At 34.2% G+C, this 71838-nt stretch overlaps 5 protein-coding genes and 1 long non-coding RNA gene across 8 annotated transcripts; 1 reads left to right on the top strand and 5 right to left on the bottom strand.

Annotated features, from left to right (window-relative positions):
• Positions 1-7138: 7138 nt before the first annotated feature.
• LOC120087574 (SUMO-activating enzyme subunit 2) lies at positions 7139-15461 on the top strand. Its single transcript, XM_039044388.1, has 11 exons — positions 7139-7479; positions 7576-7665; positions 8760-8843; positions 8929-9147; positions 9828-9929; positions 12945-13403; positions 13520-13749; positions 14105-14198; positions 14297-14479; positions 14560-14657; positions 14825-15461. Exons 1-11 carry the CDS (start codon positions 7447-7449, stop codon positions 15159-15161), a joined length of 1929 nt encoding a protein of 642 aa, XP_038900316.1. The 5' UTR covers positions 7139-7446; the 3' UTR covers positions 15162-15461.
• Positions 15462-16799: 1338 nt separating this feature from the next.
• LOC120087575 (bifunctional phosphatase IMPL2, chloroplastic) lies at positions 16800-22726 on the bottom strand. The gene is made up of 9 exons (XM_039044389.1): positions 21945-22726; positions 20874-20952; positions 20590-20684; positions 20475-20524; positions 20048-20172; positions 19203-19269; positions 17865-17954; positions 17564-17675; positions 16800-17410 (listed from the first exon to the last, which is right to left on the bottom strand). The coding sequence occupies exons 1-9, from the start codon at positions 22297-22299 to the stop codon at positions 17340-17342; spliced, it is 1044 nt and encodes a 347-aa protein (XP_038900317.1). The 5' UTR covers positions 22300-22726; the 3' UTR covers positions 16800-17339.
• Positions 22727-24089: 1363 nt separating this feature from the next.
• Positions 24090-25882, bottom strand: LOC120088777 (embryogenic cell protein 40-like). 2 transcript variants are annotated; one of them, XM_039046216.1, is made up of 3 exons: positions 25458-25882; positions 25335-25421; positions 24090-24567 (listed from the first exon to the last, which is right to left on the bottom strand). In XM_039046216.1, the coding sequence occupies exons 1-3, from the start codon at positions 25857-25859 to the stop codon at positions 24346-24348; spliced, it is 711 nt and encodes a 236-aa protein (XP_038902144.1). In that variant the 5' UTR covers positions 25860-25882; the 3' UTR covers positions 24090-24345. The 2 variants fall into 2 exon arrangements, with proteins under 2 accessions (XP_038902144.1, XP_038902143.1); XM_039046215.1 differs by having other exon boundaries at positions 25335-25846.
• Positions 25883-28631: 2749 nt separating this feature from the next.
• On the bottom strand, positions 28632-41838 carry LOC120088509. The gene is made up of 3 exons (XM_039045876.1): positions 41679-41838; positions 41109-41305; positions 28632-28960 (listed from the first exon to the last, which is right to left on the bottom strand). The coding sequence occupies exons 2-3, from the start codon at positions 41283-41285 to the stop codon at positions 28886-28888; spliced, it is 252 nt and encodes an 83-aa protein (XP_038901804.1). The 5' UTR covers positions 41286-41305; positions 41679-41838; the 3' UTR covers positions 28632-28885.
• On the bottom strand, positions 30197-41102 carry LOC120088510. Its single transcript, XR_005484944.1, has 2 exons — positions 34784-41102; positions 30197-34640 (listed from the first exon to the last, which is right to left on the bottom strand). It is a non-coding gene; the product is annotated as an uncharacterized LOC120088510 (long non-coding RNA).
• A 13786-nt stretch (positions 41839-55624) lies between the features above and the next one.
• On the bottom strand, positions 55625-60326 carry LOC120088479. 2 transcript variants are annotated; one of them, XM_039045816.1, is made up of 4 exons: positions 60210-60326; positions 58853-59285; positions 57110-57156; positions 55625-57006 (listed from the first exon to the last, which is right to left on the bottom strand). In XM_039045816.1, exons 2-4 carry the CDS (start codon positions 59166-59168, stop codon positions 56050-56052), a joined length of 1320 nt encoding a protein of 439 aa, XP_038901744.1. In that variant the 5' UTR covers positions 59169-59285; positions 60210-60326; the 3' UTR covers positions 55625-56049. The 2 variants fall into 2 exon arrangements, with proteins under 2 accessions (XP_038901744.1, XP_038901743.1); XM_039045815.1 differs by having other exon boundaries at positions 58841-59285.
• Positions 60327-71838: the final 11512 nt, after the last annotated feature.

Here is a 71838-nt window from a genome sequence, read left to right on the forward strand (position 1 = left end):
TAATTTGGTTTAATATCGAATTTGGCTAATTGGGCTATTAGATTTTCTAATAGGTTGAGGGATTGACAAATTCAGTGTAATTAATTGGTGCTTAATGAAAGAAATTGCATAGGAATTATCTCTTGCTCTAGAAATTAGATATACTCCTTTCCTAGATTGTATTTACCCACTTTATTTCAATTTTGCATATATTATCTCTTCCCCACCAAAACTCCTATTTATCGCTTTAGTTAGAAAATTAACTCAACGAAACCAATCGCACTTCTTTGTGGATCAACTTGGACTTACCACTGTTGCTACGTTTTAGTAGTGATAGGAGTAGTTCGGTATTTACAAATTTATTTTGCTTCGGCTCGGAATCGAATTAACAACGTCGACTCCCGAGTCCGAACAAAATGGCTTCGTTGCCGGGGAAGCCATTGATGTTTCGTTAGTTAAATTTCTAGTTAGAGTTTTCTTTTGCTTTTGATTTGTTTTCTTTTTGTGTCTATTTGTTCTTTTATGGAAGAAAATATCAACATGTATGGTTTTCCATATGCAGAACAATGGGAATCACTAGAGGTAAGAGAGATTTATGGCCTTAGAGATCAAATTTTTGAACTAACCTTTGTTGTGCGAGCTTTGGTGAATATGCAGGTTTAGAATTCGCACGGTCCTGAGTGCGGATACTATTCTCCATGGAGTTAGCTGGCCAAACATCGTTGCCAATGCCATATCAGTCTACCCACACAGGTATTTCTTTAAAGGATTTAGTTAGGGAACTTTCTAATCGCTCTGGTGAGTTTGTGCAAGAACATCCCTACTATTATCAAGAACCCATCAATTTCTAGCACAACGACCTCTATTTCGAACGTGAGATCAAAGCTGAAATTCAGAGTTTAGTGACCAAATCGTCCAGATCGCAGAATAAATTAGGAAATTGGAGGAGTCTTATAAATCACCCTCCGAGGAAGCTGAGGTGAGCAGCGGCAATATGAGCATAGATAATCCCACAGAACAGACAATCCCTTAAATTTTTTTAGCAAGGTAAGGCGTTAGATTATTTAATTTGTGAACGTACTAATGATTTTTCTAAGTGCGCAGGAAATCATTTAGAGCCATCCCACATCTATGGTACTGAGCTCGATCTTGTGATGGAATATGCGTGGACATTCAAATAACGGGGTTTATCTTCTGCCACAATAAGAACGAGTTAGTGAGGTTAAGTATGAGTATGGGCTTAATTTAGAAGAATTCAGGTAAAAGAGTCGGAGGCTCCCAAGCCTTGCCCTATTCTTTGTACCGGTATTCCTCTTATTTTTGAATTTTTCTCGCCTTCACCTCATAAGTCAGTTGAGTTAGAGTTTTTATTTTTTGCAGAGCCAGTCCTTGTGTCTTTTATTTTATTTCCTTTTACTAATATGAAAAATACCAGAATTTACCTGTCTGGTTCTCTTCAAAAGATGAAGAGCCTAGTAGTCGTACCGGGTTATATTGACTCATCCAAGAAGGGACTGGAGAAATACGAAAATTTCTTTGTGCTTTGATAGGGGACAGGTCACATCGAGCAATCGACGTTAAAAATTTGCCCTTCCAAGAGGGAGCCAGGTGATAAAATTTACTGCTTTCTTTATTTGTTTTCTAGATCTAGTTTCTTTTTATTTTGTTTTGTAGGGATGACCTAGAGGAGAGGAGCATTTTTTTTAGGCGAGCCTACGACCACTACCATCCCATGCGCGACTATGTTTTCAGGGGAGGTTTTCTATTCCCTTGGCTTTATTTTCCTTGGACTTAGATTAGAGATACATTGGGGAAAATGTATCGTTTTAAAGTTGGGGGTGGTAGTTATATATGCATGTGTGGCAAGTCCCTGATCACTTGAGCTTGGACTTTATGGTTAAACTGTTGATATGATTTTTATGATACATGTATTGTGATGATGACTTTATGTGATAGGATTTAGATAACTCTCTCTTTGATCTGTTTAGGGTTCACAGATGTATGCACGATTTTGGACTAAATTTAAATTTTTTTCTTGATTCCCTTGCATATTTTGAGCACATAGCCGTCTTATTTGTGGTTTTGAATGCTTAGGATTGGATTATTTGGTCCATACACTTGTTGTCACTTCGAAAGGTCTAGGTGAGGGTTGTTAAGTAACTGAAGCTCAACTTAGTAATGCATGCTTAGGTTTTTTCCAAACTCTTGTGTTGTAAAGTAAAAGCCTGTTGTATGCTAATTAAAAGGGAAGCATGTCGTAGAGTAAAAGAAAGTTTGTATGATATTTTTGAAGGGGATTACTCCTCTTTCTTGGGTTATGATTAACCTGGGGCGGCTATGACACTCGTAGTTTCCCTCTGAGCTAAAGTACCCCGAGGAATGAGTAAGCTTCGACACCTTATTAAAAGACATTGCTTGTAGTTGGATGATTTGTATGACACTCGTGTGGGCAAGCGAAAACGAAGTTAATGTGTCTAGATAAGGTTTCCTCTTTCGTGTGTATAAAGGTGAAATAAATAATAATAAAAAGGGGGGGGGGTTGGCTTGCTTAAGTGTTTTATTGCCACCTTGAGTCTAGGGAGTTTAATGATTGATCCTCCGAGCCAGAGTAGGGGAAAAACGAGTTGAGGGCTGAATAAAACTTTCCCAAGCTAGTAGCGACCTAGATAGGATTGGCTAAGCACACACACATGTGGAGATAGAGAATTAGTTTTAAATTTCTTGATTAAGTGCATGCATTTGAATCACCCTTTCTTTCAAAAGAGTTTGTTATCTTTAGCCTTGAGATCCGAATCGCTCATTTGCATCATAAGTTTCATACCTATATTTTGTTCTGCCTTGCTCGAGACGAGCAAGAATTAAGTTTGCGGTGTTTGTTAGCTCTCAAAAAGAGCTACTATTCTTAGCTTAATTTAGACTGAGTTTTATGTGTTTATTGTCTTATTTTGTAGGTCATGCACCGAGGAGGTAGAACTAAGAAATTTGAGTCAAACAGGACTGATTTGAAACAATTTGGAGGTGATTTGAGCAGCCAGACTTCGAAACAGTGAAAATCACAAAACTGCCATTGCACTGTTATAGCGTTGCAATGCTTTACCTTGACGCTCTAAGGCAGAATGTGCTGCGTTGCAACACTATTCGTATACATGATGTCTTCCATGTATCCATGTTAAGGAAGTATGTACCAAATTATGCTCATGTGTTACCAAAGCAACCAGTACAGTTAAAGGAAAATCTGACTTATGAAGAGGAACTAGTAGAGATCCTTGACAAGAGAGAGCAGATGCTGAGGAACAAGACGATACCTTTAGTAAAGGTATTATGGAAGAATCATGGAGTTGAAGAAGCCACTTGGGAGGCTGAAGAGCAAATGAGAAGTAAATACCCTCAACTATTCAGTTGATGGACTTGAAGCAAAATTCAAGGACAAAATTTCTTAAGAACGAGGTAAATTGTAAACCCCGAACACTAATTTCCCTACCTAAGTAAGTTAACTAATATGATTAATTAAGGTTAAGTATAAGTTAATGTTATGTTTGTAGGGAAAGCTTGAGGATGGTTAAAGAAGGAGGAAATGTTCTTGATGCGTTGATTTATCATGCGATGAAAGGATGTGTGGAAGCGTTGATTTATCATGTGATGGTGTGGATGCGATAATTATGAAGTTTTCCTAATAAAGCCCAAGTATAAGCCTTCTTAGGGTTCTGGTAAGTCCAGGGTTGAACGCAGGGATTACTAAATAGATATGTGACAGACTCTCTGATCTTATTGCGATGGTGGTTAAAAATTAGATAATGATTTAACTTTGATTTTCTAATGCGATGGAATTAAATGCACAGTGATGAAAGGGTGGTGTTGTAACAAATATGCGATAAAGGGGTTGAGAAGAGGTTTTGTTAGCATTTCTTAAGATATTGTACAAGTCATGCGATCATGCTATACACAAATATTAAGCACTACATTTCTCAATGCATAATGACACATTTCCTATGTCTAGGATGCATGTGATGTGTATAGAATGCAGCAGATAGAACTTATTTCTAAGTCTCTACTCTTGCTTATGCGATCTAATCCGACTCTCTCAAGCCTAGATTTTGTCTTTAGACTACTCTCTCAAGTACTCCAAATGATGAATGAAGCATACATAAGACAAGATGATCGCATAAAGTGCACAACTTAAGTCATGCTAGCTAAGTACTTCTCAACCCATTCACAAATTTAGCTACTCATGTACAGTGTGAAGAGGTTGAACATAAATTGAAATGAAGTTTCCATTATTGCAAATAAAGCGTTTAAGTACAAAACAATAAATGATGTAAGTATCAAGCCAGGTAAGCAATGCCTTGTTTCCTCTGGTGTTTACACTACTCTTATCACTTTAATTCTTTCCCAAGTTATAAACTCTTGTTCTTGCAAGGGTTTAGTGTCTCTCCTCCGTGCTATTTTCGGTAGTCTCTCGACCTCTCTGAAAATTAATTTCTTCTTAAGAATTCCTTTCCCTTCGCTTAGTAGTCTTGCTGGTTTAGTAGCATTGGGCATTTATAGACTTCCAGACAAAACAGTTCTTCTCACTAATGATTGCGTGGATGGGCAACATTAATTTTCATACCCTGTTGTGTCGTCTGATAGTCACCAGAAGTTCAATGAATTTGCAACGGTATGGTCTTCGAGATCGTCAACTGAATTTTTTATTTGACCGTTATCGGCTTTACGTCCCATCACGTTTTATTACATTAGGCCACCGCCTTTATGTATTTCCAGGGTTTCTCTAAGCAAGTTAAGGATGTCAGTTAGGCAGTAAGTGCCACAAGGGGTTGATAATTGCTACCGTCACATTCTCTTTCGAATTAAGAAGGTAATCTGGGAGGGGATATGACAAATGAATTGTGGCCTTTTGCTAATGTCATCGTCCTATAAAATTACCATTTATCCTTCTTCCTTTTGCAACTTTTTCTTTCTTCCATTTTTCTGCATTCTTTCTTCTTTCTTCTTTCCTTTTTTTTGTTTCTTCTTTCTCCCCCTTTAGTCGTCGTCTTTTTCTTCTTCCCATCATTCTCCTGCATTCTTCTTCCATCGTTCTTCTTCTTCCTTTGGTCAATTTTTTTCTCTTCCTTCTTCGTTTTGCAATTTTTTTCTCAAATAAAAATTGTAGTTGTGTCTGACAAGACACAAGTGGAAAGAGAAGTGTGAGAGAGAAACTAAAAGAAGAAGTGAAGAAGAATATGAATAGAAGAAAAAAAATCGGAAAAGAAAATAATAGTTGTATCTGATGAGGAACAAGAAAAAATAGCGAAAAGCTTGAGGCAGGAGAGAGAAACGAGATGAAGAATCTGAACAAAGAAAAAAAATTGAAGAAAAAAATTGCAATTGTGTCTAATGAAAAACAAGCAGAAGGAGTGAGAAGCGGGAGAGACTAGAGGAAGAATCTGAATAAAGGGAAAAAAAGCGAAGAAAAAATAATAGTTGTGGCTGATAAAGAACAAGAAAACAAAGTGAGAAGCAAGAAGGGAGAAGTGGGAGGAAAAATTTGCATGAAGGAAAAAATCGAAGAAAAAGTTGTAGTTGTGTTTGATGAGAAACAAAAAGAAGGGGTGAGAAGTGAGAGTAAGAAACGATAATTTGTTTGAGCGCCAGGGTCTTGCACACGGTTTGGGGACGAGATGATAATTTCGCACGCGACCAATGTAAGTATAAGGCCATTTTTCAAATAAATTTGAATCTTGGGCCAGATTTCATTTGCCCCTTTCCGTACAAAAACCCCAATATTGAGCTAATGATACGTTATTTTGATTGTCTTAGTTTAGTTTCTAAACTTTGAATCCAAGTTGTAAAACTGACTTAATTGATAAAAATTATGCTATTTGAATCGAACGTTTTTATTGGGGCAAAATCCAATATTTTTATCCTATTGATCTTGGATGCATTGAATTAATAACACACTTTTGGATGCCAGTTTTATAGTTGGAATTTGATTTTAATTTCATTGTTCGCTATATGTGGTTGGTAAATCTATATATCATTTCAAAAATTAGTTATGTTGATATTGATTGGTGTACATTTAGGACCCATTTGGATTGATTTAAGAAAAAAGTGTTTTCGAAAAAAGTTCAATTTTATTTAAACACTTTTGATTAAAACTATTTAAAATACACTTCAAAAGCAATTTTTGAGTGGTTGCCCAACACTACAACGTTTTCTAAAATAACTTATTTTTTAAATTAAACACTTGAAAATGTATTCCAAACACACCACTACTATATTTAAGAACTTATGTTTTACTTTTCTTAATTTGCCCTCTTTTATGTTATTTGCTTTCTTGTTTAATTTTGTTAACCCATACTCCCTAATTTTTTTTTTTTTCGTTTTCGTTCAACATCATTGCCACATTTTTGTGTGTGTTTTTTAATTCTTTAGCATTCAAAGTTTTTTTTTTTCGAATATGCATTGTCTACCATTTTTCTACTTCGGGTACATTTTCTTTTTCAACATTTTTTTTTTGTTATGATTAGAAGTAGCTAGGTATTACACTTCCATTTTTTTTTATTTGTTTAAGGTATCAAATCTTTTTCATTTTTTTCTCTTCTTATCATTTAACATGAAATTATTTTTTTAAAACCTTTGTGTAAGACTGAGACCTAGATTGAATAAAATACAATTTTAAATAGTAGTTATAAAAACGTTAGAAATAGGTTTTTATTTCTAATAGAAGTGATTAACTTTTATTTTAATGTTTTTTTTATTATAAACGTAAATATTATTTAGTTTATTTGTTATCTTACTATCAAATATTTAAACGAAGAGACAATTTGAAAACTTAATAAAAATAGTTTTGAAAAAATATATTAATTTGAATATGTTTTGAGTAACACAGTATTTTTTATATAAATAAAGAAAAATTATCATCACAATATAACACTTCTTTTCCATATTTTATATATATACTATATATATATTATTATTATATATTATATTATATATATTTCATTTCCAACTAGTTCAAAGCTATTAGCCAGAATTGGAAGTGAATTATATTTAAAAATCATACATTTTTCCAAATATATTTTAAGAGACATACATGAATTACGAAAAAAGACGAAGAAGCCGACAAGTAGTTGGTTGAAATTTGCTGAGCTCAACCTAACTTCGAATCCAAAATCCAAACACCCAACGAAGAATTAAAATTAAAAGAAAATGGAAAAGAAAAATATGGCGAAAGCTTCAGAGTTGAGAGAGTTCAATGCTGACTTCTTTTTATATGTCTTTTCCATTTAGTATTTGGCGCTTCCTTCAGCCGCCCTTCCTTGCGAGAACCCCATTTGTGCGATTTTTTTATAATTTTTTTTCCCACTACTATACCCGTTCGATTCTTCCCAATCCCAGATTCTACACCCAAATCCCCAAAACCCCTTGTAAGTTTATGGTCTTCCTCACTTGTTTGCGTCTTCTCTGAGTCAATTCCCACTTCCAATGGCTTCCCAGCAGCAGTTATCCGCCATTAAGGTATTAACCCTTCAACCATTTCTCTTTTAAGTAGCCTTTTGTCACTCAATTCGACTGTTTTTTGGGCTTATCTCAAATGGGTCGTTGTGTTTGTAGGGCGCTAAAGTGCTGATGGTTGGTGCGGGGGGGATCGGCTGCGAGCTTCTCAAGACTTTGGCTCTCTCGGGGTTTCAGGACATTCATATTGTAATTGGGTTTTTTCGTTTTTCTTCCTAATTTTTTGGTTTGAAGTTCTTTGTTGAGGATCACTGTTTTTGGGTTTTTGTTTTTCTCCCAATTTTGCTTCGTTTGTGCTTAGAAATTTCGACTTAGGTGACTAATATATTGGCACTTTGGTGGGTTAGGGTTTAAATGGGTTAATATGATCGCGCCCGTGAAGCTTGTGGGTGGAGTGGACTATTTGTGTTCGTCATTCTTGTCTTTTGTTTTGCTCGTAGAAAGACGTTTATTTTGTGTTCCCCCCTTCGGGGATGCCCAACCAATACTGTTATGTAAATTCTCCGTGTAAGGTTTTCCATGAAACTATCTTACGCAAGATAGGAATTGTTAGCATTTTAGTAATTTCGTTTTGATGGTAGAATGTTACATCTTCCCCTCCAAATGATTAAGGGGGTGGAAAGAAGAAATTCTTGTACTTTTAGAAGCATCATGTTTAAACAGTTTAGTGTTATGGCACTTCATCGAAAAGTTTCTGATCTCGCTGTCGAGAGCCACCTATTTTGAAAAAAACTAAGTTGTGACTGCTAAGATTTAAAAGATATTTCTCCTCTTCTCGTTGGTAGTGACCTTTATCTGAGGGGATGCTTGAGATATTCTTCTCTTTATGATTGATGCATTCAGGTTCATGTGTAAATACTTCAAATTTTGAGAGGGGTAGGTGGCAGGAGCACCTGGCTCTGCTCTGCCCAACGTGTTGGCTGGACGGTTTAAATTTTAATAGTCGATATATCTATCTTGATAGCAGGTTACTATTATCAATTAATGTTTGTTATTTCATTGTTTTTAATATTGTATTGGTGAAATTTTTTGTTTGGAACCTCGACTGTATCAATGCATTTTTCTTTAAATTGTAAGGGCTGATATATATTATATGTTTTTCAGTGTACACTGAAATTGTTGAAGATCACTTTTAAGAGGTTTAAAATAACAATCTTGCATGTGGACTATGGTGTTCATTGACTATAGATTTGACTTAGGCGTGTTTTTTACCCCATAGACTCATGTGCATTGCTTAATACTTGTTTGCAGATAGACTTATCAAAATGCATTCTAATTTGCAGATTGACATGGACACCATAGAAGTGAGCAACTTAAACCGACAATTTTTATTCAGAAAATCCCATGTAGGGCTATCAAAGGCTAAGGTGAGGAAATTTTCGTTTTTCAACTGTTGGTGGCAATGCAGTTTCTGTCATTGAACTTGACAGATGCTCAATTTTTTTATGCTAGGTTGCTCGGGATGCTGTCTTAAGATTCAGACCTCATGTTAGCATTACCTCATATCATGCAAATGTCAAGAATCAAGAATTTAATGTAGATTTTTTTAAGCAATTTAGTGTTGTTTTGAATGGACTCGACAACTTAGATGCAAGGCGTCATGTGAATCGTTTGTGCTTGGCAGCTGATGTTCCCTTAGTTGAAAGTGGAACCACTGGATTCCTTGGACAGGTGATCTACTTATTCAAATATGTTTGACAAGAAGCTTTTTATCGTGAATGGTTATGCTTATGCATATGAAACCTATCACATCCTTATAATCTTTTTTGTACTTTTAGTTTCCCCTTGGAAACACTGCACAACAGTGTTTGGTGAGGTGAAAAGAGTGGAACCTGTTTCCAATGGAGTACTTAGTTTTTGTGCTTGTTTTTCAAATGTGATTTATTATTATTATTATTCTTTTTGTAATGCATCTGCCTTGCTATTACTTGAACTATGTATGATATAGAGTCTGGCTCATCAAAACTCATTCTATTTAATGTTCAAAGAACTTTTACAATTTGTTAAAATTGTGGAAACTAAACTGGTCAATTATTTTTCACGGATCTTCAAAGAGAGATTTGTGGTAGTTCCTCCTGTTATGTTCCAAAGTGAGGTCCAGGTGATCAAAAGTTGGAACTGTGTGAAGATTGGAGCTGGTTCTTTGAAGAAGGCGGTAATAATTATGAGATTGAGTTGGGCTTGGGCAGATGGCTAAAATGCCAATGGTCACACATACACACACAGAGTCGATGAGTTGAATACTACTCCAACCTTATTTTCTTTTTCATCTCTATTGGCTGGATGTCAATGTGTGCTTAGTCATGGTGTTTTTTCCCTGCTTGAACTATTTAATTTCAACTTTGGCCCAGGTCACAGTCCATGTCAAGGGAAAAACAGAATGCTACGAGTGCCAGCCAAAACCGGCCCCAAAAACATATCCTGTCTGTACCATTACTAGTACTCCGTCAAAGGTACTAACAAGCGTTATGATCTATATTGTTGTTTTCTTCAGTAATCTTCTCAGAGACCTTACATTATTCATTTATTTTCTTTCTTGTTCTTGTGGTTGAAGGGTTTATTACGTCTGATCAAGCTGTTACACCAGTTTTGTTTTACCCTTACTCAATTATAAATCTGAATTGGCGTTTTTGGGTTAATTAGCAATATACAAATTATTGCAAATTCATGATAAGCGACGTGGATTAAAAAATGGTGAGGGTTGGAGTGACCCAATATTTTTGTTTTTGTCTTTTATTAAACAAAAATTTCATCGATGAGATGAAATTACAAAAGATGATCATATCTAATGGATTACAAATAAAAAAACTTCTCCAATTGGTCATAAGATTAGACAGACTATAATTACAAAAAGGAGAGATCAATTTACACCAACTTAGGGATTAGAAAGTAATAGATTTGAAGGATGCATGGTAGTCTTGTTCCTTATCTGTAAAGGTGTGTGAGTTTCGTTCATGCCAAGTAGACCATAGAAAAACACAGATGAAGTTCAGCCAAAGAATCTTCTTCTCCCTTTTGTATGGGTGGCCATGGAAAAGGTAGGAAAGGATGTCTCATGAGTGTTGGGGAAGGGTTGTATGCCATCCAAAATCATCAAAGATGAAATTCCAAAATAATCTGGCTCGATCGTGTCGAAGGAATAAGTGTGTGTGGGATTCACTGGCAGCCTTGCACATGATGCAACAATTTGGAGAGATGAAAATCCACGTTGATCGTTTTTGCAGATCGTTCTGTGTTGAAGCAAGTGTGACTCAATTTCCAAATGAAAAACTTCTGCTTTTTAGGATAACCATTCCAGATGGATTGATAAAGAAATTTGAAGATCAAATCACCTTTAGAGGCCAGAGGAAGTGGAAGGGATTTGGCAGAGAAGACCCCATGTTTCTCTAATTTCCAGCACCAAACATCAGAAAAAGTATTTGCATGGAAAGATTCATGAGCATGGGAGAGGATAGTCCATTCATCAATTTCTTCATCCTTCAGATTTCTTCTAGGAAAAAAATTCCAGCATCAAGTAGTTGGATCCTACATATCAGCAATCGATCGATTTAGCTTTTGTGATATAACAAATAATGAATGGAAGCTATCTTTTAAAGAAAACTCCCCCAGCTAAGATTCTGCCCAGAAGCTAGTAGTGCTGGATTACCAATTTTGCAAGAGATTGGCAAAAATGCCAATTACCCTCAACATTGTGTATGTATCTGCAGGGACTGTGGAGGTGCTCAAAGAGGCGTGACCCGGTTTTAGATCAAAGTGAGGGGAGCCAAATTTAGCAACAATGACTTTCCTCCATAAATTGGATTGCTCTCCATGAAATCTCCAAATCCATGTAGCCAATAGAGAATCGTTTGTCTGCTTAACAACAACAACAATCCCCTAACTGCCTCCTCAAAGGGAAGTTTAACATTGTCCTATCTCAAATTGTGTGCCTCCCTTGTCTTTGGTTCCCTTCCATAGGGATTTCAAGTCTTTCAATATATCACAATTCACAACTGACGGATATAGGAAAAAGAGATAAGTAATATGTGGGGAGATTGGCCAACACAGTTGGATAAGGGTCAAATGGCCTTCTTTGGATATATGAGAGTGACTTAAAGAGTGAAGTCTTTTTTGAAAATTTTCAATGATAGGGACCAAAAGGCTGAAGTTTTAGGCTTCCCACTGAGAAGCAAACCCAAGAATTTAGCCAGCCAACTACCAACATTAAAACCCATCCTAGCTGCCAAGGTGTCGATGGTAGATTATTCAAGGTGAATCCCAAGAACTTGGACTTTTGACAATAATATTTAGCCTGGAAGCAACTTCAAAATCTCTAATCTAAAAAGAAAATATGTATTAATCAAGCTCTGGTTAGCATAGGAGAACAAATTTGTGTCGTCAACAACTGTAAATGAGTAATGAATATCTATTATGAAGTCTTCCTCACTTCCAACCTTTTAACGGTGTCTCTAGACTCTGCAAGAAAAATCATATGGCTCAACACGTCCATAACAATGGTTAATAAAAGAGGGGAGAGGGGCTCACCTTGTTGAAGTCCTCTAGATGCAAATTCTCCCACTGGCTTACCGTGAACAATAATGGAGGAATTTCTGGATGAGATCCTGATACACCTTTATCCATCTCCTCCCTATTGGGCCAAAACCTTCAGCATCAAGAATTGGATAAAAATCCTCCACTTTAATGTCATTTTTTTTCTTAGGAATAAGGCAAATGTATGTGTCATTGACATTGACATTAACGATAGCATTTTCAAAAAAATCCTCGAACACCCTTTTGATAGCATCCTTGAGGATGTATCAGGATTTTTCTTGAAAAATTCAGCAGTGAGTCCTTCTTGGTTTGGTGATTTATCAGCACCCAAATCACTGGCAGCAAAGTGGATCTCTTCTTGTGTAAAAAGCAGTTTCAAGATTCAATTTTGTTCCATAGAAATAGGGCTTCAATTAATAGTCTTGAGAGAATTTTTGGTCATCTTGAAGAGAATATTTCTTCTGTTATTTCTAGAGAGGATTGTGCGGCCAATTGCATTGCCTTCATTGATAATAAGTTCTACAGACTCGAGAGGACTAATATAATAGCTGAGTTCATTAAAAAAAGAAAGAACTAATATGAGGCTAAGTGACTAGGTTGTAATTATTGACAATTGATATTAACAAGGTCACATATTTTTATAAGACAGCCATCTCTGTAACTAATTAAAATTAATGAGTTTACAACTAAGAAATCCTAATATATCAGTAGATCATTCAACCATGAACCAACTCATTTACTACACTCAAGAATTGGGCAGCTCAATATTTGAAGAATGTATGATCATAAGTTCATAACTTGACTACTTATCGTGGCTCATCTTAGGTTGTGTAGCCGCCCCCCTCCTCTTTTTTTACTATTTGTTTAAGCGAAGTTTAATACTATGAGTTTCTGCTTTTTCTATTCTGCAGTCTAATATGGTTGTATGGACTTTGCAGTTTGTTCACTGCATCGTTTGGGCGAAAGATCTACTTTTTGCGAAGTTATTTGGAGATAAGAATCAAGAAAATGATCTAAATGTGCGTTCAAGTGATCCTGCAAGTTCATCAGATCATGCTGAAGATATATTTGAACTTAGCAAGGACGAAACTATTGAGCACTATGGAAGAAGAGTATTTGATCATGTATTTGGGTACAATATTGAAGTAGCTTTATCTAATGAAGACACTTGGAAAAATCGCAATAAACCTAGGCCTATTTATAGTAGGGATATCTTTCCTGACGAACCAACTAAACAGAATGGAAATGCAGACAAAAACTGTGCAACTGATGGCCAATCCTCAATTTCTGCTATGACATCTCTAGGCATAAAAAATCCCCAGGAGATATGGAGTCTTATGGAAAACTCCAGAATCTTCGTTGAGGCTCTTAAACTTTTTTTCACGAAAAGGGAAAAGGTTTGGTTTTAACTTCTTGTTTTATGATTAAAAACCTTTAGATTTCTTGATCTCCTTGTGGCAGCAAGTCTTAGGTCTGTGGACTTTTTAAACTTCATTTGGGGTGTGTTATGCAGGATGTTGGGAACTTGGCTTTTGATAAAGATGATCAGTTAGCTGTGGAATTTGTCACTGCTGCTGCAAACATTAGAGCTGAATCTTTTGGTATTCCAATGCATAGCCTTTTTGAATCTAAAGGCATTGCCGGTAACATTGTTCATGCCGTTGCAACAACCAATGCAATAATTGCTGGGTTGATTGTGATTGAGGCAATTAAGGTGCTGCAAAATGATGCAAACAATTACAGGCATGTGGAGTTTCTTCATGTTGCTATGAGATTTCATATCATGTTCTGTTTTTAATCTTAGTTATTGTGGTTTACAGATGTTTTATAATAGATGCTCTGGAATCTTGTTATGTGGTTCATTATTTCTGTGCTTGTACATTATTTTTTGGAATCTTGTTTTGTTTATGTGGTGCGTTGTTTCTGTGTTAATATCGTTTTACATTTGTGACAACACCGTATATGTAGAATTTTATTTCCTATCAGAAGTGACATTTGAATTTCACCAAAATTTTGAGAAAGCAAGAATGATTGTATCGAACTTCTTGTTTGTCTACTGGTTCTGTTGAATCTTATCCTGTCTTGAATGCGCTTGTAGGATGACATATTGTCTTGAACATCCTTCAAGGAAGATGCTTCTAATGCCAGTGGAACCTTTTGAGCCTAATAAATCCTGCTATGTTTGCTCTGAGGTACTTTCTATGTTTTTTATCCTTGTGTTTTGTTGGGTTATTTTGTGGAAGTCCATTGCAGATTTTTACTTTACTCGCATATATCATGATGAAAACAGACACCGCTATCACTCGAGATAAATACGCATCGTGCAAAGCTGCGAGATTTTGTTGAGAAGATAGTCAAGGCCAAGCTTGGGATGAACTTTCCACTTATTATGCATGGAGCTGCCCTTCTTTATGAAGTTGGCGATGATCTTGATGAGGACATGGTGGCAAACTATACTGCAAACCTTGAGAAGGTGTGATTTTTTCGTTAAATGCATTAATCATTAGTTTTTTTGCCCCATGAAAATTTAGTCCTTGCACACATGTATTTCAGGTACTGTCGGAACTTCCTTCACCTGTTGTTAGTGGGACTATATTATCGGTTGAGGATCTCCAACAAGAGCTTAGCTGCAGTATCAACATCAAACATAGGTATTTCAACTTACTCATTTTTGCACATACCTTTTGATGTTTTCAAATTTCTCTTGTATTTGGAAGTCAAACTCAAATAGGTAGCCCCATAGAAGAAGATTGATCTTTATAAATCTCCCCACCAAATAGTTGAGTTACTTTTACAAGAATCACAAATATCTGTGCAGAGATGAATTTGATGAGGAGAAGGAACCAGATGGTATGGTTCTATCTGGATGGCAGCAGACTTCACTGGAAAAGGGTGATACCAGCAATACTTTGGGCAATGGAGAAAGCACCTCAAAATCGTTGTCCTCTGCGATGGATGCTGATAAGAATGACGACTCAGACATTGTTGCATCTGGAAGAAAAAGAAAACTGGATGAGGCATCTTCGGCTGTCGATATATCAATTGAAGCTAATAGCTCGAAGAAACCTGAAGTGCTTGATGACGACGACGACGACGACCTTGTCATGCTTGATGATGGGGACTCAGCTATCAACAAGAAGAAAAGATTGCAATAATTGCTTCTTGGATTTAACGGAGGAATGCTAACCTAATTTTGTTCTGTTAGGAAGAAATGGTGATTCTTTAGGTGCTTCATAATTTTTCTTAGATCTTATGTGTAATCCTTTTTGGAGTTAGGCGCATCAATTGGTCTCTCCTTGCCCCATCTTGTGAGTTCAGATGTAGCAGAATGTTGTTATATTTCCAAGCATCAAATTTAGAAGCTAGAGTGATTGTAACACTAAACAGAAGTCTCAACCTTTTGGAAACTTATACTATCTTATGACAGTAATCAATCAAAAATATATTTTCAACAATTATCATTAAGCTATTGACAAACAATGAATTACAATAAAAGAGACCCAAGAAACAAAGTTGAAGAAAACCTAAAAAACTCCAAAATCTCAACTTTCAAAGTTCACAACTGAGAATAAATTTGCCGTGGAAGATGGCCCTTGGCAAGGATATGGAGGGAATTGCATCATTTGGCACATGATTGACCTTCCGTATGATAAAAAGGACAGTATTAATATCAATACAGAAGAAAAAGCATCCAAATTCTTGCTCATGTGTGCACTTCCCCTTTTAAAATTGCAATTCCTTCCTACTGTTATCGAATAGCAACCAATCCATTTGTGACATGATGGAACTTGCCAATGTGATTTGAAGATATTACACAGAGAACAGGGCTGTGAGAGCGCAGTTGCAGCATAGAGAATAACAAGGATGTGTTTTAAATTGTCTGAGATGGAGGAGACTTATTAATGCTAAATATGGCTGTCCTTTAAATACTCACGCCCGGGTTTTTAAGCAATCCAAGGGCTCTTGGACACATTGCAAAATAAATGGCTCTTATCCATACTAATATTGCTCATGTAATTGGCAATGGCGTTTTTACATCCTTTTGGAATGACACTTGGGTCGGAGAATCACCCTTAAAAACAGCCTATCCCTGATTATATGCAATCTCTAGACATAAGGAAGCTTCCATTGCACAGTGCTGAAATTCGGATTATGAGTCTTGGGACCTTGGGTTGAATGGACTATTCTTTCCTCCTTGCTCGTTGCCCCTAGTTACACCACAGTAGAGGATAAATGGAGATGGAATCCGGAAAAATCTGGGCAGTTTACAACTAAATCTCTCATCCTTCACCTTGCTTCCAGTGGCCACGAACATAACGCTTTCCTTTATAAAGATATTTGGAAGGGTCCAATCCCAAACAAGATTCGGTTCTTTCTATGGGAGGTTAGCCATGGTAGCATTAACACTGTCGATGTCCTCATAAAGAAAGACTCCTTGGATTGTAACTGCGTCCAATTGATGTGTCCTATGTCGCCATTCTGGTTTTTTTGGGACTTTCCACAATCATTTTGGAGAAGATATTATCTTGTTATAGTTATAATATGGTCTTCCCATATGAACTTCCTCTTATCCTATTAAATATGCTTTCTTATTGGTCACCCTGTCAGGGATGAGATGGAGATTTCATGGACTTTCCTCATCAAAGGCTTCTTCTGGCTCCTTTGGAACAAGCAGAATCATCGTATTTTTTGAAGATAGAGTTGGAATTCACATAATTTTTAGATCATTAGTTATATACATCAAGACAGGAATAGCAATATGTAACTCTCATGGCGCATTTGCCCTTTTGTAATTTCATTCGATAACTAAATGTTTCTCATTGAAGAAAAAAAAAAGGATAATAACAAGGAAAAACAAGAGGGTTACACAATTTAGAACACTTCCCTGGAAATTTCTTGTGGTAACCACATCGAAGATCGTACATCCATAGACAAGAATAATGAAGAAATGATCCCATGAAAAACGTTTTTTTACATATGAAGGTAATGGAAAGAAACCACAAGCTATATGATCTCCAATTGGGGGTGTAATTTCAATTATTGATTATCATCTGATGGCTTTGTTGAAAGGACTAGACTTCGTCATAAAAGAGTTATCACCCCCATTCCTCAACATGTAGAACAATGAAGGGAGAGAGGGATCTGTACCTTCTATTAATGTTGTGCACTTAAATAGTCACCAATAACACATGAAGATAAAGATAAACCTACACTAGATATGCTTTGCAATTTTTTTTTAATTCTGTGTTACGTCCAGTCCAAGAGGCCAAAAGTTGCTGTCAAACTGAAACTTCAAAGCCAACTATTCTTTCTCTAGTGAGTATCTAGAATTGTCAGACCCATCTTAATGATTCAAGGGCTTGTTGATGTATACCTTTATCCCCAGCTGCTAACACATTAAAACCTGACATAAAGGATCAGTTTAGTTTCATGTAAAACATGCAAGCTTTATATGTTCAATAAAATGAGATTCAGTTTGGTTGCTGTATTTCACGGTAAAGGAAAAGTATAAAGAAAAAACTAGAGTTCAAGTTTACATATAAGAAGGGTAGATTACTTGTTGCTCGAGAATTAGGTAAGGCTTCCCAACAAAGCTCATCTCCTTTCCAATCGGTTATTTCACCATCAGCCCCTTTGATTATGGGTATTAGAGAGAGGAAATCATACGGCTGAAAGAATTAAAAGCAATCTTGATTACATCTTCATATGCTAGGCAATTCAATACACATAAAATGCCCATGTAAATAGTGCATGAGCTCAAATAGGAGTATTCCTGGACTCTATTTCTCACTGTTGGCCATGTGAATAGAAAATGGTCACCTATGAGTAACATATACATATGGCAGCCGAACAATTACCTTGAGACCAGATTCAATCACAAGATCTACAAAACCCGACGCTAAAAGGGCATATGCGTAGCAGTCACAACCATACAGGGGAACTTTTACCTGTACAACAATGTCAATTTGTGAATATAAGTAAAGACCAAACAAGCTCAAAACCTCCTACAGATCAATGAGTTAGAAGAGAGTCAAAAGGATATATCCATACAGAATAAAGTGAAGTCTTTTTAGGAAGAAATCAAGCTCCGCTTCTGTATTTTTCTAGTATTGCTTTTAATTTATACATTTTTTCACATTGGCTCACATGGAATCTTGTTGTCCATCGACTACACCTTACACCTTACAGCCTGACCTTAGGCCCCGACTCACCCCCGTGGAAGAACATTCCCGTAAGAGAGACATGATGAATTGATTTCTTAACTATGTTTTAAGATCTTTAAAACTTCCTTAATCTAGCATACAACATCGCAGCGGGTAAATTATGTCAGGGAGACATGCTGTCCTAACACTTGTGTGCATTAAATTCTCGTTTTCTCCCAAGCTACCAAGACATACCTGGCTGATGGTGACCGGTGATTCGTCTTCTAGCAATATAGTTTCCATATCACCAGTTGACTTAATTTCATTGTCTTTACTATTGGATGATATTTTGGAGTGGGCAATTGACCAAAAAAGGATCTCAGTGTATATTAGTTGTCACATTGGGGAAAAGGGAAGTCCTCGCCAAACAGAAGGATTTGCCATCATTTGAAGCTGCTCAAAACCTCATCAAGAATCAATTTCCTACTTTTCACCTTGAGAACAAGGTAATGTTAGACTCTAGAGGGAAATGTTATGTTAGACCTCCATTTTTAATATGAAGAGCCGTAATAAAGGGAAATCTCTATATGATATTTAGAGGGGATGGGAGAGTACTTCCCCTAAGAAAAAAATATGTAACTGTATGATACCACGTGATTAACTTGATTGGGTAGTAGTAGCAGGAATAGGAGTTCATCCATCGACTTTGAGTTTAGTTTGTAACTGTGATTACGGAAAGTTCTACTCTTCAGATAATGATTAATGAAAGTGGCTTATGGCACAATTACAATTCCTAGAAGATAAGGGCAAAATGGGTGGGGTGTATCTGCCCATTAAGCCAAGATAGTGAACCTATTGGTTGTTGGTACAATCCTACAGATCCAAGATATAAACTGCATTCCACTGAGATGGTATAAATTTCTTTGCACCAAATAAAACATCAAGTAACTTCTGATGTTTTTACCAGAAAATGAGAAGATATCTCATATCTTTTGTGTTGACATCAAACATCGCGAGAAATATTCAGAATATGCAATTTCTCATCATACATACCTTGTTCCTCACACGAGCAAATGCCTCATCTGCTTCTCCACTGAAAAGGTGAGGGCTTGTAGTATATCTACACAGACAGAGCATAAGAAAACCAAAAGAAACCAAAAAAAAAAGAAAGAAGAGTAAAAAAGCCTTAAACACCCAAAAGAAAAGGTGAAAAGTAAACCCATCAACTTTTGGAGTCTAGATTTTGGTTCCCAACTCCTATTTGTAATTTTTTCTCCATGAACTCTTAAGATTTAATTCCAATTTGGGTCCAATAATAGTCCTAGCCTTTAAAATCCCATTCTAAGCTATTGAAAACATGAAAAACTATTGTCGTATTCAAATTATCACTTTTTTTTTGGCCAGGACAAAATATGGGTTCAATAGTAGGTAAAGCACCAAATGAGAAGGAAAGATGAATATATTTAAGATGTCTGGGAGGTGGACAGTTGAATTTCACTCCCAATTCGGCACATGATTTGAATAAAAACTGCATGCTGGACATGCAGCACCGGAACTGTTCCTCTATAGGTCTTAAATGTTAATAATAAGAGAAAAAGATGTCACTATTAGGGATAAATTATTAAAATAAAGAAATGAAAAGGGTAGAACAAATATAACAGGATGCGCTAGAAGTCCCACGTCAAAAAAGCGTGGGAGCTAAAACCAGGGATAATGAAAATAATACAAAAGAAGGAAAGGTTTCTCTACCTTGCCCCCAATATCTGCACAGATCCTAAAACAAAAGGGAACGTACAACAAATGCGACTAAAAGTGAGAACACTATTGCTCACCATGAGTAATATATAGCCTGAACTCTGAAACTAAGATAAGAAAACACCATGAAAGGAATAACATACAAATAGGCCTGTGATATGTCTGAACAGGTTCTTGTAGATACGTTTTGCCCATTCAATGTAGTTCTCCTCCCATTTAATCCTATCCATCTTTCTCTCAGAACAGGCTGATCAATGATGCCCAAAATCTGAAGATTAATGATATCTTATAAGTAATATGGTACCAAAGGTAGAACATCTGGGAAACATTTTTAGATATCTTCATCTCCACTTTTCCTAACTTCAAAATTGCATCACTATATTTCCTTTCTATTTGATCCAAAAATTATTTGAACTTGAGATCAATGTCAAGGCTTTTTCCACACAATATGCTATAGGTAAACCTTATAAAATGAGGTAAACAATTCAATAATGGTAAAAAATATACATCTTACTAATGAGAAAATATAACAAGCAATAATAGAGGAAGAGGGTGGTCGATTGTCCTTACTGGTTTCCCTCTATATAACAATGCAATGAGAGTTCCAAACAGGGGCTTTCCTGGAACATTCTGACGATCAATAACGACTAAATCAGATAAGGAAAAAGGAGCACCGGGGAAGTACCAGTGATAAAACTTTTCGTGCCATCGATGGGATCTAAAACCCAAACATAATCAGCTGAATTTTCTTTGCATCTCCATCCCTTTTCCTCACCATAACTGCAATTGCAACATATTTATATTAACAAAATGACACATTATTGATTGACATCATCGTTTTTTTCGATAGGGTTACATATAAGAGTTTCAGAAGAGATTGAAATTTTGGTTCATATTAGACTCAAGCAAGACTTGACAATGTTTTCACGAGGGCCAAGGAGAAAAGCTAGAATTGAATGAAAAACTAACATAGCATGAGAAGGAAAGTTCTTCAATATAACTGAAACCATAGACTCCTCCGCTGCTTGATCTGCCACAGTCACAGGACCTGTTGATGCAGAAAACGGCCCCGAAACCAGACCTTTGTTATTAGGTACAGAGAGCTCCGGAAATGACCTTCTAACCAGTCGTGCACCATCAAAAATGAAAAATTATATCAAACGGAAATGTAGTAAACGAGACACCCATACTCATCAGTGTAAAAGAAGATGCCTGATTTTGTTGTACATTAGCAACAAATGCCTTGATATGGAGTTTCAGGGAAAAAAATTATGCCAAGCAGTCTCCACTTTGCCAATTTGGGAGGCATGTTATATTGTGTGGGAAAGAATGTCTTACCTCGTTTCTTGTTTTTTCTTTTTTCTCTAATGAATTATACCTTCTAAGAAGACAATCGATGCTTAGAGCTAGAAGAATTGAAAATAATAAATAAAAAATCAATTACCATCCTTTTTCTCTTATTTCTGTTGATGTCCATTAACATGCTGAAACATATTATATAACACACGTTCAAAGACACCTTTTTCACTTCGCTATTCTCTCAAAAGCAATCGATCCAACATCAAAACTATTAAATCACCAATTGACCAAAAAGTTTATGCTTATAGGTGAAAGTAAATTTAATATTATATCATCCAATACTCCCTTCACTTGTAGTAATTGGAGAGGAAATAACATTGCAGGAGTTTAACCATCAGACCTCCGGCTCTTAATATCATGTTAAATCATTGATTGACCCAAAAACTAAAGCTGATAGATTATGGTAAATTTAGTATTGTATCATCTTTCAGAAACTCCCAATTTTCTCACCCCCTAGTCAACGATCTTTTCTCTTAGTCTTATCATCTGTTCAAAAATTTCACCTTGGCATTTCATCAAAAACTTCCATTACAATAACAATACACAACATAAAACCATTAACAGTTAAGCCCATTTCCCTTCAGCAAGTTTCGTCAACACCACACACCACCATCCACCCCCCCCCCCCCCCCAAAATAAAACAAAAACCAATGCACAACTTAAAAACAGCAAACCACATACTGAAATCCGCCTTATCAATGATCTCGAACTTCTGGCGAAAATACTTCCGGATGACTTCCCCAGCAGCATCCGCGACCCTGTTGGCAACCTCGGCAAAGCGATCAAGGTCATGACCATCAAAACCCATGTCAATGGCAGTGTCGACATCGTTAGAGAATTGGGAATTGGACGACATTACTGAAGAAACAAAGTGGGAACAGCGGGAAGGGAGAGAAACGAAGAGGGAAGGAGAGGATGGAAGCGAGGGAGTGGAGAAATGGGAGAAAAGAGAGGTGGGTTTAAAGGGGTTTGAAGGGGTGGAAAGAGAGGGAAAATTGGTGGGAGATTGAGAAATTGAATGCGAAAGCGAGAACATTGTAGGAAGAAGGAGAGGGAGAGAAGTAAAGGGAGGAGGAATGCAATTGAAGTAAAGGGGAAATCTGTGAAGTGGCTAGAGACTAGAGAGGATGAGAGGGCGCAAGGACAAGAACCGCTTTTAGTACTCTTTGTAACTTGGGAGTCGACTCATTGCATAAACATTGCTTCAAATTTGTACCAAAGTTGGGCAATAAAATATGCAATATTTTTCTCAAATTGAAGGGTTTCTTTTTTAACCTCTAGTTGTGCCATATTCTCATGAAATTATCGAAATGGAACCTCATGCGCAGGTACCCTCTTACTTTCACTCTTCACTTTCTCAATCTCTCTCACTTATTCTTAGTCTCCTCTCTCTTTCTCTCTCTCATCCTACTACTGACGTTTCGAGCAACATTCAGCGATATCTCTGCAACGTTTTGATGGCCTACCATGACTGAACAAAAGAAAAATAGAAAATGTCTAGTTGAATGGAGAAAGAAAATTTGTAAAGAAGAAAGAGGAAGAGGAAAAAGAAAATTGAGAGTAACTTTGTAACTTTAGCAAATGATGATGTAAGCTAGAGGGTAAAATTCTTAAGTTTCAAAAGTGGAACAAAATAATTTTAGGCTCGAGATTCTATTATACAATTATCTTACTAAAGTTATAGCTTAGCTGGGCACATATGTGCATTAACAATGAGGAGAGATTAGTCTATTTGAAATTCATGGATTACATTGAGCTTAAAAAATACTTCTAGTTCTTTAAAGCTAAAGATATCCATAAAATTGAGTTTATTTTCAACCTCAAAATTGAGGGAAATTTTGGCAACTCTAAATCTCATCGCGTTTCTTTTAAATTTAGAGTTTCAATTCTCCATTTTCAAATCGTTGACACAAAATTGCATATTTAAGATACTTCAAAATTTAAAAAATAAGAAATTTTTATTCAGTCTAACTTATGATGCTAACAATAAAGATCAAGTAAAATTTAAATAATCATACGAAAAACAATATACAGATTTATGTGATTTACTCATCATATGTTAACTATGAAAAGATTGGTTTCATTATCATGAAAAGAACAAAACACATAATATAGAGATAACATAAGAAATATAGAAACACCAAAGCCATACAATTATTTTATACCTACTTAAAACCCATTTGGGTAAAAATCGGGTAGAAATCAAATCACGTACCTAAGAGCTTTAGATAATACATTGTTATATGAATAATATCACAAAAACCAGAAAATAAATAACCTTATATACTTGAAAAATACAACCTTATATACTTGAAAGTAACTGTCTCTCAATATAATAACAAATCACCTCTAAGAGAGAATAAATTACCTGCTTCAATAATTGACTTGACTTTAGAAATCAATCACTCTGCCTTCTTCAAGTTGATTAATTACCAAAAAAGACATGAATTGATTAATTAAAAAAAACATATTCATTCATAAAGTTATACTACTTATTCCAATATGTATCTTTTGCTTTGAAGATGATAAAAGACTAGATTTTGTTTGAATTAATCATTTTATTTAGATGTTTTTCTAAAATTTATTTACCTCGCATCAAATACAGTACGAGAATACCACAATCCGAAACAGATTCTCTTGATCTTGAACTTGAGAACAAATACATCTTCCGATCTTGAATTTAAAAACAAATATTTTCCAATATTTACACACAAAAGTTTATTCAAAATAACCTAATTTGTGGTTTTGTTATTAATAATTTATGGAATTGGAATGTGATATAATATGAAAGTCCCAAATCCCACCAATGTGACACCCATGGCAATATATAAAAGCATAAATATACTCTCCAGTTCTACAAGTCGAAATTCAAATAAATGTACAAAAGATTACAATTAAAACTTTCAAATTACAAAGAACGAAACTTCCAACGACAAATTTGGAAATCAAAATATCCAAAAGTATTAAATCTGAAAAAACATAGCCAAATCCATAAAAACACATACAAACACAAGTTACAACAACACACAAACATATATACTAAATAAGTTTCCATGATAATTGGAAAGCAGACAATTTGAGGTTAATGGTGATGGCCAGGCAATCTCTCTTTTATCTTCTCCATAACCCCCTTCTTCCCATGTTCTTGATGTTCGACGGTGGACGTCGTCACGGTGGTGCTTTGGTGGTGCTCCGCCCCCGTCGTGCCAGCCTCTTTGTGTTTTCCGCTTCCCGTCAACTTTTCCTTTATCTTCTGTGTCAGCCCCTTCTTCTTCCTCCTCCCGCCTTGCCCATCGTCCTCCGACTGCACAATCGTCGTCAATTGTAATTATTCTAAAACATAATTTAATAATTGGATTTAAATATGTAAAATGAAATATAATTGTGAATGAACAAACAAGTGTTTCGAAGTGGGTTATGAATATGACTAAAACCTAATTTTCAAAAACATAAAACAAAAGATCAAATGATAATTACCAAACTAAAAACTAGCCTATTTAAAATTAAGTTTAACAAGCTTATTCTGACCATCTTTGTTTTGTCATTCACTCACCACCCATGTCGATTCACTTCCAACCCATGTTTTAAAAAGCCCGACCAAGTTAAGAAAAGAAAAAAAAATTAATATAATTATAAGAACGGTCAGATTGACTTAACAAAAAATATTTTTTTTAAATTCATTTTTATTTAAAAACTTCTGATAAAAAGTTATTAAAATACACCTGAAAAATTATTTATATTTCAAACACACCCTAAAAATATAAAAAAAAAATGTAGGCAATTTGGAAGTTTGATAACCATAGTAGGGAAAAAAAAAAAAAAAAAAAAACAACATTTTGAATGAATTTTGATGATATAAAAATTATAAAGATATAAAATTTAATATTAAATTAATTTAAAGTCATTAAATATACGAAGTGATTTTAAACATTATAAATATAATTTCAAGGATTTTAAAATCACTCTTAACATTTATTAAAAACTTGTAATCTAATTTTAGTTTCTAAACATGGATAAAGAAAAAAAATTAAAAACAGTAAAAAAACGACTTTTAATTCACAATTTACTCACGGAGCTAGAGCTGGAGCTGCTAGAACGACGCGGCGAGCCGTCATGGGCTTCTCGAGTGAGCTGCGTCTGGGCGACGTCGTCTCCGGCCTGTCTCTTATACACATCTAGATGTGTATAAGAGACAGGGGTGGTGGTGGTGGAGTCAAGTTTGGAGGGTGAGGTGGCGACGACTCCGGTCAGATGCATGGGATTGCCAAATTCGTCGGTCAATTGAACCGGGTTTCCACGTTCGTCGGTCAGTTGAACCGGGTTCCCATGCTCATCTCGTACATTAGCCATTGTGGATAATATTCTGCTCTGTAAAGATAGATCACAAAGAAATGATCTTTGAAACAAGCTAAGCACATAGCTTGGGGGAATATAAATATATAATGGGGGTTTCCTAATTTTGCATTTGCATGTTAAGGATAGAATTTCACACGTGTACACTGGACAGAAACCGTGTGGGAATGCAGCCGCCACGTGTGGGATGTTTGGGACACGTGTGAGTTGGTGAGGCTGATGGAATTTCGATGATATGAACATGGTTTTGATTTTGGGACTGATGTCGGAGATGCGAAGAGAGTTTATATTGAAACGACACCTATAGCATTGTCCTTCTCTAACTTTTTTCGATTAAAAAATATTTTTTATTCCTAAATTTGTTGAAAAGTAACTTTAACTTTAATTAGAAATAATTTAGATTTGTTTTTTTTATTATTTTTTTAAAAAATAAAGTTTATAGGTACTATTTTTATTTTAAATTTCTTTTTTGATTTAAAAAATCGAATCAAGTTTTAAAAATTAAAAAATAGTTTTTATTTTTGAAATTTAGCTAAGAATTTAACCATTATACTCAGGAAACATACAAATCAATATAAGAAATTGAAAGAAAATAGACTTAATTTTTAAAAACAAAAACAAAAAATGAAATGGTTATCAAACAAGACCTTAGTTTTGGTACCTTCATATTTGTAACAATTTAGTTGTTATACTTTAATAAGTAACAATTTGATCTCTATATTTTATAATTTGTAACGATTTAATCCTAATATGAAAAAGATTAATAAGATTTAATGAAATTTTTTATACATATAGATGGAATAACGGATCAAAAATTAAATTTATTTATAAATTGTAAAGGCAAAGTCGTTACATAATAAAAGTTGACACTTCGTTTTGATGAAAATTTTCATAATATAGACTAAATTATTACAAATTAAAAAATATATAGATTAATTCGTTGTCAACTAAAATTTAAGGACTAAATTATTAGAAGTTTAGGGACTGAAATTATTTTTTAAAACTGTTTGACTTCACCTTTTTGTTTGCCTGTCTTCTACGTAGCTCTTCCTTCACTCTTTAATAATATATAGGGCAAATATAAATTTATATTGTGTTGTATCAATTTAAACCTCAAACTAATAATTGTAACATTCAAACCACAAACCATTAATTGTATCAATTTCAACCCTTAACTTTTATAAGTATATCAATTTAAACCCTGAACTTTCATAATTATATCAACTTAAACCCTCTATTATGTTTGCACTTATGGAAATTTAGGGTTTGAATTGATATATTTATGAAAATTCAATATTTGTATTGATATAATTATCAAATTGAGATTTAAATTGATACAACTCCCAAATGTTCAAAGTTTAGAGGTATAAATTGATATTTGCTCTAATATTATTATTCCCCTTAAATTTCTCTCTCAAATCAAAACTCAAACTAGAGATGTCCATGGAGCGGAATAGGATAGGGATGGCACCATCCCCATCCCTACTACCCATTTCATTCCCTACCCTAGAGACACGGGGATGGGGGCGGGGATTCCCCATGGGGAATTCACGAGGGTCGGATTCTTCGCGAGGAATTTTTCCCGTTTGGATTTTTTTACAAAAATAATAATAATTAACTTAAATCACTATATCACAATTTTTTATTTAAATAGTTAAATATCTCACTCATATGTGACAAATATATGATTAAAATGTTTAATTTCATAATTTCTAAAAATTAAAATTTAAATATTACAACAATATATCCTAATCTCTACTTAATAAGAAATAAATATATCAAAAAAAAAAATTATATATATATAACCAAGACAGGCTCACATCCTTATCCCTGTTTAGCCAATGGGAAAAATTTTCTCCTCGCTCCCTCCCCATTACCCGGAGATTTCCCGCCCCATTCAGGCTCTAGCCTCAAAAGAGGCTCTAGCCCTGCAGGTTAAATGGACATCTCTAGCCCAAATCTTTTTTTTTTTTTTTTTTTTTTTTTTTTTTTTTTTTTTTTTTTTTTTTTTTTTTTTCATTTGGACAAATATCAATTTATACCCACGAAAATTTGAGGTTGTATCAATTTAAATTATAAAGGAATAATTATATCAATTTAAAGACTAAATTTTCATGAGTGTATCAATTTAAATCCCAAACTAATAATTATATCAATTTAAACCTTGAAGTTTCATAAATGTATCAATTTATACTTTCCATTATGTTTTATTTAGATACATCAATGAAAGTTTAGTGTTTAAATTGACATATTTATAAAAGTTCAGAATTTAAATTGATATACTTATAAAAAGTTCAAGATTTAAATTAATAAATTAATATACTTATGAAATCCATGATTTAAATTGATACAATTATTAATTTGGAGTTTAAATTGATACTACCTTAAAACTTAATGTTTAAATTGATACAACTATTAGTTTAAAATTTAAATTGATACCATCTCAAAATTTAAGGATATAAATTGATATTTCTCCATTTCATTTCTTCATCCGCGCCATAACAGTTTGGATATATTTAGTAAGAAAGTGAGGGCTTCACTTTCCTTTCTTGTTTTAGAAAAAAAATGTGGATGGGAGCTTCACTCTATAAAAAAAATAAAAAAGCCAATTGGTCATTCATGAAAATAACAGTGAAGTTTAAAACTTTTATGAAATTTAGACTCATTTATCAATGTCTTCTGCGAAGAAAACCCTTACAATTATGAGAAAATTATGTCAACTTTGGGTTAATTGTAAGGGTTAACAATCAATAATAATCAGAAGAAAACCCTTATTGATTATTAAACCTTGGGTTAATTTTCATTTGGGCTCCTGTACAAAAATTCCTACAATTATATTTTATATTAAAGGAGAAAAAACCTTTATTTGATTGGTCTAATGTATGTTTAGATTGACTTTCTAAATACTTAAAAATACATTTTTTTTCCACTAAAAACATTTTTAAAACACTAAAAAGGGTCAATCCAAACCCTACAACTAGTTTATGAGAGATTAAATGAAAAATGACAAAAGGATTTGAATTTGAACAATCCAAACTAGACAGAATTCTTCCTTTTGGTCGTTATGGAAACACTTTAACATGGCCATTAAAACGAACAGCGGCTTATTATGTGGTCATTAAAAGAGCGACATGAATTGGAAAAGATAACACCAAGTACTGAAAAAATTAGTCTCTACAATTACCAGATCCGGAAGACCCTTTGACTTGCAAAATCAAGAACATCGTTTCTGGCTAATATTTTCTGTACTCAATCTTCAGGTGATAGATTTAGTACTCCTTGTTTCCAAAGTTCTTGCACCAGAGCTGTGACGGAATTGGCCGAACGGGATTGTGTGGCCGTTGCTGCTTTGGAAAAGAGATGACAGAGATTACTTGCTGATTATACTTGAGATATTCAAATCAGAAAATTTCAGAAAAGCTTGTGATTCTAATTCTAGTGCGAATGAATTATAGGGAGCTTTTTGACTTAAGTGACAGAAAGCACTACAATTTTGGAAACATATGAGGAAAATCAAATAAATGTCTAACCCCCGGGTTCAATCATTTTCTTCTGAGCATAGGCTTCTTTCTATGGCTTTCTTTTGGCGTAAAAGAATAAACACCCTTTTGCAGTTTATAGCTTATCTTTTTTCATTTCCAATTGAATTTCTTTCTTGTAATATAATTCACCAATAAGGTGCTTAAAGTTTATACTCCTTTATTTCATTTATTAATGAAATCGTCTTTTCTATGCAAATAAAATAAAACTAATAATCGTGATCTCTATCAAACATCCCAAAAAAAAAAAAACCAAAGCACAAATAAATATTGATGGAAAGAAATAAAAAATATTTATAGAATATATTTCAAGAATCTAAGAATCAAGCCACCCAAACATAAAAGCCTTCCAACTGGAAGGGGCCCTTCCTTTGTAGTTCTTTTTTTTTAGCCTTTCCTTTTTAATATATTTCTCATGGTTTCTTGAGGAAAAAAAAGGTTCAAATTTTTTAAATTTTGTTTCTAACACTATGAAGGGGAAGGCTAAGCAGGTCAGATATGAAATGCAGCAGTGGCTAAGTAAGGACATGACAAAACCTAAAATTCATATCAACATCAGCTTTAATAAAAGATGATATGAAGGCAATTGCTAGCATCACTTTTCAAGGGTTTATACGTTCTTCATTCTCAATGAACACCATATTGGGATATTTTGTCTTGTGCAGATGAAACTTTCAACAATAAATTTTACAACATCCCTTACCAGTATCAAGGACAGATATGTGAACCAATAATTTTATCCTCTGTAAAACAAATATTTGAACCTCCAATACAAACTCAATCCAACTAGTATAAAGGTCAAAAGGAAAACTAATTTAGAGGTTAAATGGTGTTCATCTAGAGAACTACTATTCCAAGGAGTAACACAAGCAACAATCCGAAGGGTGTTAATCCAGACGATATACTAGGAGTTACCCTACCAAATCTTTTCCACACTATTGTATGACTCTCGGCTGCCTAGTTAATACAAAACAAATAAACCCCTTTGATGCCAATGCACAGCAAATCATGGCAAACGTGCATTCACAACAAGGCTATTAATTTCTTTTTAATGGATTACTCTCATTGACTGAGATGAAATAAAAGAATACAAAGACATACAAAAAGGCAGACACAATAAACCAAAAAAAGGGCCCTCCACAAAAGGAGGAGGCAAACTAAAGAAAGGGCCTCCAGTTAAGCAAAATAAGGCTGATGCATAGTTACATAACGGCTTAGCCACCAAATCCCACAGAGACGATGAACCTAACAAGGATCCAAACATCACTCCAAGGTCTCTCAAACCCTCTAAAGACTCAGTTATTCACCTCCCCCCAAATACTCCAAAAAACTACACAGACCTTCGACTGCCACAAAAAACTTCATTTCTTACAAAAAGGAGGGAAAGGAGTTTCTCAAGCATCTTTGTAAAGCCTCTACGTCTAGACGAACTCAAGCCAAACTCCTCGAAAAAACAACTCCAAATCCCCTGCGCAAAGTTCCAACTCCAGATGATATGATCAAGGTCCTTATCCACCCGCCTACAAAAGATATAAGAAAGGATCCAATCAAATTGTGCAACCTTCTCGAAACTTCATCCGATGTGTTAACCCATTCCATGGAGAACCAACCATTATTTGGACTTTTCACCTTCCACGGGAAGGCCAAGGCACCATTCAAGGGAGAAGGATTGGCCAAAAAAAAAAAAAACCTTAAGAACTTTCACAAGAAGTCTTGTGATAATGGCTACAAAAAGAACATCCTTGCTCCCCAGACTACAACAAAACTCCAAAATCAAAGAGAGAAACATAATAACATCTGATATTTCCCTACCAGACAGAATGTTGGAACCCCAGCATAGGCAAAGAAAAGGTCTGAGAAAAGGGCAACACATCTGCCATTGAGTGCTTCTTAATTGATAACAAATGATACAAACAAGGGAAAAGACCGGAGAGGGATCTATCCCCCAACAACCTATCCTCCAAGAAAAAAAATCCCTCCCATCACCCACCGAACACTGGACTAACTATGAAAACTGAAAAGAATATGATCCCCACAATTATACCTTTCTAAGGGGTTATACAAATGCCTTTAGTCCCTCCCTCTTCCAATCCATTTGAAAGGGAGAGGGCCATATTTGCTCACAATAACCCTTCGCCAAAGGGGAATTAGACTCGAGATGGAACCACCAGAGCCATTTAGCTAGGAATGCATTGTTATGAGCCCTTAAAGTAATGAGGAAGGGGAAGAGCGGTGAAGAAAAAGACCTTCCGTTGTTGCTGATATTTACTAACTGAAGGTGTGCAAATAGGTTTTTTAAAAAAAAAAAAAGAAAAGAAAAAAATATGTAGAAACAACTGCTTTTATTGAGAAACAAAAAATGAAAGAATACGGGAATACAAAAAACCAAGCGCACAAAACCCCCTAGAAAAAGGGTTTCCAACTATGTAAAATATTGCCTAAGGTGTGCATATAGGTAGATGGTACTTCCCCACATGTCAATTACCAACCTAAGAAGCTGCTTATTTTTACCAATGAAAATGTGCAAATACACAACCATTATCTATAAATGGGAAGTGTGCAATAGTCCACATCAAATCAACCCAATAAAGGAAAGGAGAAATTCTTTGATGCCAATTTCCTTAATCCGTGGAATACTGTTTCAGATTTTTTTTTCTTTTTTATAAGAAACAATTTTATTGATGTATGAAATTACAAAAGAAAGGGGGAGAGAGACCCCGGAACAAAGGAGTTACAAAAGGCATCGCCAATTGAACAAAAGAGTATTAAAGCCATAAGAATTGAAATGCTTAGACAATTTACACCAAGAGATAGCAATGTTAGACACATGGTCTAAGAAGATGTCAGTTACAAAAGGCATCACCAATTGAACAAAAGAGTATTAAAGCCATAAGAATTGAAATGCTTAGACAATTTACACCAAGAGATAGCAATGTTAGACACATGGTCTAAGAAGATGTCAAAGTGTTTGGCTTTGTGCTTGAAGATGCGGTTGTTTCGTTCGAGCCAAATTGACCACAAAAAAGCTCTAACGAGCTGTTTCCAGAGAAGACCCTTTCTACCCTTGAAAGGGTGGCTGTCTAAAACAAGGGAAAGAAAATGGGTGATGTGCCCAGGAAAGACCACACACTAGTTGAAAGCCTGAAGAATATGGTTCCAAAAGTTCTTGGAGAAAGGATGAAGATATGATCTTGGTTTTCAGTGTCATTTCTACAAAGGGAGCACTAATAGGGTGAAAGCATCTTATTAGGGAGACGACGCCGAAGCTTGTCATAAGTGACAACCGCCTTATGAGCAAGCTCCCAAAGGAAAATTTTAATTTTTTTGGGATATTGATCGGACCAAATAGCACCAGTTGGGCCCTCGAATGAAATGGTGCCAATATCATAGCTGTTGTCAATCCAAGACTTTGTTGTGTACATCCCAAAGGGGCTCAAGCTTCCAAAGCCACTTGCATCTTATTGGGGAGACGGCACTGAAGCTTTTCATAAGTGACAACCACCTTATGAGCAAGCTCCCAAAGGAAACTTTTAATTTTTTTAGGATATTGATCGGACCAAATAGCACCAGTTGGGCCCTCGAATGAAATGGTGCCAATATCATAATTGTTGTCGATCCAAGACTTTGTAGTGTAGGGCCCAAAGGGGCTCAAGCTTCCAAAACCACTTGTCTTCTGTTAGTAGGAGTTGATGAGATACAAGCAAATTTGAGCGGACAGCTATTCTTCTGTTTCCAGGTCATTGAGATGTCTACGGGGATGAAGGTTCCACCCACCCTCCATCGAGTTCCATAGCTCGGAGACCATAGCATCTTTGGCAAGGGATAACGCAAATAGATTGGGAAAAGCAAACCTCAACGGGCTGTTATTCACCCATGAGTCTCTCCAAAAGGATATAGATCCCAAAGTAACAGCAACATATTGATCCACACAAGGTTGAAGGTAAGACAAGGCTTTCCATGGGCCCTTAGCAGTAGACATAGAACAGGAACCAGCCTTGTTGCCACATCTAGAGGTACCAAATTTACCAGCAATCACACTTCTCCAAAGAGCAGTTTTCTCCACCCTAAAACGGCAAATCCATTTTGCAAGAAGACCCTCATTCCTAAGCTTGAGATTAATGATTCCCAAGCCACTGAGAGATTGGGGAGAGGTATCTTTGTCACAATGGACAGGGTGCAAGTTTGATCCATCATCTTTCCCTTTCCAAAGGAAATGTCTATAGAGCTTTTCCATAGTAAGAGCCACCTTACTAGGGAGTTTGTAAAGAGAGAGAGAGGTAGTATGTAGGAAGATTACTCAGGGATGCTGGAATGAGAGTTAATCTCCCTCCTTTAGAAATGTAGGATGAACCCCAAGCCTTAATCCTTTGCTCAATTTTTTCAACCACCGAAGCCAAAAACGAAAGAGTGAGGCTTGCCATGGAGGGGAAGCCCAAGGTAGGAGAATTTGGCCACAAACCCACTTTGCACCCATATAAATCCGCAACACATTGGAGCTCATTAGCAGAGAGATTAATACCCATAATCTCATATTCTGATGATTAATGGATAAACCCGAGCAGACTCAAAAGAATCAATAACATTAAATAAGTTTTTAATAAGTGCATGGTCGTAAGTGGAGAAAAGTAGAGTGTTATCAGCAAATTGTAAGTGAGTGATAGTGAGCCTGTCCCTGCCCACCCTGAAACCCTATATCCTCCCATCCAAATCCGCAAGTGACAACATCCTGCTAAGGGTATCAATAATGATATTGAAAAGGAAAGGTGAGAGGGGATCCCTTGGCTAATACCTCTGGTGGCACCGATTTCCCCCTAGGACACCCATTGATGAAGATAGAGTAATTAGCAGATGGAATACATCCCATGATCCATTTTCTCCAAAGACAGCCGAAGCCTCTAGCTTGAAGGATGGAGTTCAAGAAAGCACAATCAACGGTGTCGAAAACCTTCTCTATATCAAGTTTGATAACAATGCCCTTCTTGCCCTTTCTATTCCACTCATCAATGAGCTCATTTGCAACGAGTGATGCATCAAGTATCTGACGGCCCTCAATAAAGGCTTATTGGTGCTCGGAAATAAAGAAGGGGTGAACACTCTTAAGCCTATTAGAGAGGACTCTCACCAAAATCTTGTAAACCCCGGTAGTGAGGCTGATCGGTCTGAAATCACCAACTCTCCAAGCATCAGCACGCTTGGGTACGAGACAAATATAAGTCTCATTAAGATTCACATTGACAATCCCTTTCTTAAAAAAAAAATCCTGGAACACCCTCAATATGTCGTTCTTAAGGATGTTCCAAGATTTTTTTTTATAGAACTCGACGGTATAACCATCAAGGCTCGAGGACTTGTTTGTGCCAAAAGCACAAACCGCACACCAAATTTCTTGTTATGTGAATGGAAATTCCAGCATCAGAGACTAATTAGTAAGGAGGGCCAAGCAAGAATGGGGAAAGCATGTAGATTGTCATTCTTTGTAAATAACCTGGTGTAAAAATTAAAAAAATTCATCAACAAAGTCTGGTTCCAAAAGAAGGCTCTCACCACCCGTGGAGATAATTTCATGTATGGTGCTTTGCCTCCTTTTAGTGGCCACAACCTAATGAAAGAAGCGGGTGTTTAGATTACCTTTCTTAAGCCGAATGGATTTGCACTTTTGCCTCCAAATGGTTTCTTCCTTGGCCACCACAGTGAGGAGTTGTGACTTGAGGCTTTTTTTCTGTTCCCTGTGGCTAGGCAGACTATCATTTGATTCCTCTAGGTCGTCCAACATAGTCATTTCCACCATGAGTTGATTTTTCTGAGTATGAATGCACCCGAAAGTGGGTTTGTTCACTCTTCCTGAACCTCTTTAAGACCTTTTAAATTGACAATTAAATCATGCCCTGGTCTGCCAATCAAAGGAGTATTCTTCCACCAATAATTAACTATGCTTTGAAATTCTCTGTGCCTCAGCCACATATTTTCGAAACGGAAAGGTGTAGCCATTCGTCCGCGCCATTGGAAAGTAAGATAGGGTAATGATCAGAGATGGGTCTTTCCAATCATTTTGATGTGGTATATGCAAATTTTTGTTGTATGCTATCAATAATAAAAAATATGTTTATAAGGGTGAAGACAAGGGTAATGTCTATATCCATACCATGTGTACAAGCCATTTTGTAAAGGAATGTTAAGAAGATCCACCATATCAATAAAACAGTTAAAAGCTTTCATACTCGCCAATTGAGGTCTGCCACTAGGAGTTTCTTATGACCATCAAGATACATTGAAGTCTCCTCCAAGGATCCAATTTCCAGTACAAAGGCCTTGGAGATCATATAGTTCCTGCCAGAAAAGGAGTCTATCTCTAGCACGAGATGGGCCATAAACATCAGAAAGCCAAAAAGGAAAACCATCAACCAAGTAAAAACGCAAGGTAATGGAGAAAAGACCTTTAATAACTTCTCCGGATACAAAGGAAGGATCATTCCACATGATGATGATACCTCCGAAGGGACTTTATGATTGTACAATCCACCTCTTCAAGCTTGGTTTCTTGAAAGATTACCACCATTGGATTGTGTTTAAGAATAAGATTTTTCACCACCACTTGTTTTTCTCGGGCGTTAATACCTTGCACATTCCAAGAGAGAATTATCATTTAGTTGATGTCGACCCACCAGAGATAGCCTTGGAGGAGACCTTTTCATAGTTGATAGATGAAAATAGCCTCTTTAACTCATTTATGCCACTTGTTTGTTTCTGAGTTCGTTTGACTCTTTTAGAGGATGAAGGTATAGCCATGATGCACGAGTTGTGCTCCAAAAGCCAAGGTACCACAATCCTTGCTTCAGATTTTTTTTTTCCTTCTCCATTAGCCTTATACAACTCTATACAACTCTGGGATTCATTAAAATTTAAGTACATCCAAGAGCTATGGTTTTCCTTTTCCTATCCTGTGTAAATTATATTGTCAATGAAAGGAGATTTAATTTAGCAATCAAAGGATTCATCAAAATATTCAAGTAGATCACCTTGTTTGAAACACCTAGGGCCTAGCCATAATTTTCTAATGAGGTCAAAGATAACTTGTAGAAATACAAGTTATTTTACCTCTTTTATCCAAAAAAATTAAGAAAAATCATGGACAGTGCGACAGAATTGGTAAGAAATTCATGATTTCATTATATTATGCAATCGCATGTATACAACATCTCATAACCCTTAAATTATAAAATTGTGCTTTTTGAAATGCAGAAATCCTATCATGCGATCAACAGTTCATTGCGGAAGAAATTCCTATGCATAGACTCATGCGATAGAAGAAAGGGAATGTGACATGACGCATAGGTGGTGGAAGTCAAATCAAAGACCAAGTTGGTAGCTGATAAGAAAGGTTCACAGTAGAGCCAATGAACTTCTGACGTGAAGCAGACAGCACGTCAAGATATGGAATTTAATGCATGTCGTCAGAATAATCATTAGTGAGAGCTACAGAAAAGAAAATTGTCCTATTGTCCTATTTCTAAGCAAATTACTCGCAAATCAAAACTAGAGGTGGTTACTCGCAAGTTCATTGGCTAAATTCATTAGTGAGTAATTTGTATACCCATGGTTTGTGCATTTACTTTGGGAACGTTATTGAATATGTGCCTCAACCCTAATTCATCCCTTGGAAAACTTCATCGCATTGCATAAGTTGCTTCCATTACGATGGTGATTTCCAACGCATTCATCAGCTTTCATTTCAACAATTAGGAACATAAACTCATTGCCTTTATTTAACAACAAATTAGCGTCAAGATTGAAACAATAGTGTCATCGCATCAATAGCAAGCAATCCCTGCGTTCGACCCTAGACTCACCAGGCACCTAGTTAGATTTACGATTGGATTTAATTAGGCAAAACAATGTATTCTTGAAGGCATCATAGAGCATTTAACCATCACATATATCAAAAAGCATCAGTCGACCATTTATAATAATTGAATAATTTACCAATTACTATGGAGAGAGATCCCAAAATCCATATTCTCCATTTAGCCCCAAAACCTTTATTACTCATCACATCATCTAGGAAAACCCGATTCACTTTATTGCAGGCCTTTTCATAATGAAACTTCCACAAGAAACCCTTCTTTCCACCCTTTTGAAGAACACAATTAGACTCAAAGATCTTTTCCACTCGGAATCAAACAAATTGAATCCAACAAAGTAGGCAAAGAAGCAACGTCCATAACCACTCTATACGACAAAGGTCAAAAAAACCCAAAAATTAAGCAAAGCAAACCCCTTGAGGAAGATTGGCCAAAGCCAACAAACACCTCTCCGAGGGCAACAAAAGGTAAACAAAATGTTAGAGCTACAGAAAAGATGAAAGATGTGGTTTACAAGAAGACCAGAAAACCCTCTTTGAACAACATGAGGACTAGACTCAAAGATCCCTTCCACCTTGGATTCAAATCAACTGAATCCAACAATACAAGTAAAGAAGCACAGTCCACAACCTCTCTATGCAAGAAATTGAATCCAACAAAGTAGGCAAAGAAGCAACGTCCAGAACCACTATATACGAAAAAGGTCAAAAAAAACCCAAAAATTAAGCGAAGCAAACCCCTCGAGGAAGATTGGCCAAAGCCAACGAACACCTCTCCAAGGGCAACAAAAGGTAAACAGAATGTTAGAGCTACAAAAAAGATGAAAGATGTGGTATACAAGAAAACTAGAAAACCCTCTTTGAACAACATGAGGACTAGAGATTTGAATCCAACAGAGCAAGTAAAAAAGCACAGCCCACAAACCTCCCTATGCGAGAAAGGTCAACAAAAACCCAAAAATTAAATGAAGCAAACCTCCAACAAAGATTTGGCCAAGGCCATCAAGCATCCCTCCAAGGGAAACAAAAGGTAAGGACAAGGAAACACGACGCAAGATAGGTTTATTGTAATTGTTTCCCTCTGTATCGCTCGTACAAAACTTGAAGAAGAAAATTAAATTTTTGGTGTAACAATATGTCAATATTAGCTATCTTCTCAATCCCCCCTACCACCTTTCTACAGGTATGAATTTTCTAATAGTAGACATGTTTTCCAACCAAGGATTGAACGTAGTTAAAATATAAGAAGCATGGATATGAACATGCAATATGACATGGACACGGCGACACATCAATTTCCAAAAAAGTAGGACATAGATGCTTTTTTTTTTTTTTTTTTTTTTTTTGCATTGTTTAATATATTATGCAGTATCTAACCTCCTATATTCTTTTTTTATATTTACTTTACTTATATATATTGTCATATTGACCTGGGGAGAAGAAAAATTTATCTTAAAGTAAATTGTATTATTATCTACAATTAAAAGTGATTACCAAGATATGAAAAAATAACAATAAACAAACAAAAGAAATCCAATATATATGTACATATAGTGATGCAACTAATGGTGGTCCTTCCACAACAAAAAAAATTCTTCTAGATGTGGAGATGGGAATATCAATTCAAAATAAAACCAGTACCCCACACACAAATAACAATAGCTTTTCAAGGATGGGGACGATCCTGCTCTCACTCTCACAACTCTGATGGCGAGATCAAAGATCCCTTCCCACCAAATGGGTGTTATGGGTTATTTCAAATGGGAAAAAACCTTCAATCTTTCTAAACTAGTGCTTCATCTCCTCCTTGTTCAATCAATATTTTTTTTTATAAGAAACATTTCATTGATAAATGAAATAATCGAAAGAGGTACACAAAAGATTACAACGAATCCCAAAGTAATATGAGGAGAAGACAACCCCAACGATGATAAAAGATGAATATAAGAGGAAGGGGAGCCTATACAAAATGGTCAAATACAACTAAAAAGATACAAAAGATACTCCTTAAACAAAGGCAGATAAACGAGCACGTTGTTGATGAAACGCCCAAAAAAGAAGAAGATCTAAGTTTGTAAAAGTCCCATGGCCAAAAGATCGATTAAAGAAAACGTGACTTTATCCATGAACTGATACCGATGTGCGGGGTTGATAAGAGTAGACTCGAGCAGATGCATAATCTTCTCTAAACTGAGCTTTTGTTTTTTTGTCATTGGAGATGAAACTTTCTAGATTCCGAAGTTCTCTCATTCCTTTTTTTCTTTGAAGATAACCGGTTGGATTATTTTCTAGTAGGGATCGCCTTTATACAGAGGCCTAGTTCATTAAACCATGGGGCCAAGGCATCAAGTGAGGAGTTGGGTCGAAAGATCTATATCGATTTTGAGGATAATGATCAGACCATTCTTCTCCTATGTGCTATGAAGGAGAAAATGGCATTGGGCTACATAGAAATGCATCCGTGTCAGCATCTGATGGCAACGGTAAGATGGTCGTGGAGTGTTTGCCAGGGAGAAAAATAGTGCGCTTGGTAAAGGAAGAGGGGTCGATGTAGTTGGTTTTTAAGGAGGGGATCAGGTTGGCATCTGTTGAAGGCGCTCCTTGAGAAACATTGCTCAATGGAGGGAGCAAGGTGGCTGATGTTCAATCAATATAACGTTATTTCTTCGATCATTTAGGGTTTTATAGGTTTGACTCCTTTTTTAAGCAAGTTAATACCTTTCTTTTCCGGGCATGTCGAAAACGTGTCTTGGACGTTTCCCAACATGTTCGAAAATTAAAAAATAATTAAAAAATAAAATAAAATAATAAAAAAAGCAAACACTTTATTTCATGTGTTGAACACGTGTCTTACATGGACACTTCCCCAATATTTACACGTCTATGCTTCCTACATGATAGAGAGGTCTTAGACTTAGTCTTCCAGCAAAGTAAGAACTTCCAAGATCATTGTTTGAGGGGAGGGGTAACACACTAAAGCTAAGGGCATAAACGGCTCAAAAAAGCTTATGTGCAGAAAGTATGGAGGATTCAAGCTAGCTCATATGCAAATTCCTTTTACCATTTAATTTTTATTCAATCTCTACTTTTGGTTAGCTTTTATCTCCTCAAAAAAAGAATTGCAAATTAGGTTGGTCAGTAGGAGCTCAAAAGTGACTAAAAGTGCTGGATCCAAAGCTTCCAAATATTAGTGTAGTGACTATCATATAAAGAAATGAATGAATAATGATACTTGTGATCAGCTTTAGAGGCAATATCCTTGTCCAAATAGAATATCCAAATATTGGGCTCAATGCAAGAGGTCAAGAAAGTATGTAGAAGACTTGATTCCAAGGCATCCAGCCTCTTGAACAAATTGGTGCAACCAAGAGGGTTATTTCAATGTTGGCTATTTCGTGAGTTATGGAGGGAAAGACTGATGACAGAATAACCACTGGGAATAGAGAAGGCATGGACAATATTTTGGAGACCGTTTATGGCTTCTTGTGGTCCTCTCTTTAGTGTGAAAGTTTTATATTTTCCCCCTCTTAAAATTTTGAAAACCATCAATACAATTTCTATCATAACTAGAGTTGGACACCTGATTCCCCTAGTTTTTGTGTTCACTCTTTTATATTGAAATCTGTATTTTATCCAGAACTTTTTGGTAAGACCTTAGATATACCAAAACCAATAATTGTCTTTGACTCCACCACAATCATCCAATATCATATGATACAAGCTACTGATTAAACCCAACCAGACCACAAGTATGCCAAACTCTGAAGCATTCAATAGTCCGTTTAACAAATGGTAAAAAAAAAAAAGTAAAGTATGATTATCTAGCAAAATCAGTAACTTACGACACAAGAGAATAACCTTAAACAAACCAAACTCTAGAGTCGTAGTTAGATCCTTTATTTTTCTAGCTAGGGTCGAATCCATGTAAATTCTAGTTCAATTTCACTCCATCTCGCCTATCTATTGGGGGCGGGAATAGAATGAATCCATGAGTCACCCCACCCAAAATGAAAATTAAAAATATAAAAATCCATCCTTTAAATGGTAAAAGAAAAATAAGAAGGAATAGGTATACAAAAATGGGCAAAGAGAAACCTCAAGCTCTGCAGATTTCATAGCTATAGGGATGCAGATGAGAACGATGCCGGCCATGGCAATGGCAGTATTGCGTTTCCAATGCTTGGGCCGGCAATAAGGTCCTCCGCTCATGCTCCAAACCTTAGCCCTAAAGTCCCCATGGGCTTCCCCATGTACATGTTCACCTCCTCCCATGGTTGCAATGCCCTTTGAAACTGGAGATCAGAATGGGGGTCAAAACCAAAATCATAGTTCACAAATTAGCAATCAACTAAGATCCATATATACGTAAGGAANAAAAAAAAAAAAAAAAAAAAAAAAAAAAGCAATCAAATTAGAGAAGTGAATCGGGAAGAGATGAATTTCGGTTCTTGAACCGAATTGCTTGCTGAATCTGTATCCCAGAAATCTATACTTTTAATGAAATTAGAAACTGATTAATGAAATTAGAGGTGGAGCAACCAAAAATGGTCCAAACAAGTTTGAAACTGATCGTTGAAATTAGAAACATAACAATCATGAAATAACAAGTTTGAAAGGGATTTGCAAACTGAAGATTAAGAGAAAAAAAATGTGTGAAAATTTTACCCTTTGTTGCGAGTTGCTGCCTTGAAGATTTGAAGAAGCTGACCGGCTATGGCGAACTTGATGCTTTAGTGCGTGAGTGTGGAGAAGAGATGACTGCACTTTTTTTTTTTTTCCTTCTTTTTCTCACTTGGGCCGGTGGGCTGTAATGGGCTTTTTTTTTCATCTGCCTCAAGTATAGCTTCAAGGTTTCTGGAAAGTCGGCGGCATAATTTGATTCGAGTCTCAATCAAATTAGGGCGTTCAAATCACTAAAAAAATCCGAATATTTCGAATTATCCAACTAACTATAAGAGTTGGATTGAATTAATTTTATTTTTTATTAGATTAAGTTAAATTTTAATATTTTTTAGGTTAGATGGAATCTCAGTTGAATAATTTTGATCTCAATTGATTCAACCCAACTTTTATATATATATATGATTGAAGACAAGGATAGAGGATCCCAGGATAAGTAAAAATCTTTTTCAATTGTCTCAATAACTAAACTAGATCATAATGACACATAAATATATCTGTATTGAAAAGAGTGCAGTTGTTGGTCTTTAGTAGAATGCCCAGCAGTTAACGGATGGTGGATCTCGTGACTAAAGAGTTTAGTCATTATTCACGTACTGTTGAAGCTTCAAACTACAGGTCCATAAGGTCCCCTTGGTAGTTCAATGGGTTCAAATTGAGAATCAGTTAGTTTGAAGTATTCAAATTAACAAGAGGAAATTCGATTATATGTGATATAATTGGTATGATGTATGAGATACATTAATTTGAGGTATTAATATAAATATGATTTATATTAAATACTATAAAATAGAAAAAGAACTATGGTTTATATGTTTCATATGATGAAATATTAAAACTATAAATTATAAATGCAATATGATAAGTTGGTTATCATATTTATTTATAATATATTAATTATATGATAATTAATTCTTTTTCTCTAATAACCAATTGAGTGGGAGGCTATTAGAAGTTTTATGGTAACTGTGAGATAAAAGAAAAATTGTTTTCCAAATTTAGTAGTTAATCCATTCGAAAAATTCTCACGGAAAAAGGCTATCAAGTGAAAATTGTTTTTACTGAGCGATAGCCGTTGAGAGTCTACCCAATCGTTTAGAGTTGACTATACGATAGTTATTTAGTTGATCGTTGCTACACGATCGAGTAGCAAAGTCTATGCGATAGGCTTCATTTACTATACGATCGAGTACATTGTCTATGCTATAAACAGTGTTTCATCTCCCACTTACTCGATCGTATACCTCCTCTCTTCCTCAAGCCAATATCATACGGAGCCCACAACTCCTGGATTCTCACACCGAGAATACCAAGGTAACACTTTTGGTGGTGTCCTTACTCTGTTCGTGAATCGAGTTGGACTCGATTGGGTTCGAGGAGCATCAAGTTGTTCGTGTTGTTGGTGTTCTGTTCGTTGCGTTCGTGTGTTGTTGTTGGACGCATTGGAGACTGATCGAGGGATTCTTGAAGAATGGTTCTTCAAAGTTACGCACACTCTATCCCTTGAATCTCTTGTAGCATGTTGTAATTTCTATTGATGCATAATCTGTTTGTTTCCGGTTAGACTGTAATTGGTTATGTTCATTTGGAATGAAATTTGGAACGATCCACTTCCGCTACTCATGGAGATCCCCGTTTGTGATTTCCTTCAATTGGTAACATGTTTATCTTTTTATATACTATATAGAACATTGTTTTTTGTTTCTTTAAAAATGGAATTTCAAGATGCAAGGCATTCACACACTTCTACTCGGGATTTAAACCCTACATAAAAAAATGAAGTATTCAAATCCTTCTCTTGCCTTAGTATTTGTAAGACCACAAAGATCCAAATGTATAAGTTCTAAGAGTTTTTTGGCTTTATGACTTTTTCTAGTACAAGGACTTTTAGTCATTTTGCCTTCAAGGTATGACTCACATACTGGTAAAGAATTTTCTTCTAACTCACTTAGAAGTCCATTCTTAACCAACCTCTCAATTCCATTAAGATTTATGTGACCTAATCTTAGGTGCCAAAGTTTGAAATTTTCTTTAGGAGAAAACTTTGTCTTTTATTTTGAGCTATAATAGTTTTGAACAATTCAGTATTAAGAAGGCCCTTTGATGCTAACTGTCTTAGCACATAAAGGTTACTTTTGAGAGTTGCATAACAAATTTGAACACCATGCTCGTAAATAAACACTTTATTTACAATATATTTTAAGGTATAATTTCATTATGACAAACATTTTACAGAAATCAAGTTCTTCTTCAAACCAGGAACTACAAATACATTATCCAACAATAAATAACATTTTTGTAAAATTAACTAGAGCCCTCTCACTGCCACAGCTGAGACGACGTGTCCAGTTTCAACACACATCTTCATCTCCCCAGTCGCTAGCTTCCGCCAGGAACTAATTCCCTAAAAGGAAGAACAAACATGATTAGTGACACTTGAATCTACTATTCAGGCAAAATCATCATTCTCCACCAAACAAGTTTTCAGAACGAGTAAATCATATTTATCTTGTTTGGTCTTCTTCTTTTCTGCCAAATATTTGAGACAATTCCTCTTCCAATATCCCTCTTGGTTGCAGTGGAAATAGATTCCTTTAGCAACCTTGGCGTTCTTGCCCTTTTGAGCAGTAATGGGGTTAACTTTCCCCTGACCTCCTCCCTTTTTCTTCAACTTTTTGGTGCCGGAAGAAGAAGGTGCAAACTTCGTTCCAGAGGTCAAACCTTTATAGAACTTTTTTTAGAACGAGATAACATTTGCCTCACCCTTCTGTTCCTTGACTTTCATCAAGGATTAGTATGTCTGCAGCTCATTTAGGAGGGTGGTCAGTGTAGGGATCAAATTTCGAGTGGAAGCATTAGGATCGCCTTGCATTCAGGTTTTCCATTTTATATGAAACAAAAACAACATGCTAAACAGAACAGAAATAAGATAAACACCATACATTAAATTCTACAACATGCTTTATGAAGGAGTAGCAAAAAGGAAGAACTGTTCTTACCTTTGTAGACTCCCGAACTCCTTGATATTCTTCTTGATCTTCACATGAACGTGTCCTCAACGATCACAGAAACTACCATAAAAATATCTTGTTATTCTCTTAGAAATTCCAAGAGTTGGATGAATGGTCTCCAACCCTTGGAAGATGAAGAGATAAAGAAATTGTAGAAAGGAATTGTAGAGAGGAAAATCTTTTGTGAAGGCTATGGTAAGTTTTTCATAAAAACCACACTTGTCCTAAATAGACTAATAAGATGATTATACAAGGAGAAAAGTTTACCCCTTCTCCAAGTAACTCCCTTTTTACCTTTGGTGCCTATTATTTAAATAAATCTTTATTTAAATTGACACATTAATTAAATAACCATACATTAAATCTAATTTGATATATATGGTTAATTAATTAATATATATAAACATCATATGTTTATATTGTTCTACCTCTCTATTATTACTCAATCACTTAATTAACCATTAATTAATCAATTAAGTAACTATATTGAATCATATTTAACATAGTCTTAATTAACATATAAATATCACATATTTATATGTATACATATCTTTAGGAATCTAAGTCATATAAATCTAATATTTGAATCTCATTCAAATATAACTCTCTTACATAATTTGAATTATAGATCACATCTATAATTAATTATATATTAATCTCATCAATATACAATTTCCTTAATTGATTTGAACAATTCAAATCATTCCTCATTAATGTCCTTTAGTGAATTAACAAGGGGACCTTATGGACCTACAGATTGGAAGCTCCAATAATATGAGATTAATTGGCTAAACTCATTAACCAAATTAATCAATATTCGTTAACTGTGGGTACACTCCACTAAAGACCCACAACTGCATCTTCTCACTGTAGATATATTTATGTGTCCACGGATATAGGCCAATAGTCGCAAGTTAATCCTTCACGAGTGTTCGTAACATCAATTGGGTCAAATTACTGTTTTACCCTTGGGTTACCTCTGTATCCTTACGTATTAATGCTTCTCTAATGAAAAACTTGTTTTTGATCCAACCATTAAATAGAAACCCCTCTCGGGCCAATGAGAGGCCAGGACCCTTTGTTCAAGTCCCAAAGATAACACTTAAGGGAACACTCATCTACTTACCCTAAATTCGGGAATGAGTGAATTCCATCTTATAATATTATGTTCCTAGCTCCTCACTCAGTCTTGTCCTCAAAATGGTAGGCTTATTGAGTCGGCAAATTGACCACTTTCACCCAAACAAATTATAAGACAATCCTTCGTGAACAGGAGTTCATAATATACTTAATATTAAGACTAAGTTGCCTATGTCATTCTATTGGAATAGAAACCTAACTAGTCAATGGTGTTACATCTAGTGGTTACTACTTCGCGGTTCGATTTTATGCAAACTCTTGCATAGAACACCTCTACTCGCATTTCACCTACACGAATGCGTTGGTTCATTTCATTTGTATCAAATATAAAGTGAGTTGTATCCATAGTGTTACTGATGACAAGCAGAAATGCATGTCATCTTAGGCCTTTTACTTAGAATTATGAAGGTTGTTAGGAAGAAAATGTGGCAATTATGTTAGGAATTCACGAGAAAATGAGCTTGCGTCGATCAGCATGTCGAATCTCAGCCAACTCATTATTTTGCGTTAGCTATACGTTCAATGTTCTATTTTTGTGGCTAATGCAGGAAATGAACGCAAACGTGAAAACTGGACCACCGCATAGACAACCGTATGTGGAGAAACACTCCATCGCAAAGGCAAACGTATCGATCAACGCATGGATGTTGCGGTAATCAGCCGTATGCGTCCATCGCATGGGAGTTACGCTCATCAAGCGATTGCGGTCATCATGTAAAGTTGCGGTATGAAGCGAATACGACCATTGAATGATTGCGGCTACGCAACAACGCATTCTAATGGGATCAACGTAAGGTAGGTGGAATGAACGGATCAACACATCTACCTCGAGAAAATCCAAAGTTGATGCTGACATTTCACCTACCATGTCGTTAATGGCAGAGGTTCAGAAAGGACTAACGCGCCAAACGTCAGACTTAGAGTAGTCCAATTAATGTTGTCGATGACCCAGGCTCTATAAATAGAAGCCAATGAGCAGAAATTCGATCATCCAGGGACTGTCTCTTATACACATCTAGATGTGTATAAGAGACGACCCAGGCTCTATAAATAGAAGCCAATGAGCAGAAATTCAAGGAATCGAAGGTTTTCGCTTGAGGTTCGCCTAGGGCGGATCCTTGTGATCTAGAAAAAATGCGTGAAAAGATGCTGAGAGTTCTTCACCTCCTTCATCCATTCCGAGTAACGATCGGAGCCTTCGACCGGAAGAGTCAGTTCCTCCGCCCATCTATGGCACCACCGGCAACCTTGACGCACATCCGTTGGAAGCAAGTCTTTGCTTCCAGCCGGTCATTTCTTTTTCCTTTCTTTTCTTATATTGTATTGTATGACATTTTGTGATTAAGGAATTAATACAATTTTCTTTCAATGCATTTCTTTGTTTCCTTCGACTCCCTCTCCATCTTCTTTGCTTAGCATTTTTACTTTCATTGCAACACTTAGTGAGATTGCTTGGGTATTGCATACTTAGTCATGTGGATTAAAGATATGAAGCATGTAGCAACCTACCGAGAGGTGTGCATTGTGCGAGTGTGTGAGTAACCTTCTTGCTTAGTGTGAAGCTACGGCAACGCCTGTCTATAGGCTAACACATTGCTTGTTTATGAGTAAAGTCAGCAACAACCAACTACTCGAGAAGGTAAGTGATTGGTCGCATTAAGCAATGTATGCATTGTTCACTAGAGATAGGAATAAGCTTAGGTCAGCCAAGTTCATGCGATTACCTTATTCTATGAGCGCATGATTCATCATTTAGGCATACTTGAGAGAGTAGTCTAAAACCCAAATCTAAAACTTGAGAGAGCGGATTTGGAGCGCATAGACAAGAACGGGGAACATAGAGATAAGCTCCGTTTGTTAACCTGCATCGCATGCACCCTAGGAATAGGAATGATATTATGTGGTCGCCTTATTTGCGTGTGTGTCATTTTGTCATTGTATAAATAAGAATAGAGGTTTGTATGTAGGTCCTATAGACTTATCGCATATATCGCATGCGTTCTAGCATTAGAAGCCGTAGCATTCGCACCGAGAGGTGGTTTACTATTGTATGTGTGTTGCATGATCGCATGGCTTGCGTTGACTAAGGTTGTCTTTGCGGTCACTCTTAAGGGTTGCAATGAAAACATCTTCGCATTTTATCTATTTTCCCATTCATTTATTTCATGTCAAATGTTGTCGTATCTTTACCTCTCATGCATATTCTCATTGCATTGTCTGTTAGATAGGAGTAGGAGTAGGATTAACTTAACAACCCCTCAAACATTCTTTTATTTAACCACCGCATGCACATCACCACATACATATAGCTACAAGTCCCTGTGTTCGACCTCGGATTTCCCGAGAAACTTGTGTTCGCATTATACTTGACGTGAACGCAAGAAAACTTGTGACAGAATGCATGGTCATTGCATACATTTATTAACGCATATTCATTCCAACGTATGAGCATTGATGCATGACTATCAACGCATATCTTAAGAACATGTATCGCATATCGCGTCCACGGGATTTTGGTTGTCGAGTAAAATTGACTTCTAATTTCCCGCCATCAGTTACCAGGATAAGGTACCCAACCTTATCCCTATACTATAGACCCTTTAGGTTGTATATTGAACATTGATCCTTGTATGTCTCCACATATTGTTCAAGACTCATAAGACAACCTTGGAGGTTAGTTTATTGGATTTAGAGTTATCAAGACAAAATAAAATATAAAAATCAATAATATTTATTGAAATGACATTCATAACTCTTTATTGATGATGTAACGCAATCAATAACATTTATTGAAATTACATCGATAACTCTTTATTGAAGATAGTTAATTAATTACATTTACTATCTATGAGTTTTAGGGCATAAAATCCAACCGTCAGATTGTAGTCAAGCTTGTTCATAATAATATTGCTACTGAACTAAAGGAAACTCTCAGGTAGAGTCTCTAGCATAAAGCTAACCTAATTGACTTTGTTGATGACAGACCCGTTCATCTCCGTCACGTTAAAGTGGACTATCACGTTCAGAACATGTTCACAAACAGAGGCCCCTTCTTTCATAGGTGCATTCAAGATGTGCTTAAGAGCGTCATGACGGAGCTGTGTGGACCGATGTCCAAACATGTCCCTTAATGAATCTATGATCTCACGAGCTATGACCATTCATGTTTCTTAGCCAATACTTCAGATAAGCTGGCCAAGATATAGCTCGGACATTCTTATTCACCTTGACCCATCTGTCATGCACATCCCGAACATTTCAAGATGCTCCAGCATTGGGTACTTGAGGACATTCCTCAATAAGGATGAACCTCAAGTCATCGATTATTAGCATAGTGTTAATTGAGTTTTCCTAACTAATGTAGTTTTCACCAGTTAGTTGATTAACTTTTTGAAGGTTCAAAGTAGCACTAATCATTTCGAAGTTTGCTGAAACCATACAAATTATTTATATTAGTTATTAAGGAATTATCCAATTCAAACCAATCAATTTAGCAAAAATCTAATGTATCCTAAGTGACATCTATTTTGTAATGATGCTTCAGTGGTTCAGGATAAAAGCCACCGTAGGGTGACCAGTTACCTCTTCACTGAATTAAGACATTGTCAACTAATAATTACACCACAATAACTCTTATTCCTATAATGTTAGTCACCATTGTTCGGTCCAAAATTCATTAACTTACTTAACAATTTCTTGTATGTAACTCTTCATTTTAGATTCTAGAGTTCTGTCCAATAAGCCAACCGTAGGAAAAAAATGAATTGGGGCAAAAACTAAAGCAATCCTATCCATTTCCAGAGGTTGAGTTAAAACTCATGCAAACATCATTCGTAGAGGGACATAAGCAAAGGTTCCTCGAGGCCGAGCATGAAAGTTTACTGCAAATTAATGAAGGAGACCGTGGGATGTGTTGATACATATCTCTCTCCCACTTACTATAAACACTCTCTCCATTCACCTTGTTATTCACCTATGCAATCACCATCCGTAGGGGGACACAAGCAAAGATGCCTCGAGGTTAAGCATAGATCTCACGATGTGGACTTTTAGGGAGAAACGTGAAAGAAAAATTGAAGTGTCATATACATCATTTTTTCTCCTACTGAGTGTTTTACCTAGGGTTGATTAACTTAGGAAAATTTCGGCTAATAATTTTTACTAATTGATTGGTAACTTTGTCCAATGTAACAATTACATTGATAGTTTAACAATGTTGATTAATGTTTATTAAATATTTTAATAAACTTTAATCACTCATTGTATGCTTATAAAAAATTTATCTAATTCATCTTCTAGGTCCTTTTCGAGGTAAGGGTATTTCGTTTCTGTCAACTTAAGACCCCCAGCCTAAACAGAACATTCTTTAGACAAAGGTCGATAGATAAATTTGTTATAAATTTAATTTTTTTTATTTGAATCTAATTTAATCATATTAAAAGAAATGAAAAGATTAAACCTATTTCTAATCATATTAGGAATATTGTGAACATAGGTCTAAAGTGAAATCAATTTAAAACTATTTAAAAAAGATTTATCCTATTTTTGCATGCAACTCTTTATTATAGATTTTAATTCTAATTTTATTTTAACTTATAACAATTATAAAGTTTAATGAAACAACTAAAACCTATACATACTTTAAAAAAATTATAACAATTATAATTTTACTAAAGTGGTGTCATGCTTCATGCATTCCATTTTCATTACTACATACATAAAATTAATATAGTAAGGTAATGAAAATAAAAATAACATACATCCATCGATCCATACTATATATTATAATAGTTATGATATAAATGATGCATGGACATGTTATTAATGCATGCTATCATATAAATGATGCATGATTTTACTTTTCATTAATAATATAACTCTTATATTATAAATGCATAAACATGTTAATAATTTATACAACTATAAAATATAATGTTTATATTAAATATGATGCATGAATAATGTTTATCGTAAGGTGAGATTTTCAAATAAAACTATATGACATAAACAATGTGACATATATATAATTTAACCATACATCAAATGCAAAAATTAAATTAAACAAAAAATTGGACCGGATTTTGGCACCCCTAAAAAAATTAATTAAATTAATTTATATTAATCTAATTAATAAAATAAATAAATGTTGCTGAAAAACAAAACAAAACAAAACCAAGCTCGAACCCATGACCTCACGAACAGACTCACACGTGCCTTCAACATCGGAGCGTCACAATGCTGTACTCTAGTGTTGCTACGCTACGGAAATGATTTTCGTTCCGCTTCGCGTCGGAGCGTCGTGATGCTAGGGTACAGCATCGCGATGTTGCGACACAAAATGCCTCTGTACAGCTTAGAACTTGCACCGAATTGCTCCATTTTTTATCCCGATCCTCAACAACACTTTCCAAAAATGAGACTCGGACTTATAGACTCAATAGCAGTAAGATAAACGTCCAAAACAACGAGTCCTTTACAACTTTAATTAAAATTAAAGTGACAAATTCTAAGGTACCAACATTAAAAAAAATGCCCAATTGCAAAAACCACATTCATAATGCAGAAACATTCATCATATTCATAATGCAGAATGAGAAATCTCACCTAAACTATGATTTTCAAATCAAATTGGAAAATTAAAATCGCAAGATTTGGCTCTGATGCCAATTGAAGGGATTGAATCCTAAGTGGAAACATGTGAATGCCGTACGATTCAATTTTCAATTTGAAACAAAACAGTAGTAACAAAGAACTAAATTCATAAGATAAACATTCTAAAAAATAACATGCTTAAAGAGGATAAAAGAAAGAGAATTCTACTCACCCTTGAAGAATTACGTTCTTCTCGCTTCCTCTCCCGATCCATTGCACGAGATCGATCCTTCCCCGGTCTCACCAACACGAAAATGTAGTAGCAACAAAGAACCCGAACACCACCAGAGGGCTTCCTCGTTATTCTCTAGGATGAGAAGCGAAGTGGAGTTGTGGGCTCGCTATAGATCAAATTTGGGAGAAGAAAGATGGAGAGAATTTTGATGAGAGAATCACAGTCTTCACATAGAGTTTTTTATACTCAAGGTTAAACGTAGGATGAAACAGATGAAGAATAAAAAATCACTCCGTGAACCAAAAACATGGAACTCCTTTCACGTCCTTTGAAAGATTAAAGGAGGGAAGTTATAAAATAACTCCCTCTCAAATTTAAAATTCAAAATAAATTAAAAACCATAATTTGAATTTTAAATAAAATATATAATAACCAACTTTATTATATATTAATATTCAATTGTATATTATATCATATATAACATATAACCTGTAGTTTATTTTATATCACATATAATATAACCTAATCTCTCAATTAACCTATAATATTAATGTGAATCATATTCATACTAATTTTGACTTATAGTTTTTATATAAATTATATCCATATAATTAATATTCGAATCACATTCAAATATTTATTTCTCTCATTAAAATTTTATATTATAATGTATCCTATACATTATATTAATTATATCTCATATAATTAATTTCTTCAATTAATTTGAACAATTCAAATTAATCCAAAATTAATTCGATTCTTATTAATCCTAATTGAGCTAACGAGGAGATCTTATGGACATATTGATTGAAGCTCCAATGATACTCGATTAATTAATCACATTCTTTAATTAAATTAATCAACATTCATTAACTACCGGTTACTCCACTAAAAACCGACAGCTTCACTCTTCGTACTATACATATATTTATGTGTCTATTTGATATAACTAATTAACCGTGCGTTGACCCTTCACAAATTGTTTGCAAGTACACTTGGGTCAAAATTACTGTTTTGTCCCTGTAGTTACAATTAACTTTTTAAGTACCAGTGATCCCTCTAATGAACAATTAGTTATAGTCAAACTATAACCGAACACTCCTCGGGTCAGGAGACAGTGTGGTGCCACATTGTTCAAGCCCCGGAATCAGCCCTTAAATGAGTAATTTCTCTACTTACCCTAACAGAAGGGAAAAAGTGAATTCCTTTTTGTGTAGCTGCATTAGCTCCCTAATCACACGAATCCCCAACTGATAGGCTTATTGAGTTAGTGAATCTGACCACTTTCACTCATATAAATCAAAGGACCACCTTCATAGATAGGAGTTCACAACTTACTCACATGTCTCCACATGAATGATCAGGATCCAATCATTTGTAGCACTTTACAACAATTGTAACAACTACAAATTCTGCCTATCTATAGTGTCACAAGGATAAAGTACCCAGCTTTTCCATCTACTACAAACTGTTCAGGTTATCACTTAAACAGAGTCTATCTGTATGTCTCCACATACATGTTTAAGTTACAATAGATAACTTAGGATCTTAGTTTATTGGTTTTTAGGTTAATGGAACTAAATATCGAATAAAATACCTCTTATTTTATTAGATAAATAAAATGTTTATATAAATACAATTACAAACTATAAGACCATGAGATTTAGGATATCAACCCCATTCGTTTTATCTCAAAGCCCATTAAAATCAAAATTTAAAATAATAAATTAAATAAAATTATAAATTTAGTTACATCTCTATTTCAAAATTAAAAAAAAAACAAATATTCTTCTAATTTTTTAGTTTATTTTAAACTTAATTATATTAAAATAATTAAAATGACAACTCTGAACTAATCTAAAATCTAATGATGGATGAAATAAAAAAAAAAATCACAAACTTAATATATATAAATCTACACTTCATCCTCAAACTTCCTAAATTTGCACTCTAAACATTGATTTTTTAAACTCAGACTTCAAAAACCGCACTCTAAACATAATTTTTTAAACTCAGGTTATCTAAACCTCCCATCTAATCTTCAGACTTAACATATATGGGCTTAAATTCGACATCAAATGTCCCCTAAATATATTTGGTAGCTTTCAAGCGAGAGTCTCGCAAAATATAAAAGAATTTATAACTGATGCTTAGATTTGTCATATAGCATTCGTTATTAATTTATTTCGATGGTTGTGAGTTGTTTGCTAGTTGATACTTTTTTTTTTCCTACTGCGTTTTTGTTAATTATAATGTATATATCTTTTTAAATGGTGATATTTTTAGTTAATTGTAATGTATATATATCTAAGATTATTTTATTGGTAGATATCCACTTATGATTTAATTTTTATTTTCGAACGATCTCTTAATTTGTGGAAGTTCCTTTGGTTTAATTTTCATTTCATATTTGTTTTGATTACTCTAATTCAAGATTTAAATCTGATATTTTTTAGGGGTATTTTAGTAACTTGATAAATATTAATTAAATTATGAAAGAAAAGGTTTGGATATTGAATAACAAATTCTTTTGATTATATTTCAAAATTGGTATTTAAATTTGACCATTCCTCTACTTATCCCAAAGGAACACATGGGTTGTGGGCTGCTGATATTGGGCTAATGGTCTTATATCGAGTTTTTGTGTAAGGGCTTGTTTGGATTAATTAAAGAAAAAAATATTTTAAAAAACCATTTTTATTTAAATTATTTGGATGAAAAGTATTTAAAATGAATTTTGACATTGTCTCAAAAGCTATTTTAAATGACTGTCAAACACTTCAATTTTTTTTTTAAAGTGATTTATTTTCAAAATTAAACACTTGAAAAGTTAATCCAAACATTCTTTAAGTACTGAACTGAGAACTGAAGTGAAAAAATTAGTTCTCCCTGTCAATGAACGGAATAACTCAAAGGATTGGAAAAGAAATCAAATTGAACCAAGTGGTTCAGTTCGATTAATAGGTTTAGATCGAATTTTAAACACCCATAATTTAAAACATGATAAGTTTTGGTAGACATATTAGATACAAAATTAACCGTTTAGGATTTCATTAAATATAAAATTCAATTTTATATCCATAGATGAATGAATTTTTAAACTTTATTTTATGTCAAAAGGATCTATAGGACACAATATTATTTAGATATTTATTAGACATTCCTAAAGTTTAGTATTAAATATAAAATTGAAACTTATCGGGTGGACACCTAAAAATTGTCAAATTATTAACATATACTTTCAATTGGTAGTTGGGCATTTGGTTGTGATAGTTAATCTAGTTATGATCTGATCTTAATGAACATTATTATAACCAAAAAAATAGTTTTCTTTTCATTTTGATGTAAGTAATTTAACATTCTTTACCTGCTATAAAATAAATATTTAAAAATTACTTTAGATCATGAAATAAAATAATATATCATCAGATGATGTGTCAAATGCTTAATAAAAATATGTACTTCTTGCATCATTGAAAATTTTCCAATTTTGAACTACGTTACTTATCGAGATATCTAAAAGCAATCATAAATGATTCCCCACATAAAAAATGACTCTTATAGTCAATAATATCATTTCCCACAAACTCAAAACCTTGACCTTCAAATTTTTCTTACACTAGAAAAGTTCCTACTCTCATCCACAATTTGACACCATCGTAAAATGATATAATTCATTTATTGTTAATTTATTTTGTGAACTCAACATGTAAAATGATATATTCATTTATTGTTAATTTATTTTGTGAACTCAACATTATTCTTAATATTCCTATCATGGTAAACAATGAATAAAATTAGCATGGACAATTCTGTGTTACAGTAATACTGAAAATTTTCCCAAAAGATCCAACCATAAATGACGACTTTGACCAAGGGAGAGAGAAATTATAATAAGCTTTTATTAAAACTTATAAAACATCTAAAATTATGAAAGGTTGAGGCATCAAAACTGTAAACAAATGTAACATGCTTGTGACCAGAAAAATAAATGGGAGTATGCTGCTCAGACTCACAGATCATAGGAAGATTAGTATTGGAATCTGTTTTACACAAATGAAACTGTGTATAAACAAGAACCCATAACAAAGAATTTCAACTCAAATAACATTTATATATCATATCTTTGATATGTATACAGACGTTTTAAATTGGAGTTATGAAGTTGACCGACAATTCCCTGTTTCAAGACTACAAACAATTTGTGGAAGGCATCTGGATTTGAGGGAGGAGCAGCATTTCACTGGCTGCAATGGACGTGGGAACAGAACTTACTTCTTATGGCCATGTTTCCATTGACAAGCCACAGAAGTCGATAGTTCCTCTGTTTCACGAAACACAACTTCCCGACATGACGTGAAGCGGCCGTTAGAATCTATCATACTTTGCTAGATTTTGCCCAGAAGAATCCTTTCCTTCTTGTGGAGTGATTATCAGACATTACTCTAGACGATCCCTTTGAGCCAAAGGAGAAGTGCCGTTTCAAGAAAGGCTTTCCTGAGGAGCTTCTCAAGCTAGAACTGTCAGACATTTTCGATCCCCTTTCAAGACGCGCATTGTTTTTGAAAGGTTCGTTTGCAGCAAAAACGGCATCAAAATCGCTATCTGCAGTACAGTTTTTGGGTCTCTTGTATAGACTCTTCCAGTCCATTTCAGCTTTAAGCGCTTTTTCGGACAACTTTTGAGTATGCTTCTCCCCAAAAGTACAAACAGGACAAGCGGGGTCGTACTTGTAAATCTCAGGTGTCATACTCTCCAAGCAATCGGCATGATAAACATGTCCACAGGTTAGTACAGCAGCAACAGAAAGTTCATTGTTAGCAATAATCCTTTGGCTACTCCACGAGGATTTCTCGGTCAACAGTTTCGAGCAAACTCCGCAAGTTTGCAAATCAACTGAGGAAGTTGAAATCTGACTACTAGATCTGGCTATTTTCTCACCGTTGAAGCCAAACGAGTCACTATCAAAAGACCACCTTTCTCTATGAGAAGTGGCCATGAGTTCAGAGAAAGCATGCACAGACCAACAATCTGAAGACCCTCCATGTGAGTCCCGGACTGATTCATTGCTCCAAGATGGAAGCCTTGGTCTATCTTCCGAAGCTAAATAGCTACTTGGTGATTTTAATCCTCGAATTCGGCTGTCAGACACCTGACGCAACAGCTGATGTCCTGGAGATCGGTGGGAACATCTTGTTAGGGATGAATTGGTTGGAGGCAGATAACTCTGAGATGACAAAGGAGATGTTGACAAAGATGAAGTTGAGGGCAATGAAAGTGACAATTTTGCAGGAGACTTATATGAAGCCGTGGGAGATTCTATAGCCTCCTTCACCTGCTTGGAACAGAGAAAATTGAATTTAAATGGACTAGGATTATCGGGTTTAGAAAACCGGGAAATAAACGAAAAAAACTAACTGGAAAAGACCTTATGTTACCTGTTCTAAACTCACATCTGTCGATATATTCCTTGAATTTGATTGACCTGCCATGAACAATTAGATGATGTGAGACATGAACACGATACAAAAGGCTACTTATCTTTTTAAAGTGGTAATTAAATAATTTAATTGGGTGAAGGGAACAAACTAAAAGGGTAAGAAAGTGGAAGCTTTATAACAAAGTATTTGCAAGATTTCTCAATTGAACAAATTTTATTTATAGAAGGTACCATCATCTTGTATCCATAAGGCTCTATTGAAAGTACCATTAGTAAACCATTTCTTTAGTTATTTTGTTGGCAAAACAAGAATCTCAGAAAGAGCAAAAACCAAGAATAATACCACCAATTCAATAAACATTGATAATTCACATCCATAAGTTGATAAATTATTATCTAAAAACACCCCCCCCCCCAAAAAAAAAAAAATAATAATAAAAATAAATAATAATAATAATAAAAATAAAATAAACTTCATTTTATTCAATCCTCTCTGTTCGCAAGTTGCATGTCACGAGTTAAACTTGGTTGGGCTTGGATAGAGTAGGGTTAAAACCAAAGACCAAAGATCAAACGAAGGTAACAATAGGAACAATTGGGGTGGGTGAGGCAGGGTGGAGCAGTGCTGGTAGGAAGAACAAGAGATGAAGAAAGGGAAAGGGTGAGAAGAAAAAAATGAAGGTACTGATGGAGGTGATAACGTTGGGTAGGGCAGCGCTTATAGTAAGAACAAGAGGAAACATTAATTGAGAAAGCAAGTGAAAATGTGAAATTGAAAAAGATGACAAATAGCGCATTAGAGAGGGAATCCAGTTGGTCTCTCAGACATAACAAGGGTCACCAACCAACCGATAAGTTTTTTTACAATTGATTTCATCACTCAGAATGAACTATCGTAGGTTATGTTGGAACCACTCAGTTTCATCAGTTCTTTCAATTATTAATTGCACCTCTACCACATATTTTCAATAAAAATATATATATAACTAAAAAATTAGCTCCGTTAACCATGCATTCATAATAAGCAGGAATTTTCCATTACATGTTGGGTGCAAAACAGAAAAATAACCATACACTAACTCGTCACTCTAAGTTGATGATTTGGTTGCTAGTATTTTGATGCTCTCATCAAAACTGCATCCCAAAACGACTACAAAGCTGAAAACCATTGATCACTTATATCTTTCATGTGACTCAGTTAAATAGATCATGAAGGGAAGATAGACAGGAAGATAGACAATCCACCCAAAAATCAGAGAGAGACAGAGTGAGCCACAGAACAAAACCAACTAGAGTAATCAGAATTTGCCACTATTAGAGACCTAGGTGTTTTGCTTGCTAGGTGGCAGGTGGCAGTAAGAGTCTTAATATTGTTCTCCCATGTTCTTTTGCTTGTTCAGTTGAGGTGACCCATGACAGTTGAGTATAATCTTTCAAGTACTCCATTCTATTATTATTGAAGTGTCACTGCGTCCAAGTTATTTCTGTCATATCTTCAATAATACCCATGCTTTATTGATTTCAAACAATAACTCAGATCCAGGTTCTAAGACTGATGAGATTGAGAATAAACTAACAAAGAGTTTAGAGCATCCATATTGTTAACACAGGAGACTGACAAATGCAAAATCAAACTGGAGAATGTAAGGGGGAAATTAAAATTAAGTTTATCAGTTATATCAAGCTCGTTATATTCTCAAGTTAGAACTTAAAAAGTTTTGTGTCCTACCATCTGAATTACCTGAACTAGGAGTCCTCAAATTATTAGTTGTGCTTTCTGGTGGTGGGGACTTTTGCCATGCACGTCTACGGAGATGTTCGAGCGGACTTCCATCCTCTGATGCATATGCTGACTCACACTTCAGTTCCACTCTATCATTGCGGCTAACACCATCAGAAAACCAATTGATCGAAGTCTCTTCGCCAGCTACCCGCCCACGATTATCCCATCGAAAGCTCCAACTAGGCGAATACCTTATATTCCTGCATAAGGTTTCACTTCCAGATCCACTTACTATAGTCTTGTCCCTTGCGGCAACACAACACGCAGATCCCATGCTGAAGAAGGACCAAAATTTTGGTTTTTATAACTTCGCCACAAGAGTTGATGAAGCTCTTCAAAATTAGAACTCTGAGAATAACTCCAGCACCATGCCTCTCAAGGAAACGTCAAACTGTATTTTGTCCATAATCATGATAAAAAGAATAGAGTTTTCATAAGGTAGGATTATAAGGCCAGCAAACGAAGTACACACTTGAATATGCAAAAAAAATTAATAATAATAATAAATAAAAATAAAAAATAAATTAAAAAAAATAACTATCCACAGAACATTGAAATCTACCTATAGAACATTTATTAAAATCCCCCAATCCAAAATAACTATACGATCCTTTTCCAGCTAAAAATAGAATAAAAACTAACGTGGTTCAGAGTTCAGACAAGCATCTCCTAAACTGAAGACATAACGTAAAGAGTACACAAAAGTTACCCTATGGGAAATGAATTCTTGGATTTCGGTTCTCATTTACAAATCATTATACGATCACCACCACCACCACCACACAAAAGTACATAAACAACCAGATTAAAATCCTAAACTTTTCCCAGTTCCTTAAGCAAACCGAGACTTCCAATCAAAACCGTCCTCCATTACTATTACAACGTGTCGACTTTCTACCTTCCCCGAACTAATTAATTAATCACACTCACTAAAAACACAGACAAACACAACCGCATAAGAAACTGTTCTTTTCACGGAATAAATGGACACAGATTCGGTTCAATCTGCAAAATTTGTGGAAACTGTAAGTAAGTCTAAATCAAAAACCCTAAAATTAGAAATTTGAATTAAAAAAAAAAAAACCAAAAACAAAAAACAGAGATTCAATCATTAAACAAGTCAGCGAGATCCGAACAATTAGCAAAAAAAAACGCAAACAAATTCAATCAAATGCCACCCAAAAAGAAAAAACTAAAACTAAACATAAAAAATGGAAAAAAAATGAAAATGAAAACAAAGGAATCATTAGATTCTGAAACTCAATTAGTTGAAACAAGAGCAATCAATAATACAACGAAATGATCTAAAGCGTACCTTCACAGAGCCCAATCTCAAAATCGAGAGAGAGAGAGAGAGAGAGAGAGGGTTTTAGAGGGAGAAATGAAGGTGAAATCCTGAAGAAGCTGGGTTTTCTTCACAATACAGAAAGGACTGAGAGAACGGGGCGTTCTAAACGGTTTAATTAACGACGTTAGGGCATTTGGGGAATCTTCCACAACAGTGACGTTGGAAGTTAACGGCGGTTTAAGTTTTCTTTTTGATGTACGGTCGTTACTTGGGGGGCTTTTTCCGCCATGAAGTCTACGTGTACATTTATTATTATTACACTTTAATTACTTTTTTTAAGAAAAAAGAAAAAGAAAAAGAAAGAGGAAATTACTCAAAAGTATGCTTTAAGTAGTTGTACTTGAGCACTATTATGCTAGTACATAACAGCAGGAATATATAAATATATATATAATTAAAAATAAAAAGATAGTTCAAATTGATCTAGCTTTTGTGGTTTTAAAAAAAAATTAATGGGAGAATTTCTTTACCATCCCTAAATTTTGAATTTAGTTTTTATTACTCTCTAAATTCTAAAATGTTCCACTTTTAATTTTTATAGATTGAGTTTTGTTTTAATTTAATCTTTATATTCAAAATATTATAATTTTACCCTTAAAATTCGAGTTTTGTTTTGATTTGGTCACTTAAATTTCAAGATTTACATTTTTATCACCTCTATTTTTTACTTAATGCTCACTTTCAGTATTAGGTGTTAATTTTTATTAATTAATTTTAAATATTAATGAAGTGAATTTTTAAATTTAATTTTATTGGCGATGAAAAATAATAATGAATTTTATTAATTATAATTCTTTTAAATTAACTAATAATAGACTTTACCACTAAAGATGAAAAGTTAGTATTTGGTATAAAATTGAGATTAAAAGTGTAAATCTTGAAACTTATGACAAAATTGAAATAAAACTCACATTTTAAAGGTGAAATTGTTACATTTTAAAATTCATTGACTAAACTAAAACCAAAATCAAAATTTAATTACTAAAAGTTTATCATTGTGAATATCAAATAGAAACTAGACCAAGAATTTAGAACAAAAAATGTATTTTTTTTCCCCTAAAATTAATTTACACCTCTAAATTTTGAGAGCAATTGAATTTTTGAATTAATAATTGTTATTATTGAAACTCTAAACTTTACTTAATGAATCAATTTAAAATATAAATTGAAATTCCATTTTTATTACTAGAAGTAGATTTTTCTTTTATCATTCTCATATTTCTAATCATATGAGTGGTTAGAGGTTCCGTTCCTCCATAATAATAACAACAAACTTCTAATTCTAACCTCTTTATTGATTGCATATATCTTGATCGGTTGATTATGTTTGAAGTGACAAAAATTTTAGTTAAATAAATATATAACGTTCTATGCTAGCAGTTTGTTATTTTCTTTTTCTAAGTTCATATGTAAGGATAGAGATTTGAATCTCTAACCTTTTTTTTATTTAAGATATATATTTTAAATAGATTGGATGAGATTTGACCTAATACTATTTATTATAAATCATATGTAATGATGACATGGAATTTTTTAAATTATAAGCTCAAAAAGTTGGTTAAATTATATAAAATATATTGAATTTTTTAGATTTGTTTCAATTATGTTTCTAAGTTTCATTTTCAAATTTTGAAATTTGATTAAAATATCTTTGAAAAGTTTTTTTTCCTCTTTCAATTAAAATAGAAAATGACGAGATGGTTAATGTGAAAAAAAATATCGTGGCATTATTTGCTGCATCATTTATATAAATTCACTTAAAAATTAAAGATTAAAATGTGACGATGTAAATCATATTTCAATAATATTTTTTGATATAAAATAAATCGTGATAACGATCCTAATTTTCTATATAATTGTAAATAATATCACACAGACTTCCTAATTTTTATACATCAATTGTCATCTTTATTTTTAAAATTTGTTTTATGGAAAAAAGTTTTTGAACAATTTCAAAGCTCAAGGGTATTTATTGAAACAAAGTTAACAGTTTAAGAGTAGAGAAAATAAATAAACTTCCAAAAAAATATAGCCATAATTGAAACAAACTCAAAAGATGGGAGGTATTTCATGGGACAAACATCCATTTATATCCCTAACTTAGTTGTATATATCAAAATTCTAAACTATTAGATGTATCAATTTTAAACTCCAAACTTTGTTAAGTGTATCAATTTATACCCTCTTTCAAATTTCATTTGAAAAAGATAGTGTGAGACCTATAATTATTTCAATCAAACTCCTAAATTGTCTCAAGTGAATCAATTTAGATACTTTATTAAAATTGTCTTTAAAAATATCTATATATTAATTATTTCACACCTGTGTATACTTCTTCAAATGTCGAACTAACAAAATGATTGACTTTCAAAGAAACTCCTAATTGAGAGTTTAAATTTATTCACTTAGGATGTTTAAGAATTTAATTGATAGAATTTTCAGCCTCACGTGATGTTTATTCAAATAGAATATAATAAATGGTATAAATTGACACACTTATGAAAGTTCAAAATTTAATTTGATATAATTATTAATTTTGAATTTTAATTGATATAGCTCCAAAATTTAAAGGTATAAATGGATATTTCTCTTATTTTATCACCAAAGTCTAAACCAATGTAATATGAAATCTTATGGTGCAAATAAATCCCTAAATATATAATAATAAAAGTGAATAGTAATTTAAAATAGGTTAAAATATCGTTAGTAGTTCCTCTACTTTCAATAAAACTTAAATATAGTCTCTCAAAATTAATTTTTATCGAAATTGGTTAACTAAATTTTCATACAAGAAAATAAAATATGTGAATATATTTTCAAAAATAATAACAAAAATAATATTAGATAACAAAAAGTTTCTCTTTAAAAATCAACAATAAACTAGGGGAACAATAAACGAGAATCAAAATAATATTTTAAGTTGTTTAAAATTAAAATAATAAATATAGGGGAAAAAAGAATAAATCAATATATATATATATATATTTATTTAAAATGAAAAGGTAGAGAATAAGGTGGTGGAGGTGGTGGCTTTGGGATGAAAAATTAGAGAGTGGGAGATAAGCAAAACCACTACTTTTCACCTTACACGCAAGCATCCCATTACTTTTTCCCCGTTCTTCTTTTTAGTTCCCTTGTGAGCCTTTTGTTCTTTTTTTTTTAAAAAAACATGTCGATAATCTTCTTTTTAAATTTGTTTTTCAATTTTTTTAAAAAAGATATTACAAATTTAGTCTTTATAATTCCGAGAAAATTAGAATTTAATTCATATGGTTTATAACTAGAATTTAATCTTTATAATTGATAAAATTCTCATAAATAGTTGTTGTTGTGTAAGAACTATTTATGAGATTTTTTTATTAAATTATAGACTATTTATGAGGTTTTGTCAAACCATGATCACTATATATATTTTTTTTTTGAAGAACAGACTAAAATTTAATTTTTAAAATCATAAGGATCAAAAAATGCAATTTTATCTATATATATAACATATCAACTAGTAAATAATATCACGATTATTATAAGTTTGTTTCAAAATTTAGGGTCTCTTTGGTAGACAATTTGCTTAAAAATTCAATGTTTCTAAATTTTGTATTTGAATTTTAAAATACAGAATTATATTAGGCAAAGATTAAAAAAATTGATAAATATGATATTTCGTGTCATTGACTCAATTCATTTTTCTTTCAAATTAAAATATGCATTATATAATGTGTTATAAATTATATGAAACAAAAATAATATTTATATAAATTTTTAAATATAAAACATGTTCATAAATTAATTATTAATGATATGTATACAAAAATTTGATAACTACTGGTATTTAATTTATAAATATATTGTCAAACACATTTTCAACAATTAATTATTAAATTGAAATACAGTTTATGAATTTGTTACTAAATACATATTTGAAAATAAAAAAAATTCAACGATGTGTTCATTGAATATCTTGTTTTCAAACTTTGTTTTTACATTGTCTACCAAACAAGTCCTTATAATTTTGATATGCAAGATTAAATACATATAAAAGTTTTAGTTTTGGACATTTTTACCCCTTTTTTATTCTTAAAAAGAAAGATAAGTGTATGAATATGAAATATGGAAATGAGAATGAATGGTAACTGCCAAACTTGGAGTTTCCCTTTAGTTTAATTAAAAGCTATCTTTTTAGTAAAAGAGTATATTCTTGAAACATTTAAATTGAGAACTAAAAGAAATTTTCTTTTCCCTTCAAAACTGTGATTGATGAATATGTGTTTAAAAAATAATAATAACATAATCTATTATGGAAAAAACACATGAGTTTGATGAGACAAATATTTAATCATATTCTATTACTCTTCCTAAATTGTAGGATGAATCCAAATGTATAGTTTTTAAAACAAGAAGTAAAATAACAACTACACCTTTTATTTTTTGGACAATAAATAAGTATAGTTTAATAGTCAAACTTGAAACTTAGGCTTGATTTTTTTTTTTAAAAAAAAAAAATTTGAAGAGATCTTATTTTTTATCATTGAGAATGGAAAAATGTGCAAAGTTAAATAATGTTGCAGGTGAATTAATGCCTAAGATGACATTACAATGTTTTTCCTTCCATTGAAAATTGATTTAGTTAAGTTGTGTGGACTTAAATATATTGCACTGTTTCTTAAATTTTTATGGGCTAAATTATAATAAATATCATTGAATAGCAATTTAGGAGGTGTTTGGCCCATGAGTTTAGTATTTGAAGCCAAAGCCATATTTAGACATTTGGAATAAAATTTCCAGATTAAAAAACCAAATCCGTGGGTTTGGAATATGTTTTTTTTTTTTAAATTTTTTTTAAAATTTTTTTTTTTAATGAGTGTCATAGGTTTGGGAAAATTTTTCCTTCATCTCCTACCTCTTATCAATGGACATTAATGTCGGTCGACTTCGGATCAACCATTGACGACCGATCATCTTGATCGTAACCGTCAATGGGTGACCGTCTTGATCGTTGGCGGTTGACCGTTAACGATCGATCATTGTGACCATTAAAGGCCAACTGTCGTGACCATTAAAGATCAACCGTTATGACTATTAATGATCAATCATCATGACTATTAACAATCGACCGTAGTGACGGTCAACATCCAAATGTCATGACTCTTAGCGACCAATTGTCATGACGGTCGGTGATGGATCAATCGTCTTAACCATTAGTGATTGTTGACCATCTTCATTTTCGACTGGTAATCGTCTTGATCGCTGACGATAAACCATTATGATTGTTAACGACCGATCGTCTTAACCATTAGCGACCATTGATTGTCTTAATTCTCGACGAGCGATCGTTTTAGCCATCGATAATCGACCGATCATCATGTCATCATCAATTGACCTTTGTGATCGTCTTCCTAATACATGGTTGCTGGTGAAAGTCGACAATTGCCATCAGTAGGCCACCTGTGATCATTGGCTGTTGCCAATTTCTTTCTCCTTCATTTCCCTTTCTTCCTCATTTTTTCCTTGGATTTCTCATTCTTTCCCCTTTCTTTATTTTGAAAAAAACAAAAATAAAAAATAAAAAAAATCTCCTTTATTCTAGGATCTTCCTCGCTGAAGCATTTTGTCGATTATGCTAGTTGTGGACTGATGAATAATCAGATGTTCTTTGTCATCCACGGCCTACTATTGTCACTAGGTTTTGTTTTTATATTATTTCCTCTTTTTTATTCTTTCCCTATCTCCTCTTTTTACTTAAGAGCTCTAAAGATTGAAGTGTTGCATCAATCATACTGCTCATGGGTCATCAAATTTTCTTTATTGGCTGTTGTGCTACCATCATTAGTGATGGTCATCCATCACAAACAATTTTTTTTCATTTCTTCATTTCTCCACTTTTTTCCTTCAATTTCTCATTTCCTTCCCCATTTTACTACTTTGTTATCAAAATATAAATTTATTATTTAAAAAGAGATAAATTATAAATTTAAAAGCAAAATAAAGTTGTTATAAAACATAATTTCAAAGCTTTGTTACTTTGTTACAAAAACTATCTTTTTATATAAAAATAACTAAATCATTATCATTCATACATTATTATCATGAAAATTAATGAACCAAATGAATTAATTTAGGATTACAAAAGACAAAGCTAATATAAATTTCATTTTAAAATGAATAGATTAAATTTTTCTTTCAAAATTATCATAAAAATTAATGCAAGATATGTTAGGATGTGCCCCTGAGCCTCGTAGTTATATATTATTTGAAACAATAGTTGATATTTAATATATGCAATAAACCATTAAAGAAAGATCTGAGATTATTTTATGTAACTTAAACATGTATGTGGTTGACATACAGGTGAATCATGTTTAGGCAATAACCTAAATGGTCTATAGTATATGAATAAGGTTGGGTGTCCTATCCTAGTGACATTACGGATACAACCCACTCTGTAATTGTTACAAAAGTTGTAATTGTTAGATTTTATGCCCTAAAACTGGTAGATAGTAAATGTAACATTTGACCGATCATTAATAAAGTGTTATCAATGTTTATTGCAATAAATAGTTATTGCTTCTCTTGTATTTATCTTGTCTAAATAACCCTAATTCAATAAACTAATATCCTAGACTGTTGTATGAGCCTTGAATTGTATGTGGAGACATACAAGGATCAACGTTCAAGATACAACCTAAAGGGTCTATAGTATATGGATAAGACTGGGTACCTTATTTTGGTAACACTATGAATACGACCCACTTTGTATTTGAAAGAACTGTGAAGTTCCGTAATGGAAATGAGGATCAATCTAATTTTCAATTTTTCACATAATACAAATTTTACAGAACTAAAATAGAAAATTATGCATTAATTAAAAATAATTACAACATGCATTTAAAGAGGAAAAGGGAAGAAGAAATCATGCCCTTTAAGATCACAACAAATTTTTCACGGATTCTCTAAAACAGTCATGATCCAAAGAACAAAATTTCAATGAGCACCACCACAAGTGAGACATCTGTATTCTCTTTTGGAATGAGAATCTCTCAAGAGTGTGTGAGCTTTGGGATTTTAGAAGAGAGGGAGAGTTTGAGAGAGAATGGATTTTTTTTTCTTTTTTTTTTTTTTAAGGAGAAAAATTACAAAGGTTTTCTTTTCCCAAGTTTTTTTCTTCTCTGTGAAGCAGATGATGGGACAACTGAAAAGAAAAATTCTGCGTAAAAAAAACAAAATCACTTCCCACTTCCACGTTAATTGAGAGAATTAAGGGGAGGGAGTAACTCACTCCCTTTAATTTAAAATTTAAACTTAAAAATATATATATAATACAATAGAACATATAGTTTTTAATTCTCTCATTAATTTGTGTATTTAATATAAATTATATTTATACTAAATTTAATTATATAAATAAAATCTATATAATTAATATTTGAATCATATTCAAATATTTATTTCTTCTCAAATAAACTTTATATTATAATATATCAAATATATTATATTAATTATATCACATATAATTAATTCCCTCAATTAATTTGAACAATTCAAATTAATCCAAAATTAATTCTCAATAACCCCTATTGAGCTACAGATGGGACCTTATGAACTTGTAGATTGAAATTTTAGTAGTACTTAGATAATTAATTAAACTCTTTAATTAAATTACCCAACATCCATTAACTGTCGGTCATTCCAAAGACCGACAGTTGAACTATTCGCACTACAAATATATTTTTGTGTCCATTGAATATAACCAATCAATGGTGTGATAACCCTTCATAAATTGCTCGTAAGTATAATTTGGCCAAAATTACCGTTTTGCCCCCATAGTTACATCTAACTCCTTAAGTACCACTAATCCCTCTAATGAACAATAAGTGATAGCTCTAAAAAAGAGCTATTATTCCTAGCTTAATTCGGGTTTGTTATCAGGTTTTACATGTTTATTTTCCCTATTTTGTAAGTACCGAGCAACCGAGAAGTAGAATTGGTGATTTGAAGCTTATTGGGGTTAATTTGAAGCAATTTGAACTTGATTTGAGCATAAGGGCTTCAAAGGAATCAAAAAGACAAAAATACCTCTGTTGGAACATCACAACGTTCAAGATTTGCCTAACCTGACGCTTGTGCAACGCTTGAAGGCAGCAACTCGAAGTGTAGGGGAGCGTTGCAACGCTGGCCACAGTGTCACAACGCTCCGAATGATTAACATCTCTACCGTCACAACGCTGAGGACTCGACGCTAGAAGACAGAAGCGTAGTGTTGCAATGCTCCTTTAGAGCATCGCAGTGCTGTGAACTTTGATGGAAATCTGGTTGAGCGCTTGCGCATGTGAGCGTTGCAACGTTGTTTTCAGCGTTGTAATGCTGTAGACTTTCTTATAAATACCCCTCTTCATTTTTATGTCAAAATATGTCGAATTTTAAAGGCCAAATTGATGGAGGCTGAAGTAAAACTCGTTCCTTCGTCCATTCCCTTCAATTTTTGATATCTTTAGGTTACTTTCGCCTTTTATTTTGGGTTGTAATCAATGGAACAGATGTGTATCTCATATTTGCTATGAATTGAGAGGTAATCTCTATCTAGTTTCTTTGAGCAAGAACCCTGTGTTTAATTTCTTGAAAGTTTCTTAATTAATTTAACTACAATCTTGTGAGTTCTTTGGTTGGATTTGTTTTAATCTTAATGGAGTTTTGATAAATTCTTCTGACAAATTAATTTGTTGAAATTCTTGTTTGTAAAATCATTCTAGTCTATGCATCATTGATTGATTTAGTTGCAAGTATTAGGATCGCATGTTTAGGGTCTAGACTTTTTCTGGCGAAACTCATGTATGCCCTAGTATAATCTTTCCAAATAAATCATGTTACAAGATATGGCTTTCCGGATTGTAGTATGTCTCAACAATTGAACCCTTTCTTAATGCTTTTCAGTTTTAACTTGTATTGGCTAAGAAGGAAAAGTTTTAAACTGAATTAGTGCTGGTTTGGATTTTTAATCAAAATTAGCTAATTAGGCTATTAGAATTTCTAATAGGTTGAGGGATTGACAAATTCAGTGTAATTAATTGGTGCCTAATCAAAGAAATTGCATAGGAACTCTCTTTTGCTCTAGAAATTAGATAGACTCCTTTCCTAGATTGCATTTACCCCTTTTATTTTAATTTCGCACATGTTATCTCTTCCACATAAAGTCCCCAATTTATCACTCTAATTAGAAAATTAGTTTAATGAAACCAATTGCGCTTCTATGTAGATCGACTCAGACTTACCACTGTTGCTACGTTTTAGTAGTAGTAGGAGTAGTTCGGTATTTATAAATTTTCTTTTGCTATTAACGATGTCGATTTCCCCGATCGAACAAAAATGGTGTCGTTGCCGGGGAAGCCATTGATGTTTCGTTAGTTAAATATCTAGTTAGATATTCTTTTGCTTTTGATTTGTTTTCTTTTTGTGTCTATTTGTTCTTTTATGGCAGAAAATATCAACAGGTATGGTTTTCCATATGCGGAGCAATGGGAATCACCAGAGGTAAGAGAGATTCGTGGTCTTAGAGATCAAATTTCTGAACTAACCTCTGTTGTGCAAGCTTTGGCTAATATGCAGGTTCAGAATTTGCATGACCTTGAGTGCGGATGTCATCCTCCTTGGGAGTTGGCTGGCTAAGCACCGTTGCCAATGCCATATCAGTCTGCCCATGCAGGTATTTCTTTAGAGGATATCGTTAGGGAACTTTCTAATCGCTCTAGTGAGTTTGTGCAGGAATACCCCTACTATTATCAAGAGCCCATCAATTTCCAACAGGACGACTTCTATTTCGAATGTGACGTTAGAGCCGAAATTCAAAATTTGAGTGACCAAATCGCTCAAATTGCTGAATCAATTAGGAAACTGGAAGAGTCTTGTGAATCACCCTCTAAGGATGCCGAGGTGAGCAGCGGAGATATGAGCATCGAGGATCTTGCAGAACCAATGGTCCCTCAAATTTCTGAGCAAGGTAAGGTGTTGGATTATTTAAAGTGTGAACATACTAATGATTTTTCTAAGCGCGTAGGAAATCATTTAGAGCCATCCCGTGTCTGTGGCACTAAGCTCGACCTTGTGATGGAATATGCGTGGACCAATTCGAACGATGAGGTTTATCTTCTGCCACAACAAGAACGAGTCAGTGAGGTTAAGTATGAGTGTGGGCTTAATTTAGAAGAATTTTAGGTAAAAGAGTCTCGCCCTATTCTTTGTACCGGTATTCCTCTTATTTTTGAATTTTTCTCGCCTTCACCTCATAAGTCAGTTGAATCAGAGTCAATGAAATATTGATGACGCACTCAATGGGTCGCCTGTTCCTAAAAAAGGGTAACTTTCACAATTTCGTGCTTTTTATAAAAAAATATATTTTTTTTCATGAGATCCATGTAAAATGAACCTAAGTTAAAAAAATTTCGGTTTCAAATCCCTTAAAGTCTTAGAAACGGATTATCTATCTCGGATTTTCGTTGTCACCTTGAAAGGCCCCCTATTGGCTTGGGAGTAACTTTTAGTGCCTAAGAGTAAAAATGGAAATTATATATAAAAAAAAAAAAAAAAAGCCAAGTGTTGAGAAAAATAAAATTCTGAATAAAAGAGAATTTATACTAGTTGCCTTTTCTCTCCTGAAAAAAAAAAAAAAAAAAAAAAGAAAAAAGAGGCATTAGTCGACGTGCCTGCAAAAAAATATAGTGTGTGTGCATGGATAGAGGTGAAAAGAGCTACCTCACATGTGTCTTGTAGTCCCGCGAGAAAAGAGCGATAGGTTCCCGATAGTTGAGTGTGAAAGCTAGCCTCTAGGTAAAATAAATGCTTTTTTTAGGCTTTCCTTGATAGTGTTGCTCTTTGATTAGCAATATCAGTATGTCCCTAGCCGATGACCGAGCCAGAGTAGAGGGAAGCTGAATTGGGAGATGGATAAGACTTTTCCGGACACTTTACGATTTACGAAAAAAAATTTCCTAGTTTTTCGTTTATACATGGTTTTGATTGAAAAATAACCTTTTATAAGAAATCTCAATTGAGTGATTATTTAGTTTGATTTATTATGCAACCCTAAGGACTATTGAGATTAGAGAAAGGATTCAATGAATAGAGTGAATATATTCCTATTAAATTCCATGACTAAATTTTATAACCTTGCTCGGGACGAGCAAGAATTATTTTGGGGGTGTTTGATAACTCTAAAAAAAGCTATTATTCCTAGCTTAATTTAGATTTGTTATCAAGTTTTACATGTTTATTTGCACTATTTTGTAGGTACCGAGCAACCGAAGTAGAATTGGTGATTTGAAGCTGATCAGGGTTAATTTCAAGCAATTTGGATTTGATTTGAGCATTCGGCTTTAAAGGAATAAAAAGACAAAAATACCCCTGTTAGAACATCACAATGCTTAAGATTTGCCTAACCTGATGCTTGTGCAATGCTTGAAGGCAGTAGCTTGAAGTGTAGGGGAGCGTTGAAATGCTTCCCACAGCGTCGCAATGCTCTGAATGATCAACATCGCCACCGTCACAACGCTGAGAACCCGATGTTGGAAGACAGAAGCGCAACGTTGCAACGCTCCTTTAGAGCATCACG

Source organism: Benincasa hispida, chromosome 10 (assembly GCF_009727055.1).
Source record: "Benincasa hispida cultivar B227 chromosome 10, ASM972705v1, whole genome shotgun sequence".
NCBI lineage: Eukaryota > Viridiplantae > Streptophyta > Magnoliopsida > Cucurbitales > Cucurbitaceae > Benincasa > Benincasa hispida.

Excerpts from the sequence above, each read along its gene's own strand:
- LOC120087574 (XM_039044388.1), top strand. The coding sequence starts at position 7,447 with ATGGCTTCCCAGCAGCAGTTATCCGCCATTAAG. Across the intron at positions 9,148-9,827 it reads CCACTGGATTCCTTGGACAG|GTCACAGTCCATGTCAAGGG; the intron begins GTGATCTACTTA and ends ACTTTGGCCCAG. Across the intron at positions 13,750-14,104 it reads AATGATGCAAACAATTACAG|GATGACATATTGTCTTGAAC; the intron begins GCATGTGGAGTT and ends ATGCGCTTGTAG.
- LOC120087575 (XM_039044389.1), bottom strand. The coding sequence starts at position 22,299 with ATGTTCTCGCTTTCGCATTCAATTTCTCAATCTCCCACCAATTTTCCC. Across the intron at positions 20,953-21,944 it reads CATTGATAAGGCGGATTTCA|GTCCTGTGACTGTGGCAGAT; the intron begins GTATGTGGTTTG and ends CTGCATCAACAG. Across the intron at positions 20,173-20,474 it reads TGTTATATAGAGGGAAACCA|ATTTTGGGCATCATTGATCA; the intron begins GTAAGGACAATC and ends ATTAATCTTCAG.
- LOC120088777 (XM_039046216.1), bottom strand. The coding sequence starts at position 25,859 with ATGTTCATATCATCGAAATTCCATCAGCCTCACCAACTCACACGTGTC. Across the intron at positions 25,422-25,457 it reads ACTCCACCACCACCACCCCT|GCCGGAGACGACGTCGCCCA; the intron begins GTCTCTTATACA and ends TATAAGAGACAG. Across the intron at positions 24,568-25,334 it reads GCAGCTCCAGCTCTAGCTCC|TCGGAGGACGATGGGCAAGG; the intron begins GTGAGTAAATTG and ends ACGATTGTGCAG.
- LOC120088509 (XM_039045876.1), bottom strand. The coding sequence starts at position 41,285 with ATGGGAGGAGGTGAACATGTACATGGGGAAGCCCATGGGGACTTTAGG. Across the intron at positions 28,961-41,108 it reads TGAAATCTGCAGAGCTTGAG|CAACGGCCACACAATCCCGT; the intron begins GTTTCTCTTTGC and ends TTTCCAAAGCAG.
- LOC120088479 (XM_039045815.1), bottom strand. The coding sequence starts at position 59,168 with ATGGGATCTGCGTGTTGTGTTGCCGCAAGGGACAAGACTATAGTAAGT. Across the intron at positions 57,157-58,840 it reads TAGTTCAGGTAATTCAGATG|GTCAATCAAATTCAAGGAAT; the intron begins GTAGGACACAAA and ends TGTTCATGGCAG. Across the intron at positions 57,007-57,109 it reads CAGATGTGAGTTTAGAACAG|GTGAAGGAGGCTATAGAATC; the intron begins GTAACATAAGGT and ends TGTTCCAAGCAG.